General features: G+C 69.0%; 6 protein-coding genes and 1 long non-coding RNA gene across 7 annotated transcripts; 2 read left to right on the top strand and 5 right to left on the bottom strand.

Annotated features, from left to right (window-relative positions):
• Nucleotides 1-58: 58 nt before the first annotated feature.
• On the top strand, nt 59-1,511 carry LOC148590582 (uncharacterized). The gene is made up of 4 exons (XR_015914286.1): nt 59-169; nt 441-555; nt 1,324-1,406; nt 1,483-1,511. It is a non-coding gene; the product is annotated as an uncharacterized LOC148590582 (long non-coding RNA).
• Nucleotides 1,512-2,808: 1,297 nt separating this feature from the next.
• On the bottom strand, nt 2,809-11,982 carry SIPA1L3 (signal induced proliferation associated 1 like 3). The gene is given in 21 exon segments (XM_088538850.1): nt 2,809-2,961; nt 3,198-3,287; nt 3,290-3,346; nt 4,193-4,266; nt 5,226-5,369; nt 5,524-5,716; nt 5,773-5,950; nt 6,055-6,258; nt 6,757-7,145; nt 7,221-7,336; nt 7,551-7,669; nt 7,805-7,954; nt 8,047-8,286; nt 8,358-8,632; nt 8,758-9,334; nt 9,427-9,584; nt 9,736-9,839; nt 9,909-10,083; nt 10,246-10,434; nt 10,551-10,681; nt 10,761-11,982. Coding segments are annotated over 21 exon segments (4,938 nt in total).
• Nucleotides 11,983-27,153: 15,171 nt separating this feature from the next.
• LOC104572761 (RAC-beta serine/threonine-protein kinase) lies at nt 27,154-31,192 on the bottom strand. The gene is made up of 13 exons (XM_088538851.1): nt 31,097-31,192; nt 30,591-30,719; nt 30,403-30,514; nt 30,022-30,175; nt 29,582-29,713; nt 29,404-29,469; nt 28,975-29,043; nt 28,378-28,500; nt 28,169-28,297; nt 27,863-28,077; nt 27,532-27,619; nt 27,348-27,450; nt 27,154-27,251 (listed from the first exon to the last, which is right to left on the bottom strand). Exons 1-13 carry the CDS (start codon nt 31,140-31,142, stop codon nt 27,172-27,174), a joined length of 1,446 nt encoding a protein of 481 aa, XP_088394977.1. The 5' UTR covers nt 31,143-31,192; the 3' UTR covers nt 27,154-27,171.
• Nucleotides 31,193-35,452: 4,260 nt separating this feature from the next.
• LOC104572762 (uncharacterized protein C19orf47) lies at nt 35,453-38,416 on the bottom strand. Its single transcript, XM_088538847.1, is given in 9 exon segments — nt 35,453-35,928; nt 36,406-36,476; nt 36,641-36,787; nt 37,077-37,158; nt 37,160-37,212; nt 37,301-37,382; nt 37,505-37,619; nt 38,117-38,204; nt 38,364-38,416. Coding segments are annotated over 9 exon segments (1,125 nt in total). The 5' UTR covers nt 38,383-38,416; the 3' UTR covers nt 35,453-35,460.
• Nucleotides 38,417-40,268: 1,852 nt separating this feature from the next.
• On the top strand, nt 40,269-43,894 carry LOC104572763 (5'-3' exonuclease PLD3). The gene is made up of 11 exons (XM_088538848.1): nt 40,269-40,303; nt 40,406-40,462; nt 40,631-40,776; nt 41,495-41,678; nt 41,935-42,055; nt 42,141-42,268; nt 42,347-42,547; nt 42,630-42,769; nt 43,245-43,410; nt 43,484-43,583; nt 43,697-43,894. The coding sequence occupies exons 1-11, from the start codon at nt 40,277-40,279 to the stop codon at nt 43,888-43,890; spliced, it is 1,464 nt and encodes a 487-aa protein (XP_088394974.1). The 5' UTR covers nt 40,269-40,276; the 3' UTR covers nt 43,891-43,894.
• Nucleotides 43,895-44,415: 521 nt separating this feature from the next.
• LOC104572764 (homeodomain-interacting protein kinase 4) lies at nt 44,416-46,963 on the bottom strand. Its single transcript, XM_088538849.1, has 2 exons — nt 45,542-46,963; nt 44,416-44,535 (listed from the first exon to the last, which is right to left on the bottom strand). Exons 1-2 carry the CDS (start codon nt 46,949-46,951, stop codon nt 44,416-44,418), a joined length of 1,530 nt encoding a protein of 509 aa, XP_088394975.1. The 5' UTR covers nt 46,952-46,963.
• A 6,662-nt stretch (nt 46,964-53,625) lies between these two features.
• On the bottom strand, nt 53,626-54,283 carry LOC104572766 (SERTA domain-containing protein 1; the record flags this gene model as incomplete). Its single annotated transcript, XM_088538852.1, has 1 exon — nt 53,626-54,283. A coding segment is annotated over one exon (658 nt), but the record flags the coding sequence as incomplete, so codon positions are not given.
• Between the last annotated feature and the right edge of the window lie 946 nt (nt 54,284-55,229).

The raw sequence follows: 55,229 nt of genomic DNA, 5'->3' as shown, positions 1-55,229 counted from the left end.
GCAGCGGGTGGCCCCCCCCCCTGACGCGGCGTCTCCTTGCTGTTTTGCAGCTAAGAAAGCGGCGGACGGCTCAGTCATAGCAAACGGTTATTGTGATTCTGTCTAGGCGGCTCGAAGAAAACCGGCTGCCCCGAGGATCTCATCTCGTGCGCCGACTGCGGCCGCTCCGGTACCGGGGGGAGCGGGATTTGGGGCTGGGGGGGCGCTTTTGGGGGGGGGGGGGGGGGGCATGCATGTGTGTGCAAACTTGTGCATGCACATTCGTGCAAACTTGTGCATGCAGGTATGTGCAAACATGTGCACCCTCCTATACACTTGTGCATGCACGTGCACCTTCCTGCACACTTGTGCAAGCTCACCAGGGACCGGGGTGGGGGTTCTGAGGAGCTGCCCCCCCCCGCGCACGTGGGGGTGACCGCTTTGCCCCCCGCCTCGTGCAGGGCACCCGTCGTGCCTGCAGTTCACGGTGAACATGACGGCGGCCTGTGCGCAACCTACCGCTGGCAGTGCATCGAGTGCAAGTCGTGCAGCCTGTGCGGCACCTCCGAGAATGACGTGAGCCCCCTTGCAACACCCCCCTTTTAGCACAAAAAAAAAAAAACCCTGCAAAATAATATTATATATATTGCAATTATATATTTTTAATTGCAATGCCCCATTTTTATTGCAATCCCCCTTTTTCTAATTTCAACACTGCATTTTAATTGCACCGTTTCTATTGCAAAAAAACTTTTATTGCAAAAAAAGCTTTTTTATTCCAACCTTCTGCTTTTTATTGCAAAAAAATAATTTTATTGCACCCTGTTTCTAATTGCACCCCCCCCGTTTTTATTTGCACCCCCTCTTGTGAAAAAACTAATTATTGAAAAAAATTTATTGCAGCTCCCCTTCTTAATGCAACCTCTCTTTATCGTATCTCCTTTTATTGCAAAAGAAATGCCCAAAAAATTTAATCCCCCCCTTTTATTGCAAATCATCCTCTTTATTCAACTCCCCTTTTGAATTACCCTCCCATTTTAATTGCAACCTCCCACTTTTATTGCATCCTGCCCTTATTGCAAATCTCCCTTTTATTGTCCCCTTTATAACGCAAAGACACATTTAATTGCCCCCCCCTCCTTTTTATTGCAGAAAATTCCTTGTGTTGCACCTCCCCTTTCAGATTGCACCCCCCCCTTTTATTGCAAAACCGCCTATTATTGCTCCTCCCTCTTTTTACTGGGGAAAAAAAAAAAAAACTCCACATTTATTTGCACCCCCCCCCCACAGCTTTTTAATGTAAAAAATTCTCTTTCTTGCACCCCCCGCGTTGCGGCCGCCCAGGACCAGCTGCTCTTCTGCGACGACTGCGACCGCGGCTACCACATGTACTGCCTGAGCCCCCCCCATGGCGGAGCCCCCCGAAGGTGGTGTGCGCGGGGGGGCGCCGGGGGGGCGCGCGGCCGGGGCGGCCCCGCTGACGTCCCCGCGCTGTCCCCGCAGGCAGCTGGAGCTGCCACCTCTGCCTGCGGCAGCTCAAGGAGAAGGCGTCCGCCTACATCACCCTCACCTAGGGGGAGGGCCCGGAGGGGCCCCCGAATCCTTGGAAAGCCATAACGGAGCCGGGGGGGGGGGGGGGGCACGTTGCATGATGTGAAACGGGGAGGGGGGGGTTTGGTGTCTCCCCCGTTTCCCTTTTGTTCCCCCCCCCTTCTTTTGCCCCCTCCCCCTCTGTGGGGGGTATTTATTTTATTTGGGGGGGGTGGGGTGGGGGGGGGTTGTTGTTGTTCTTGGTGCAAAGAGGGGAGGGATTGGGGAGGGGGGCAAAAAAAAAATAAAAGGAAAAATGCAAAAAGCGCCGGTGGGGGAGCCCCCCCCGCTGCCCCCCTCCCGGGGGGGTCGTGTCCCCCCCCATGCCGCCCTCCCCTCCGTGGTGTTGTTGGTGCCGCGCCGTGTGTTTGAGTGTCCGTGCATTAAACCGTGCTCCGAGAGCCCGGCCTGGCCTGGTTTCGGTCCTGGTTTGCAAGGGGGGGGTCCCAGTTTGCAGCAAGGTCCCATTTTGCAGGGGGGGGTCCTGGTTTGCAAGGGGGGGGTCCCAGTTTGCAGCAAGGTCCCATTTTGCAGGAGGGGGGGTCCTGGTTTGCAAGGGGGGGGTCCCAGTTTGCAGCAAGGTCCCATTTTGCAGGAGGGGGTCCTGGTTTGCAAGGGGGGGGTCCCAGTCTGCAGCCTTCACAGTGACGTTGACCCCTATTTTGGGGTTGGGGGGGGCACTCCAGGGCTGGGCTTTGCATGGCAGGGGGTCTCCTCCCGCCCCCCTCCCGTCCCAGTGCCAAAATGTAAAAAACCAGTAAAAACCCCAAGAAAAGAGCAGCGAGGCAGCGCAGCCAGCGTAGGAACGGAGCCATTTATACAAATATAGTGTTTTATAAAGAACATTTACAATTCAACAGTCTGGGGGGCAACAAAACGGGGGGGGAAGGTGTCCTGGGGGGGGGGGGGGGTTGCGCTTCCCAAGCTGCTCCCGCCGGGAAATAACTTAGCTTGGCCAAGGAGCCGGAGCGCCGGGAATGCACGGGGGGAGTGGGGAAATGGGGGGAGCACGGGGGGGGTCGGCGCCACGTGGACCCCCCCCTTTTGGTGCCCCTTATTGCTCCAACCCACCTGCGCGCGGCGCGGCGCATCCCGCTGTCTGCGCATCCCGTGCATCCCGCTGTCTGCGCATCCCGCTGTCCATGCATCCTGTGCGTCCCGCTGTCCGCGCACCGGGATGCAGCCGGAGCCGGGGGGGGCGGTCCCGGTGTCCCCCCCGCTGCCGCCGGCTCCGCGCGCTCACGGCTCCTCCTTCCCGTCGGCGGCTCCGGAGAAGATCCGGGCGAAGCGGCGGAGCTGCTCGCTGGCCGTCTGCGACTCCTCCTGCAGCCGCTGGTTGTTCTGCCGCAGCGAGGCCACCTCCGCCTGCAGCACCACCTTGTCCTGCTTCTCCTGCCGGGAACGCCGGGATAGCGGGGGGGGCGCTGGGAATGCCGCTGCTGAGCGCCCCCCCCAGCCCTCCGGAGCCCCTGGGGTTGCTGCCGGGCACAGCTCCGTGGGGCCGCATCCACGCGGGGCCGCATCCACGCACGGCGTTCCCGCTCGGAGACACCCACGCTCATCCAAGGGGGCTACTTTTTGGGACGGGGGGATGAAGGATACGGCTCCGTGGGGCCATTCCCGCCCACCTTCTGCAGGTCGCAGTGCAGCTGCTTCAGCATCGCCTCCAGCTGGAACAGCTTCCCCGGCAGGTCCAGCGGCGGCTCCTGGCTGCGGGCGGGAACGTGGGGGGTGACGCCGGCGCCGGCCCCCCGTGTCCCCCGTGTCCCCACACTGGGTGACGCCGGGCGCCGTCCCCACGCGCTTCCCCCCCCGTCCCCGCGCATCCACCCGTCCCGCATGTCCTCCCCATCCCACGCATGTCCCCCCGTCCCCGCGTGTCCACCAGTCCCGCGTGTCCCCCTGTCCCGCGTGTCCCCCCCATCCCATGCGTGTCCCCCCGTCCCGCGTGTCCCCCCCATCCCCATACTGTCCCCCCGTCCCCACGCTGTCCCCCCCATCCCCATACTGTCCCCCCGTCCCCGCGTGTCCCCCCGTCCCGCGTGTCCCCCCCTCCCGCGTGTCCCCCCCATCCCCATACTGTCCCCCAGTCCCCGCGTGTCCCCCCCGTCCCGTGTGCCCCCCCCGTCCCGTGTGTCCCCCCGTCCCGCGTGTCCCCCCGTCCCCACGTGTCCCCCCCATCCCGCGTGTCCCCCCCGTCCCCACGTGTCCCCCCCATCCCACGCATGTCCCCCCGTCTCGCGTGTCCCCCCCATCCCCATACTGTCCCCCCGTCCCCACGTGTCCCCCCCATCCCGTGTGCCCCCCCCGTCCCGTGTGTCCCCCCATCCCGCGTGTCCCCCCGTCCCCACGTGTCCCCCCCATCCCACGCTGTCCCCCCGTCCCCACGTGTCCCCCTGTCCCGCGTGTCCCCCCCATCCCATGCGTGTCCCCCCGTCCCGCGTGTCCCCCCCATCCCCATACTGTCCCCCCGTCCCCACGCTGTCCCCCCCATCCCCATACTGTCCCCCCGTCCCCACCTGTCCCCCCCGTCCCACGCTGTCCCCCCGTCCCCGCGTGTCCCCCCGTCCCCACGTGTCCCCCCGTCCCGCGTGTCCCCCCGGTCCCACCTCCCAGCGGCCATGCTCCGCACCGGCGCGGCGCTCTCCGGGCTCGGCGCCGGCTCCGCCAGGGAGAAGAGCGAGACGGCGCGCTGCACTGCGGAGCCGCGCGCGTCAGCACGGGACACCCCGGGGGCGGCCCGGGATATGGGGACGTGGGGGGGAAAATCCCACCCAATGCAGGGATATCTCCCCACTCCGGAATCCCCACCCCTGATCCAGGAATCTCCCTGATCCTGTGTTACTAATTTGGGAATTCCCCTGATTTGGGGATGCTCCTGGTCCAGGGATGCTCTGATCTAGGGATGCCCCCAGTCCAGGAATCACCCCCATCTGGAAATGCCTCTGACCGAGGGATGTCCCAATGGGGGAATGCCCCTGGGTCCAGGGATGCCTCCATTTTGGGAATCCCCTGGGCCAGGGATACCCCCAAGTTGGGAATCCCCCGGTCCATGATGCCCCAATCTGCAGATGTGCCCAATCCAGGGATGCCCCAATCCAGGAATCCCTCCCGATCTGGGATGCCCGGGTTCCACGGCAAGGCTGGTGGTGTCTCCCAGGGCGCCGGGGCCAAGCGCCTGGGAACCGGCCGCTTTCCAGCCACTTCCTGGCTTTGTACGGGATCCGCAGGGATCCGGCCCCGCTCCGCTCCCCCGGAGCGTCTCCCATGCGCCTCATTCCCGGCTCCGACCCGTGCGCGCCCCGAGGACACGTGGCAGGAGCCGCCCCGTGAACAAAGCGCCGGAGCGGCGGCGGGAGGAGGGAGCGCGGCCGGGAAAGCCGGTCGGGCCGGGAAGAGGGAGCCCTGGAGCCCCCAGGGAGGCGGGAACCGGCGCGGGGCCGGCTCCGCTCCGGAGCGGGGCGGCAGGAGCGACCGGCTCTGCCGGCTCGGCCGCTAGCGCAACTGGAAGAGCCCACAGGGCTGGGAATGCAACGGGAACGCTGCCAGGACTCATGGGGACGGAGCCGGGAATGCAACGGGAATGATGCACAAGGCGATGGGGAACCGGGCCCTGCGCGCGCTGCAATCCGCCGGGATGAGCCCCCGTCTCCTACCTTCGTAGGCCTTGGCCGCGTTGACCAGGCTGGACCACTCGAGCCCGGCCGCCGTGTCCGGCAGCGGCATCATCCCGGGATCCAGGCGCCGCATGGGCTTGTCCCGCGAGTCGGCCAGCGACAGCTCCGACGCAGAAATAGTCGCTGGAAAAGGAGCAGGAGAGGGAAGGAAAACGTGGCGTGAGAGCGAGCTGCGCCCGCGGGAGCACGTGGGACCATCCCGGGGACGCGGAACGTGTCCCGCGGCTGCATCCCGGGAACACGCAGCAGGAAGGGAGGCTCGGAGGCCGGGACTCACCCTTCTTCTCCGGGAGGCCGCTGGCGGCGGGTGGGTGCTGCCGGCGCCCGGGCAGGGTGCTGGACGGGAAGGCGCTGCCGAAGAGCACGTCGGCCGCGAGCGCCGGCTCGAAGGCGCCGCCGTAGCCGCCATCCCGCCGCCCGCCGCACAGGCTCTCGTCCGACAGCGTCCGCTGCAGCGGCTTCTGCGGGGACTGGCGCAGGGACACGCGGTCACCCCGCACGCTCGGCGGCACCCGCGCGGCGGCACCCGCGCGGCGCTCACCCCGGCGCGCTCGGGCTCGGGCGCCGCGCTGTCCATGATGATGAGCTTCTTGAGGTCGTCCTCGATGGTCGACTTGTAGCTCTTGCGCGGCGAGCGCAGGTCGCGCAGCGACGCGCGCAGCCGCGGCTGCCCGAACACGTTCTTGGTGCTCACGTCCACCTGCCTGCCGCGGGGCCGAGCGGGGGCTCAGACGGCGCCGCCGGGGCCCTGCCGGGGCTCCCTTTGGAGGAGCGGGCAGAGCTTCGCCCGCCCGAGAGCAGCACTCACTTTTTGGAGTCGGCCGAGCGAGCGGGACCGTCGTCGGCGCGCTTCCAGCCTGACGCCTGCTTGTTCCTGACCGTCTGCTTGGAGAAGAAGGATTTGGGCACCGAGGCCGAGAGCTGGAAGGAGCTGGGCTGCGAGGCGTGCGTGGGCCGGGCCGCGTCGGCCGAGGGGGCTTTGTAAGCGGGGTAACCCGCCCGCGCGGTCAGGCTGCCACAAAACACAAGCTGGTGAGAGCGAGGCTCGCCAAGGGGACGGGGCACCCCTTCCCACCGCCCCCTCCACCAAAAATCCCCCCTCTCCGAGTAGGAGCATCTGCAAATCCGGCATCTCCCGGAGAACCTCCGTTCCCCCGAGGGAGCCGGAGCGGTGCCTGGCTCACAACGTGCTTGCAACGCGTTTGCACTGCACTTGCAACGTGCTTGCAATGCAGTGTCCTTGCACTGTGCTTGCAATATGCTCGCAACACGCTTGCAACGCACTTGCATTGTGCTTGAGACACAGCCATGTGTTTGCAATGTGCCCTCAATGTGCTTGCAACCTGCTTGCAACGTGCTTGCAAAATGCTTGCAACGTGCCCTCCATGCGATTGCAACGTGCTCGCAACCTGCTTGCAACGTGCTCACAAAATGCTCGCAACCTGCTCGCCGGCCGCAACCGCCGGTGCGCCAGGCGAAGGGAGGGCGACCCGCGGAGCCCTGCGCTCACCTGGGCTGCTTGTAGGGCTCGGGGCTGCCCGCGGCGGGGGCGGCCGCCGGCGCGTACAGCCTGGGCCGGTAGCCCTTGGCGCCCTGGCCAGCGGCGGCCGCGGCGGGCGCCGGCTCCGGCTTCTTGTCGGCGGCACGGGCGCCGCCGTCGTGGCCGCCGGGCGCCTTGGCGAGGGGGTCGCGCTGCGGGGCCGGGCGCGCGGCCCTGGCGCCGGCCGCGTGGAGCGCCGTGTCGATGCCGCTGTCGCTGGAGCCGCCCTTGGACAGCGGCTCGGGCTCGGGCTCGGCGCCGTCGGCCGCGTCGAACCAGCGCTCGTCGCTGTGGCCGCTGCTCGAGGCGGTGCTGGACAGCGTGTTGCTGCTCGAGTGGCTCGAGTACGGCGCGTCCCCCTGCGCGGGCGGCCGCGGCGCTCAGAGCGGCGCCCGCACGTCGGGGCGCCGCCGCGGCCGCCCGCGCGCGCTCACCTTGGAGTGCCGGCCGGGAGAGTCCTTGGCCGCCGGCTCCGCGCGGCCGGGCCGCCTGCCGCCGCCTCCCGCCGCGGCCGGGAGCCTCGACTGCGCTGGCACGTGCCACAGCGGCTCTGCGAGGGGACACCGCGGTGTCACCGCCGCCACAGAGACCTCCCCGTCATGGGGATGCTGCTCCCAAAGGAAGCGCCTTTGGAAACCCGGCTCCCTGCACCGCGGCGGCTGCTCCCAGGAAGCGGCCGTCGGCTCTGCCTGTTTTTCCAGGCTGCTCCCGGGTTTTCCCGGCTCTCTGCAGCCCCGTCCGCCCGGAGGAAGCAGGGAGCTCACCCGGCTTGTGCCGCTCCATGGTGCTCTCGTGGCTGGGGAGGCCTCCCGACGAGGAGTCTCCGCTGGAGCCGACGTCGTGCGGCTCCAAGGGCAGCAGCGGGCGCTGCGGGGCCGCGTACCTGCGGGGAAGGAGGCCCTCGGAATACGGGGTGCACAGGGAAAGGGGGATACGGGAAACAGCACCTGAAGCCGCTGGGAATCCCGCGGGAGAAGCCAGGTCCGAATGTGTCCGGCTCGCTCCAGCATCCACGTACCTTTCCGGAGACGGCTTGTAGCGCGCGTAGGCGGCCGTGCCGGTGCCGGGGCTGGAGAAGCTGCCCGAGGGCTGCCGGTAGGGCTGGCCCCTCTCGGCCACGGCCGGCGCGGCCGCGGCGGGATGCGGCGTTTCGGGGAAGCTCACGGGCCTGATGCGCCGGAGACAACGGGAAGAGGGTCGCGCGCGCTCCCCCCGCGCCGCCGGCGCCGCGGCCCGCGGGACAGAGCGTCCCCGTCTCACCTCTTGCCGTGCGGCGGCTGCGGCTCGCGGTACGGCACCGCGGCGCCGGCCTTGGGCGCCCGGCCCAGGGACTGGCCGTGGGCCGGCGCCTCGGGCCACTTGGGCGGCGCCGCGTTGTGCGAGGCCGGGCCGCTCCACTGCCACGCGGAATTGCTGCGGAACGGCGGCCGGTAGCCGGCCGGGAAGCTCTCGGGCTCCTTGTGCTCCGCGCCGCTCGTCTCCAGCGCCTCCGCCCAGCCCCTGCGGAGGCGACGCCGGTCGGGACGCGGCAGCGCGGGACGGATCCCGCGGGAGCGCCCGGCGGCCCCTACCTGCGCGGCGCGCCGTCCTCGTGCGGCGGCACGATGACCACCTTGACGGTGACGGAGGTGCGCAGCAGGTCGATCATCTGCTCGTGGCTGAGCGTCACCACGGCCACCTTGCAGATCTCCACGAGGCGGCTGCCCTGGCGCAGGCCGGCCTGCCAGGCGAAGCCGTAGTCCTCCACCTCGGCCACGGTGCCGTCGTACTTGACGTGGAAGCCCAGCTGGCCCAGGCCGTTGCGGCGCAGCGTCATGTCCACCGTCTCGCAGCCGGACGTCGTCACCTGGGCGGCAGAGGGGACCGTCACCGCGGCAGCTCCGCCGAGCCGGGAGCGCAGCCGCGGCGCCCGCGATGTCCACGGCACCGCGCTGGCGGCGAGGGCAACATCCCGGGGGTTGCCCTGCTCACCTTGAGCCGCTGCACGATCTCCTTGACGTCCTCGGGGCCTCCCTCGGGCGCCCGGATGAAGACGTGGTCCCCGCGGCCGTAGAAGACCTTGAGGGTGGCCGCGTCGGCGGTCCAGCCGATCACGTCGCCGCAGAAGCAGTTGAACACGACCTCCTTGGTGGCCAGGTCCAGCAGCACCACGAACTCGTTGGAGATGCCCAAGACGCAGTCGATCTCGGCCCCCTGCGCAAAGTCCTGGGCGGCCACGTGCCAGGCGATGGCCCCGGCGCTGAGCTGCTCGGCGCCCGCCCGCGCCTTCGTCTTCTCCTTCTTCTTGGAGGCCAGCGAGATGAGGTTGAACTTGCCGCTGGAGTCGATGGGCGTGTTGGTGACGCAGTTCTCGGCCAGGTCCTTGAGGTACTCCTGCCGCGTGCGCGTGGCCATGGTGTGGAACTTGTCCGACTTGTGCGCCGCGTTCTCCGCGTTGATCACCTTGGCCAGCAGGAAGTCTCTAAAGACGTCGGACTTGCGGAAGGTGACGCAGCTGGGGATGGGGGGCCCGAAGGGCGGCACGTCTTTGGACCGTGTCACGGCCACGCTGCGGGAAGGAGAAGCCGGAACGGTTCAGGAGCGCTGAAGGACGGAGCGGAGCCGGCGCCGAGCGCGCCGCGGCGCCCTGGCCACCCGTACCTGTAGCAGACGCCCTCGGTGCAGGGGTTGTGCGCGCGGACGATGATGAAGACGTGCTGGAAGTGCGAGCGGATGTTCTGCGGGGTGAAGGGCAGCGCGCCGGGCTCCTGGAAGATGATGGTCACGATGTCGTTGCCGATGTGCCTCTTCCTCAGCAGCTGGCAAGGCCGGGGAGAAGCGGAGCGTCAGCGGCGCGCGCACCCCGACGGCACCTCCCGGTGCCCAGCGGCAACGCGGCGCGCTCCGAGCCTGCAAATCCGGCAAGGGGACAGGGGGCTGCCGGCGCCGTCCTCGCGCGCGGCCGGTCACCTGCTGCCGGTTGTTGGGCGTGTAGGGCAGCATGGTGGAGACGTGGAACATGATCTCGTAGTCCTGGTACGTGGTGTAGAGCGAGTGGGTGCCCGTGGAGTCGGCTGCGGGGCGACGGAGGCCGTGGGCACGCGGCTCGGGCCGGCCCGGCGCCCCCGCGGCCCCGCACTTACTCTTGGTGTCCAGCTGCGCCGCGTACTTGCCGAAGGCCTTGAGCGAGACCTTCTCGCCGAGCAGCGCCAGGAACTCGTCGAGCGCCGGCCCCGCGGCCTCGTTGTTGTACATCTCCTCCTCCGAGCTCTGGCCCGCTTTGCAGTACAGGATGCCCACCTTGTGCTTGCGGCAGAGCTGCGGCGGGGGAAGCCTTGGAGACGCCGCCGGCGCGCGGCGGCACCCCGGAACGCTCGCACCGCCCGTGCAGATCCCGGGATCCCCGCAAGCCCCAGAGGAAGGGAAAAACTGGGAAAGGGTCTAGGATCTCCCACCCTGCGCCCCCCGGGCCCTGCTCACCCCCTGCTCGTCCAGCTTCAGGAGCTGCTCGGTGACCTTGGGCGTGCTCATGGCGAGCCGCAGGCAGTGGATGTTGAGCTCGGGGACGACGTACTCGAGCACGTCCCGCAGCGGCAGCCCGCGCACCGTGCCGTGCTTGGTGGCCGTGGGGGTGGCATCCTCCAGGACGGAGCCCCGCAGGGTGACGAGCTGCAGCAGCGAGCGGGGCCGGGGCCCGCGGAGCGTTGGCGCGCGTGCGGCGCCCCGTCGAGCGCAGGCACAATCCCGGGGGGAAAAGCCAGGTTTTCCGCGCTCCGGCGCCGTACCTCGCTGGTGCGGAAGATGATCCGGTACTGGTACTGCGGGCCGTGCTCCTTGTGGTCCTCCAGCTTCTCCCGCTTGATGCTCACGGCCACCGGGCCCAGCTTCTCGTCCACGCCGAAGTAGTTGGAGTGCTCTGCAAGTGGGGCCGCGGGCGCCGCCGTTACGCGCCTGTGGGGAAGGCGAGCTCACTGCGAGCCCCACGGTGCCCCTACCTTTGCCGTGGAAATGGTCCCGGTAGTAGCGGGCGCCCAGGTCCACGTGCTCCACGCTGTAGTGCTTGAGGCGCCCCGGGTTCCTCTGCAGCTCCTTGGGCACCTCCAGCACGGAGATGCCGGCGTTGGTGCAGCGCGGGCGCGCCGGGAGCTCCCCGAGGGCGCCGTCCGGCGCGGCGCCGCCGGGGGAGCCGGCCGAGGCCCTGGAGAAGCTCACGTTGCGCTCGCTGGCGCCGCCGATCTCGTTGCGGAAGTGCGGGCAGCTCAGCAGCAGCTCGTTGCTCGTGTTGTCGCCCGCGTCGTGCTCCAGGTTCTCCTTGCAGTTGAGGTCCTCGGTGCTGGCGAAGGCCGGCTCGAGCGCGCCGAGGCCGTAGGCGCGCGCCAGCGCGGCGGGCACGGCCGAGGCGGCCGAGGCGCCCGTGGTGGTGTTGCGGCGCTGCGCCACCACGGCGCGCTTGGCCGCCACGGCGTTGAGGTCGAAGAGCAGGCTCTGCACGTCGTAGTGCGCGAAGCTCTTCTGGCACCGCCAGGCCTTGCCGGCCTCGGCCGCGCGGGCCTCCTCGGCCTCCTTGCCGCCGTCGCCGTCGCTGCGGCCGCTCCGCAGCTTCCTGAAGATGGAATCTCCGCCGCCGCCGGCGTCTCCCTTGGGAGCCTTTTTGCGCGGCTTCTCCTTGGGCGGCTCCGGCGGGCCCCTGGCCTCCGCTTTGGCGGGGAGGCCGTCGTGGCGGCGCGCAGGGCCGCGCGGGGCGTCGCGGGCGCCGCGCAGCTCGTTGAGCATCTCGAAGAAGCTCTGCTCCGAGACGCCCTGCGCGTCGATGGACGACGTGCTGCCGTACTCGCGGAAGAGCGCCGCGCCGCCCGCCAGCCGCGCGCCCCGCGCCGCCTCGGCCGCCTCGGCGCCGTCGCACTCGCTCAGCGTGAGCTCGCTGCTGCTGCGGTGCCGCAGCGGGGCCGCCGCGCGCGGCCAGCCCTCCTGGAACTCCACGTCCTTGGAGCGGCGCCGCGCCAGGCGCTGCAGCGCCTTGAGCCCGCCGGGGTGCCCGTTGGCGACGCCGCGCGCCCGCCCGCCGCCGCCCGCCGCCTCCGCCGCCTCCTTGGGCGCTTGCTCCCGCTTGGGGGGCCACTCGGCGATGCGGGCGCGCACCCCCATCCTGGGCACGGCCGGCGGGCAGGCGGGCGGCTCGGCGGGCGGCTCGGCGGCGGCGCCGCGCGGGGACGTCATGGCGTGGGGACGCGGGCGCCGCGGCCGCTGCTCATGGCGGCCTCAGCCCTCGCGGCGCGGGCGGCCCCCGCGCGCGGCCCCGACGCGGCGCCCGTCCCGGCGCCGGCGCTGCCCCATGTCCGCGGCGCTCCGGATCCCTCACGGCAGCCCCGGGGCGGCTCCGCGGCGGCTCCGCGGCCGTTGACTCCAGGCCATCCTGCAGGGGCGGAAAGGGAGCGGAGTGAGGCCGGAATCGCTCCGATGCCGCCGCGCGCTCCGGCAGCACCGGCTCAGCCAGCCCCAACCGCATCGGCGAGGCGGAAAGACACCCGGCGAGATGGAAAAACACCCGGCGAGGCGGAAAAACACCCGGCGAGGCGGAGCGCACGGGAAACAGAGCGGTTCCGACGCCAGCGCGGTCGGGAAGCAGCCGGAGCACGCGGAGCCCCCGCAGCCACCGCGCTCGCTCGGGATGGCCCCTTTTCCGCAGCAAAACTGCTCCGGAGCCGCTATGGGAAGTCCCGAGGGATGGGGCAGAGCCAGGATTGGTGCCGGCCCTCGCGGGGGTCATCGGCTGCATCCCGGGAATCCGTCTGCATCTGGGATTAGCTTGTGCCGGCGCCGGCACCTGCCCTAATCCCGGCTGATTGCTGGGGAAGCCGCCGGGATCGCATCTGCCGCCCGTGGGCGTTCGATCAACACCCGGAAACTTCGTTAACGGAGGACGGGGGGGCCCTAACGAGGAGGCGGCTGCCGGGGAGCCGCGACGGCACCGCCGGGCTCCGGGGTCGCGTCGGGATGCGCCGGAGCAGCATCCCACCCCAGGGGACCGGCCGCCCCGTCGCCATGACGACCCGGAGCCGCCCTCCGGAGCACCAGAGCCACCAAATCCCAGCGTTATCCGCAGAACCGCCGGCTCCGGCTAATCCCGCGCGCCGGAGCGGCCTCCAGCTCACAGCGAACTCCCAAAGCGCGAGCTGAAAGCCAGGACTTCCCTCCCTCCCCCGGCATTCCCACGCAGGATCTGCCGGGATACGGGGGCGGCGGCGGATCCGTCGGGATGCGGGCGCCGACGCCGGGGCTGCGCGCATCCGCCAGCTCCCCATCCCAATCCGCCCCAAAAGCGCCAGGAAGGGAACGCGAGCGGACGGGCCCATCCCAAATCCGCACCGTTCCTCTCTGGAACAGGCATTCTGGGGCCGGGGGGCGTTCCCGGGGTTCATAATTCCCGGCTTTCCGCCCCAAAACAGGCTCGTCCAAGCGCAGAGGCGGTCCCGGCCCCGACGCATCTGCGCGGCCCTCGGAGCTGCGGATAATCGATCCCAGGTGGGATCCCGGCACGCTTCCCAACAGGAAAAAGATCCCGTGTCCGCTCCAACGTGGCTCGGTGAGGAGCCGGGAGCAGCCTCAGCCCTTGGCTCCCATTCCCGGAGGCGGGAAGCATGAGCCTGGGATTGCTGTGAACGTGCATCTCCCGTGTTTAATTCATGGATTTTCCGCCTTTCCTCCCTGATGCGCCAGCAGAGCCAAAGCAAACAGGCGGGCGCATGCGGCGTGTTGCATTCCAGCAGAATTCCTCACGCCTCCTCCGCGCTGTCCCTGCGGCCGGGACTTCTGATGGGAAAACTGCCAGGAGGCAGATCCACGTTTCCCCCTGGAAGCCATCCCAACATCTGGGAGTATCCCCAGGAAAAACAGGAATCAACCCCTGCTGCTGCCGGGAGACAGGACAAGGTTTCATCCTGGGAAAACATTCCTAAGCCGGGATCTCCCGGACGGAGGAAAGGCCTGGCCAGCATTCCCAGCGGGAACGCAGCCGCAGCAGCGCGTGGCTTTTGTGGTTGAGGCTGTTTGGACGCCCGCGGCCTTTGCACCTTCCGCTCCCGTATTCCCTCCCTATGGACAACGCCGACGTCCACGGGATCGGGGCTCCCCGCGCCGGGAATGCCGCTTCCCGGCTCGCGAGCTCCGCGCTCGGACCCGGGAAGCAGCCCTGGAGCGCGCTGTTTGCTGGGCGTTCCCACGCAGGAGAGCAGCTTTACCCCAAAACAAGCTCGCTCGGGCGAATCCGACCGCCCCCGGCGCACCCAGCTCCGTGTTCCCGGCTGGAAGCAGCTAACGGCACGGGGTGAAAGCCGCAGCTTGGTCACGCTGCACGCGGCGGGCGCGGGGACCTCCGAGCCGGGACGCGGCCGCAGGGGCCGTTTCCCCGGCCGCGGGCTGCGATCGCCGCGCCGGGCGCTCGCGGCGGCCGGTATCGGGTTCCTGCAGCCAGCGCGCGGCGGCGCCGGGGCGGGCGCTCGCGGCCAGCGCGCCTGCACGGCGCATTCCTGCGCCGGCGCCCGATCCGGGTGCGCCCCGGTGACGGGAAACGCCCTCGGGAGGCTGCCGGCGCCGAGGGCGTCGCGGCCACCGCCGCGGGGGACGTCGCGGGGGACGTCGCGGGGGACGTCGCGCGCCCCACGGGCACGGCACGCTTGCAGGCACTGCACGCAGCATTGCGCACTCGCAGCTGTTGCAGGGGACATTGCGCCATGCAGGGAGCATTGCATGTCATGCAGGGGACCCTGCATGTGTGCCTCTGCTGCAGGGAGCACTGCACGCCATGCAGGGAGCATTGCATGCATTGTCTCTGCTGCAGGGAGCATTGCACACCATGCAGGGAGCACTGCACACCATGCAGGGAGCATTGCATGCATTGTCTCTGCTGCAGGGAGCATTGCAGGCCACGCAGGGAGCATTGCATGCCATGCAGGGAGCATTGCACGCCATGCAGGGAGCATTGCACGTGCATCTCTGCTGCAGGGAGCCCTGCATTCCATGCAGGGAGCATTGCACGCCATGCAGGGGACCGTGCACGCATTGTCTCTGCTGCAGGGAGCATTGCACACGATGCAGGGAGCATTGCACATGCATCTCTCCTGCAGGGAGCATTGCACGCCATGCAGCGAGCATTGCACGCCATGCAGGGAGCATTGCACGCATTGTCTCTGCTGCAGGGAGCATTGCACACGATGCAGGGAGCATTGCACATGCATCTCTCCTGCAGGGAGCACTGCACGCCATGCAGGGGACCGTGCACGCATGTCTCGGCTGCAGGGAGCATTGCACGCCATGCAGCGAGCACTGCACGCATTGTCTCTGCTGCAGGGAGCACTGCACGCCATGCAGCGAGCACTGCACGCTCGGCGCGCTCCTGTGCCGACCCGCGGTGAGACGGGGAGGGAGGGAAGACGCAGCCGCGGCCGGCGCGCTCGGCCGCACGGCGCTCGCCGCAGCAGCCGCGAGGGAAAGTGGAGCAACCATGAAAGATTCAGGGGGGCATCAATGTTTGATGGGGCGGCCGCGCACCCAGGGAACGCGGAGCGGGTTGGAAAGGGTGGGAAGATCCCGCGGGCCGCCGGGAGCGCGGGCAGGACCAGACGTGCAGGGCCGAGCGCTGCCGTCTGCAGCCGGCCCCAGCGCCGGGGCTTTCGGCGGGGGCAGAGCCGGAGGCGCCTCCGGATCACGGAGGGAGACGGCGCGGGATCTTCCCGGCGAGCGGAGGCAGCCGGGAGAGCCGCGGGCTCGGCGGAGCCGGGGATTACCCGGCCTCATTAGGGAGGCTTTAATGCTTTTCGGAGCGACTCTCATCCATGCGGGGATCCCCGGGATAAGCTCGGGCTCTCGGGATGGGCCGAGCGTCTCCTCCCGAGAGGATGGGAGCCCCGGACGCTCCCTGTGGCAGCGCCGTGGTTTTCTAGGAAGCAGATCCCGCGCGCGGATCCCAAGGTCCCGGCAAAGCGCTCGCTTTAATCGAGCGGGGAATTAAATTAAAAAGAAAGGAGCAAAGCACCAGGTCCATAACGAGCGCGCGGGACCCGGGAGGACCCTGCACCCCAGCGCGTTTCGGGGTGCCACGGCCACGGAGCCGGGACGCGTTCCTGAACGACTTTCCCTTGCAGCCCCAGAACCGGGTTTTGCGGCGCCGCGACGCGGAGCCATCAGCCACACGGCGCGATTTGCCGCCGCTCCGCTGGCCCTCGGCGGCGCCGGCGCGCGGCACGGGCGCGACGTGACAAAGGGAGGGCGCCCGGCCGGGAAGCGGCGGCAGCGGCACCTCGGCCCCGGCGGTTCCCGCTTCCTGCAGCCGGAGCGATCCCGGCGCGCCGGATCCGCGCGCTGTCCCCAGGGAGCACCCAGCTCATGGAGCGATCCCGGCGCGCCGGATCCGTGCGCTGTCCGCAGGGAGCACCCAGCTCATGGAGCGATCCCGGCGCGCCGGATCCGCGCGCTGTCCCCAGGAAGCACCCAGCTCATGGACGGCCGCGGGGAAAAGCGGCGCGCTCGGCCTTGCTCCAGGCCCAGCGCCGCATGGAGCTCCCGGTCTTCCTGGGAATCTCCTCGGAGGATCCATAAAGGAGCCTCTTTTCCCACTTTCCCAGTCTTTCCCGGGAAACACGGCCTTTCCCGCAGCGAAACCCAGCTTCAGGTGGGAAGCAAGGACCAAGCAAACCAGTCGACAGCGAACGCCGCGGCCTCCAAACAGAAAATTAGCGAAGTAATTAAGCTAAGAGGTTGGCAGTTTTGTGCCTAATTAGGGTTGGTTAAGGCCAAATAATCCCCATTAGCGAGCAATGAGAACGCCATTAATTTGTTGCAAAGACGGGGAGGGGGGGAAATAAAAGGACAATAAAAAAAAAAAGGGAAATACGGGAAGCACACGCGATCCAGGGCAAACAGAGGCCGCCCTGCGCGAGCCTCCGGTTTTCCGCTCCGCGCGGGCAGGACGGATCTCCCGGCGCTGATCCGGCGGGGCCGGCACTCACCGCGCCGGCCGGTCCCTCTCCCTGCGAGACAGGGGGACGCGCGGCCGCCCCGGCCCGCGGAGGTGGTGAGCGCCGGCCGAGCCCTTCGCGAGCGCCCGATAAGAGCGGTGCAAAGTCCGGGCGGGAGCGGGGCGCCCTCCCCACCTCCTTCGGGGGGGATTTACGACCGCGGAGGGAATCCAACCAACCTGGACGGAGACCTGGAGCGCTGCGGAACCGCGGCGCCCGGCCGGCGCTCCCGGCGCTGCCGCCGGGGGGGGATTGGTGGCAAACGCCCCCGGCGCGCGGCCGGAGCGCGGAACAATCCGCACAACCCGGCACAAAGGTTTCTGCTGAGCCTGCGGCTGCCCGCGGGAGAGCGGCGCCGGGAAGCGGCGGCTCCAGCAAATCCCACCGCGGATCCATCGGGAACTCGCTGCATCCCGGCTCCCTCCGCGCGCGAGAAACCTCGGGAAGTTCTTACCGCGCGGGGCCGGCGCGGAGGCTCCCTCGGCGCTTCCCGGGCCGGGTTCCGGCGGCGTTCGGCCCGCGCTGGAAGCGGCGTCAGCGGCTGCTCCGACGTCGAGGACGGGCTCTGCGTTAAGGGAGGAAGAAGGAGCGTGAGCGCGCGGCTCGGGGCAGCGGGATCGCTGCGGGCGCTCCGTGCGGGAACGCGGCTCCTCCGCAACACAAGGACGCGCAGAGCGACGCTCCCTCCGTGAGCTTTGCCCCGTTCCCGAAGGGAAACGCGGAGATCCCGGCACCCGCAGGCCCCGCGCGCCAGCTGCGATCTTGTCTCCCCACTACTGGGATTTCAGTGGGGCCGAGGACCCCTCTGTGAAGAGCTTTAATTCCAGCAGCACCGGGAATTGCTGCTCATCCCGGGCGCGATCCCGCTCCTGCAGCCGCTCTCATTAGCGACGGCTCGTTAACAAACAGCCCCATTCGGAGCCCGGCGCTCTTGGGTGCCTGCGCAAATAGGTCAGGATGAGGCAAGTTTCATTAAGGGATTTAATTAAAAAAAAAAAAAAAAGAAGGACACGGTCAAGAGGCAGAGGGCCGGGAAGGCGCCGGGAGGGAAGCGCGCGCAGCTTCGCTCGCGCAAACAGGGCAGGGCACCAACGCCGCCGGCGCCGACGTGGCACCTGCGCCGAGCGGATCCGCTCCGGCAACCGGCTTGGACACGGAGCCGGACACGGGAGCGCCGGCTCGGCGCGCGCAGCCCCGCTGCGCGCTCGCTGCAAGCGTGCAGCCCTCGGCGCAGGAGGGGCTTGCAGGCACGCGCGCTGCCCCGGCGCGCTTGTGGCACACGTGCAAGGCCCTGCTGCACGCTCGCGGCGTGCGTGCAAGGCCCCGGTGTGCAAGGCCCTCCTGCACGCGTGCAAGGCCCTCCTGCACACTCACAGCACCTGTGCAACGCCCCCGCACACAAGCCCCGCCGCAGGCTCGCTGCATGCACGCAGGCCCTCGTTGCACACATGCAGCGCCCTCCTGCACACTCACAGCATGTGTGCAACGCCCCTGCACGCGAGCCCTGCCGCAGGCTCGCTGCACGCACGCAGGCCCTCGTTGCACGCGTGCAGCGCCCTCCTGCATGCATGCACACGCTGCAGGACCCTCCTGCACGCATGCAGGCGCTGCAGGACCCGGCTCTCACCTGCTCCCTGCCTCCCGGTCACGCAGCGGCTCCGCTCCGCGGCGCGACAGCCCCGCGCCGTCAAACCCAGCACCGTAACCCCCCGCGCGCCGGCGCGCGCCGCCCCCCCGCGCTCATCCTGCAGCTGCTGCTTCCGCGGCGCGCGAGCCAAAGCCCCCGGGCAAAGCCGGCGAGTTTAACATCTTCCTCCTTAATATCGTCTGTCTCCTCTGCTCCCATTTAGCTGATTCAGCTGCTCTTACAACACCGGCCTTGGATTCGTGCTGCGCAGCGCGAGCTCCGGCGCGCTTGCCGGCGGCAGCGGCGCGGTGCGCGTGCGGGTTTCCTTAAGGAAAACCCGCCTGATAACGCCCGCCGCTCCAGAATAAAGTTGGGAAGCAGCAGGGCAGCCAACGCAACCCCCCGCGCATGGGGCTCGGTGGTTTTCCGCCTCCCCCTCCCGCTCAAATCGGCGCTGGGGGTTGGTTATTTTCTCTTGATTTTTATTTTTAATTTTTGGGGGTGTTTCGGAAGCCAAGCGCGTGCACAAGCCCCCCCGCCAAGCGGAGGAGCGGCCCTGCGCGCTCGCCGCTCGCTTCCCCCGGCCACTGAATGGCCTGATTGTCCCCGCGGCGCTGAATTAGGTCAAGGGACCCCCCGCGTCCCGTCCCCCCTCCGCCCCGCATGCAACGGGCGACAGGACCTGCTGGAAAACGGAGGAAAAGGGGTTTTTCCCCCATCCCACGAGTCACCTCCCAGCCCTTTGCAATGGGGGAGCACCCGAAAACCAGGGGGGCAACGAGCCTCTATGGGGCAGAGCAGCCGCCAAAGCGCCAGCTCCCTCCCCGTCCCCAAAAACAGTCTCCCAATCCCCCCATAAGGCACCAGCTCCCCCAAAACACGACCCCCCCCCGCGGCGCCCCAAGCGCTGCGGGACAGCGGCCCGCGCGGGGGCCGCTGGGAGTTGTAGTCCGCGCTGCCCTCGCCCGCCGCCCGCCCGCAGGTCCGCGCGGCCGCGCGGGGACTACAACTCCCAGCGCCGCCCGCGGGGAGCAGGAAGGAGGCGGCCGGCGGCTTCGGTCCCTGCCGCGGGCGACACACGAACACACCCGGCGCGCCCGGGAGCCGCCCGGAAGAAGAAGAGGAGAAGGAGAAGGAGAAGCGGCGGCGGCGGCGCCCCCGCTCCCCGCCCGTCTCCCCCGGCCCCGGGGAGACTGAGGCGACGGTGGTGCCGGAGGAAGGGGGGGGTCTCACCTGGCAACGGCGGCGCGGACCAATGAGGGGGGCAGCAGCGGCGGCGGCGGCGGCGGCGGCCGAGGCAGCGCGCGCCGAGGGGCGGGGCTCGCTCCGGGGGGTGTGGCCACGTCGAGGGGCGGGGCCGTTCATTGCGGGGGTGTGGCCAAGACGGGGGGCGTGGCCATGGAGAGGGGCGGGGCTATTTCCGTTGGGCGTGGCCGCCATGGAAGGGCGTGGCTCCTCCCCTCCGCCAGAGGGCGCTGCGGGTGGGGGGGGCGGCCTTAAAGGGAAACGCGTCTCATTTTTGTGCCCCGAGTAGGGAGATCCCCCCCGTCTCCGCTCCACAGCGGGGCTTAGGGGGGATTAAATGCACTTAAATAGACTGTGAGGGGGACGGATCTTCTGTGGCAGTGGGGGGGACACGGGGGGACATGGAGGACACTCGTGAGGGGACATGGGGGGCACACAGGGTTCATGAGGGGACATGGAGGAGACACAAAATGGGACTGAGTAGAGGACACGTTGGGGGGGGACACATGGAGGACATGAGAGGGGACGGGGACAACCAGGGCCACGGGTGTCACGGTGTCCCCAAACGGGACCAGGCCGCCATGCCACCCGTCACCATGGCAACAGGGCCTGGTCAGGTCACTGGGGCCTGGCAGGCCCAGCCCTGAGGTCACCGCACGGTGGCAGGAGGATGTTTTTTCCTTAAAACCCCCTAATTGTGCCCCAAAACGGCTCCGTCAGAGCCATGCAGCCCCTATGGAGGGAGCCGCAGGCCCAGCTCCTGCACGGCCTGCAGGAGGGGACAGCGCGGGGGCCGCCGGGGGACGAGCCGCGCGTCACCTACCGCAGTGCTGGCCCCGGGCGCCCCGCCGGGCCCCTCTGCTTCTGCCCCGGTGACACCGACCTCGTCTTTGTGGCCCTGGACTGGGAGCAGCCGGGCAGCAGCCAGCCCCAGGTGAACCCCCGTGTCCCCAAAACCTGGATGTCCCCAGAACGCGGGCACATGGCCCCAAACCTGGGCAGATGGCCCCCAAACCTGGGCAGATGGCCCCAAACCTGGGCAAATGGCCCCCAAACCTGGGCAAATGGTCCCCAAACCTGGGCAAATGGCCCCAAACCTGGGCAAATGGCCCCCAAACCTGCGTAAATGGCCCCATCCGCCTGCTCAGGACCCGGCCAGCGCGTCGGCTCCGGTGTCACCAAAACCTGCTCCCCTCTCCCTGCTTTGCACCAGCCTGTCAACCCCAGTGTCCCCAAGACTTGCGTGATGTCCCCATGTCACTCTGGCCTCGGCCAACACGTCAACCTCGGCCATCACGTCAACCCCGGTGTCCCCAAACCCAGTGCACGCGTCCCCACGCCCCAGCCGCCGCCGTCCCCAAACCCGTGGCTGTCCCCAACGCCGTCGCTGTCCCCGCAGGCGCACGTGTGGCTGCGGGGCCGCGCGGAGGGCAGCGCAGTGCAGGAGCGGGACGTGGCGCTGGCGGCGGCGCCGCGCGCGCTCCACGTGTGCCACGTGCCGCCGCGGCGGCTGCTGGCGGCCTACTGCGGCGACGGGAGCCTGCGGCTGTTCGGCGAGCCGCGGCGCGGGCTGGCGGCGCTGGCGGCCGCGCCGAGCCCGCACGCCTGCGCCTGCCTGTGCTACAGCCCGCGCATGGGCGAGCTGGTGGCCGGCGGCCTCGGCGTGCTCACGTGGTGGGCGCTGGCGGCGGCGCCGGCGCCGTGCGGCTCCGCGCGCGTGCCGGGCGGCGAGCTGGTGCGGGCGCTGCGGGCGGCGGCGCGCTGGCTGCTGGCGCTGTGCGGCGGCGCCGTGCACGTGTACGACGCGCGCGGCCGCGCGGCGCTGCGGGTGCTGCGGGGCTGCGCGGGGGCGCCGCTCTGCGCCTGCGCGCTGCCCGCGCGCGTCTGCGCCGGCGACGCGGCGGGCTACGTGCAGGCGTGGAGCCCGCGCACGGGGCGCCGCGTGCTGCGGTTCCACGCGCACGCCGCGGCCGTGAGCGCCGCCGCCGCGCGCCCCGCCGCGCACAGCCTGCTCACCGCGGCGCCCGACGGCCTCGTCAAGGAGTGGGGCTGGCCCCACGGCGACCTGCTGCGGCGCCTGCAGCTGGGCGAGCCGGTGCTGCAGCTGGGCTGCGCCGGGCCCGACGCCGCGTACTGCGGCACGCCGGGCGGGCTGGCGCTGCTGGCGCTGCGCGACCTGCACCGCGTGTTCCACGCCACGGGCTGCGCGCTGCGGCGCCTGGCGCGCGTGCCCTGCGGCGCCGGCCGCGCGCGGGTCCTGGCCGCCGGCGAGGACGGCGCCGTGCGGCTGCTGTCGCCCGCGAGCGGGGAGCTGCTGCGCGTGGCCTGGCCCTACGAGGTGCTGCGGCGCGCGCTGGACGTCGCCTACGACCCCGGGCGCGAGCAGCTGGCGGTGGCGGCCGGCGGCGCCGACGTCTACGTGCTGGACGCGTCCCGCAACCCCTGCCCGGCCGCGCTGGTGCTGCGCGTGGCGCCCGCCCGCGACGACGCCGTGCTCTGCCTGGCCTTCTGCCGCCCGCCCGCCGCGCCGCGCGGCTGCGTCTTCGGCGGCTGCCGCAGCGGCCACGTGCGCCCGCTCGCCGCCCTGGGCCCCGCGCTGCGCGAGCGGCCGCTGCACCGCGGCGCCGTCGAGGCCCTGAGCGGCCTCCGCGGGGATGAGGACGGGGACGGGCCCCCCGCGGGCGCCTTCCTGTGCTCCTACGGCGCCGACGAGCGCATCGTGCTGTCCGGCCTCGCCGAGGAGGGCGGCGTGCTGACCCTGCGGCCAACGCGCTGCATCGCCGCCGCGGCCGTGCGGCACCTCCTGCTGGTGCCCGGCGCCGTGTGCGCCGTGACGGGGGACAACCGGCTGCGCGTGTGGAGCCTGGAGCGCGGCGGGGAGCGCGCGGCCGAGCGCGCGGCCCTGCACGCCGGCGCCGTCACCTCCTGCGACTACTGCGGCGCGCTGCGGCTGCTGGTGACGGGCGCCGCCGACGGCTCCGTGCGCTTCTGGAGCCTGGCGGGCGCCCTGGCGGCCGAGCTGCCCTCCGGCCTGCGCCTGGGCCCCGTGTGCTTCGGCAGCCGCGGCGGCGACGTGCTGGCGGGCTGCGCGCGCCGCGTCCTGCGCTTCCCCCGCGCCGCGTTCCTGCCCCGCGCGCCGCTGCGCTCCCTGCCGGACGACGCGCCCGAGGAGCCGCTGCGCTTCCTGCCCGGCTTCCTGCACGCCTTCGACTCCGTCCCGGTGCCCGCGTACCGCCTGGAGGCCGGCGGCGCCGCGCGCTACCAGGGCATGGAGGCCCTGGCCAGCTACAGGCGCCTCGTGGTGGCCCACGGCATCGCCGAAGTGCAGGGGGGCCCCGCGGCGGCCACGGGGCCCCCGGCGGCCCCCGAGCGCTCCGCGAGCTCCATCGCGCCCACGCGGCCGGAGCCGGCGCGCCGGCGGGCGCCACGGCGGCGAGCGGAGCCGGCGGGGGAGCAGCGCGCGCAGAGCGAGCGGCCGGCGCGCGGCCCGCGCTGCCCCGTCGCGCCCGACGGCCTCGTCCCCAACTCGGTGGTGCGCGTGTGCGTGTGGCTCCGCGGCGCGCCCGGCTCCGCGTCCCCAGCACCGCCCGAGCGGCCGCGCGCGGAGCTGCCGCCGGAGCGGCCGCGGGAGGAGCCCTCCGCGCTGGAGCCTCCCGCGGCGCCGCCGGCCTCCGTCGCCCACCGCAACGAGCGCAGCCTCAGCCTGGAGGCCGCGGTGCGGGGCCTCCTGCGGGAGCTGCGGGCGGCGGGGCCGGGCGGCTGCGCGCGCTGCGGCGCGGCGCTGGTGCGGCTCGCCGAGGGCCGCGCGCTGCCGCCGCCGCTGCGCGCCGAGGCCTACGCGGCGCTGCTGCCGCTGGCCGGGCGCGCGCGGGCGCCGCGGCGGCGCGCGGCCTGGCAGGCGCTGGCCGGGCTGGCGCTGCTCGGCCGCCGCGACCTGCGGCTGCTGGCGCGCGCGCTCCTGGACGCTGACGGCGTCGTGCGGCGCCTGGCGCGCGCCCGGCTCCGCGCCGTGGCCGGCGTCACCGACAAGAGCGGCCTCCGCGAGGCCCTGCGGGCGCTGCCGGCCTCCGAGGGCGCCGCGACCGCGACCGGCGCCGAGTCCTGCGCGGAGCTGCCGGGCGCCGGGGAAGCGAGCGCGGAGCCGCTGCTGCGGGCGCTGGAGGAGCGACTCACCTCCGGCCTCTCCCTGGCCATGGAGCCGCTCCCGAGCAGCCCGGAGCCCGAGGACACGGAGCGCATGGAGCCTCCGGAGCGCATGGAGCCTCCGGAGCACGTGGAGTCTCTGGAGCGCATGGAGTCTCTGGAGCGCATGGAGTCTCTGGAACGCGTGCAGCCTCCAGAGCACGCGGAGCCCTCGGATCTGGAGCACATGGAGCCTCCGGAGCGCATGGAGTCTCTGGAGCGTGTGGAGCCTCCAGAGCGCACAGAGCCTCCAGAGCACGTGGAGCCCTCGGATCTGGAGCCCCTGGAGCCCTCAGATCCGGAGCGCGCGGAGCCCCCGGAGCCGCCTGCGCATCCTGGGCGAGCGCCCGGCGGACGGGGGAAGAGGAGGGCGGCGCGCGGCGGCGAGGCCGGAGCCGCCGCTGCCCCGCGGCGCCCAGCGAGGCCAGGACACAGAGGCCGTCGTTTGTCCCCGGCTGCCCCCGGCCTCCTGCGGCCGCCCCGGGAGGTCACGGCCAAGCGCCAGGAGCCCAAAGCGGCCGCTGAAACGCGCCCGCCCGCCCCGCTCCGGACCGGGGCCGCCGACACGCCGGGGCCGCCGGAGCCTCCGGCGCAGCCCGTGGGCATCCCGGGGGAGCCGCGATCCGGCAAGCGCGCGGCGCGGGGAGCGCGCGGAAGCGGCGCGCGGCCGGAGCCCGGCGCGGAGCCTCTGCTCCGAGGGAAACCCACCGGGGTTTGGCTGCCCGTGGGGACCGCGGCGTGGGGACGAGCCCTGCGGATCCCAGTGCCAAGGGGGTTCCCAGGGATCCCGGAGAGCGCGGATGCGCTCCGGCGCGGCCCGCGGCGCCGCGACCTCCACAAGCTGCTGCCGAGCGAGGAGCGGCGGCTCACGGCGCAGCTGGTGGCCTTGGCCGGGGACGGCGGCGCCGGGAGCCGGCGCAGATCCGGTGGTGCCATCCTGCTCCGGCTGCAGAGGAGACGCTCCCGAGCGGAGCACGGAGCCCGCGGCCGGCAGCTCACGGACATCGCCGAGGGAGGGAGCCCAGAGGCTGCGTCGGGATCGCGCCGGCTGCTCCAGCCCCTGCCGCAGCGCCTGGAGCAGCCCCGGGATCCGTCGGGATGCGCCAAGCCGGCAGGCCAGCTCCCTGTGGCCGCTCGTGAACATCCCCAGGATCCATCGGGATACGCCAAGCCAGCGGGCCAGCTCCCTGCAGCCGCTCGGGAACATCCCCAGGATCCGTCGGGATTTGCCAAGCCAGCGGGCCAGCTCCCTGCGGCCACTCGGGAGCAGCCCCAGGATCCATCGGGATTTGCCAAGCCGGCGGGCCGGCTCCCTGCGGCCGCTCGGGAGCAGCCCCGGGATCCGCGTGCCGGGCGAGCTCCGGCGCTCCGCGTGCACCCGGACAAGCCGCAGCGTGCCGAGCCGGACGCCTCCGGCATCCCGGAGCCAGCGGGAGCGCCCCGGCACCGCGGCGGCCGCACGCACGGAGCCTCCCTGCAGCGGGGCCCTTCAGGACATCCGGGCAGCATCGCATCCCAAGCGGAGCAGGATCCCACCGGGAAAGCTGCTCCGGAAGCCGGCGTGCTGGAGCTGGCGCCGCGGCCACCAGCGCCTGGAGCTGTGGAGCCAACGGCACCGGAGGCGACCGCGCGGCGCCGGGAGGGCCGCAGCGACGCGAGCGCCGCCTCCGCGGACGGGCACCGGGATCGCGCGCTCCGGCGAAACGGCGCCGCGGAGGAGAGCGGCGCGAGGCGGCTGCTGGGCCGGCTGCTGCGGCTCTACCGCGGCCGCCGGGCGAGCGGCCCCGGGGCGAGCGCGTCGCCCCCTGTGCGCTTCGCGCCGCTCCGCGCGCCCGGGCGGCCGCTCGGGGAGCCGGGGGCGCCGGGCGAGCGGGTGCTGTGCCGGGTGCGGGGCCGCGGGGCGCCGCGGCGCGCGGGGCCGCCCGTGCTGCGGGCCGTGGCGCCGCTGAGCTACCGCAACGCCGTGCACGCGCAGCGGGCGCGCGGCGAGGCCGCCTTCGGGGCGCTGGCGCTGCGCTGGCGCTCCGAGCGCGCTGCGGAGCCCGGGGCGCTGCCGGCGCTGCGCCTGGCGCCGCGCTGAGCGCGCAATAAAGCGGCTGCGCGGACGCCCTGCTGCACGCGCCGGCCCTGCGGGCGCCGCGATCCTGAGCTCCGCTCCCTGCTCCCGTCTCCATGAACCCTGGCGCCATCTCCGCAGGGTCCCGTCCCTACCGCCGCACCCGGCGCTTCCCTAATCCCTTTTCCCTCTTCCACGCGGGGAGCCGGGATTCAGGCGGGGGGACAGAGGCACCAGCTCCCTTGGTAGCCACAGGGCCCCAGGGGCCTCCCCAAAGCCCCCTTAATTCCCGAACCCCTCCCCATCCCTCAAATCCTGCCGCATTCCCCAATCCTGCTGCATCCCCAAGCCCTTGCGCCCCCCAACTGCCCCCTTCCGCCCCCCAACTGCCCCCTTGCGCCCCCAAACCGCCCCCCAGGGTTGCGGAGGGGCTGCGGGCAGAGCTGCTCCGCGCTGCAGCGGGGCCATGCGCCGCTGCGGCTCCTGCAGCCGCCCCTGCAGCCCCTGCGCACGGAGCATCCCCGGCCCAGCCGGAGAGCAGCGGGTCCTCCAAACAACCACAAACAACAACAAAAAAACCAACCGCTTTATTGCTCGTACCATAAAAGTGGGAACGCGGACGGGGGCTCCCTCCAGCCGAGGGGAAAGGGAGGGAGGAAAAGCCGATCCCCGAGGAAGAGGCTGGAAGCGAGCGCAGGACGGCGGCGAGGCCAGCTCACCGCGGCCGCGCGCGGCGGCGCCGGGAAGGGCCCGTCCGGCTGCGCGTCCATTGCCGGCAATGGAGCGCGGAGCCAATCCCGAGGACGGCGCCGGGCACCTCCCGGCGTCCCCAAGTGCCACCGCTCTCGCCCGCGGCCCCGCGCGCCCCGGCCGTGCCGGGGGACGGGAAGGCGCCTGCGGGGCCCCCCCGGCGCTCGCGTTAAGGCAGCAAAAAAGGTATTTGCGGGACGTGCGGGGGGTCACGTGGCTGCCGCCGGCGCTCGCGGCGCCACCTCCGTGTCCCATCCGCGGGGGACGCGGCCCCGTGCGCGGAGCCGGGAGGGGCTGCGGAGCCGCAGGGCTTGTCCCCGGCCACGTCCCTTCCCGGTGCCGGCACGGATCAGAGGGGAGGCGGGGAGGGGGGCTCGGTCGTTCCAAAAGCTGCGAGCACATCTAGGAGTTTACAAAAAAACCCGAAAGACGGGAATAAAATAAAATCCAAAGCAGTCCTGGGCGAGGGGCGGCACTGCGGCCGCAGCCCCCGGGCGACCGAAGCGCCGGCTCATCCCGTGCCGGGGCCGCCGTCACTCCCGGATGCTGGCGGAGTAGGAGAACTGCGGGAAGTGCGTGCGCCGGTCGCTCTCCAGGGAGCCCAGGCTGTCGTCTGCGGAGCGGAGCGCGGCCGGACGCGTCAGGCGCGCGGGGCCCCGCGGCCGCCCTCCCTCGCTCCCCGCGCGCCGCGGCGCCGCGCGGCACTCACAGCGGTCCGGCGGGGTGATGGTGATGGACTGCGCCGTGAACTCGTCGTCGAAGTAGCGCGTGTCGATCTCCGACGTCACTTGCGGCTTGAAGGGAGGCACCAGCTGCGGGAGCGGAGAGGCCGGGCTCCGCGCGCGTCCCCGGGGCCGCGCGATCCCGACGGCCGCGGGTTTTCCTTTCCCTACCTTTTTCTGGACCACGTCCTGCCAGTTGATGGCGGCGAAGAAGCGGTGCTCCATCACCTCCTTGGCGTCGCTGGGACCTCCTCCGAGCCTGGGGAAGCCACACGAGTGTCCCCAGGGCTGCCCCGTGTCCCCAGCGCTGCTCCAGGTCAGCTAAGGACACGCTGCAGCCCCCCTTTGGGCTGAGTTTTGGACCCGGTTTAGGGCGATTTTGGCAACAGCGGCTCAGGACGTGCCCTAAGGCGGCTCGCGGGGGCCGTGAGCTAATTGCTCACTGCTAACGAGCGCCGTTGGGAGCCTCCGACCGGGCCAGCGAGCGCTGCGATCCCCTCACCTCTGCTTGGGGTCCTTCTTGAGCAGCCCCGCGAGCAGGGACTTGGCCTCGGGGCTGAGCGTGCGCGGGAAGCGGATCTCCTCCATGAGGATGAGCTCGAAGAGGCGCTCGTGGTCCTGGTTGTAGAAGGGCAGGCGGCCGCACATCATCTCGTACATGACGACGCCCAGGCCCCACCAGTCCACGGCGCGCCCGTAGTCGTTGTCCTCGAGCACCTGCAAGGGCCGCGAGCGACACCTCAACCCGGCGAATCCGCACGAAACGCCCCCGCGCCGACGCTCCGGATTACGGGAAAAGCTCCGGTACCTCCGGAGCCAGGTACTCCGGGGTGCCGCAGAAGGTCTTCATGGTGGCGCCGTCCGTGATGCCCTCCTTGCAGAGCCCGAAGTCCGTGATCTTGATGTGACCGTCCTTGTCCAGCATGAGGTTTTCCAGCTTTGGGGCGGAGAAGCGGAATGACGTTAGCGGCTGTGGACGGAGGCGCCGCCGGGGAGCCCCGCTCCGCACGCCGGTACCTTGATGTCCCTGTACACGACGTCCCTGGAGTGCAGGTACTCCAGGGCGGACACTATTTCCGCTCCGTAGAAACGGGCCCGGTCCTCCGTGAACACCCGCTCTCTCGAGAGGTGGAAAAACAGCTTGGAGAGAGGCAAAAACACCGGAGCAGCCAGTCAGCAAGGGCTTGAAACAGCACCAAGGCGCTAATCGCTCCGAGGACGCCGCTAATGCGGTCATATGTGTCCTAAGCTCCTTGCCCTGGACGTCCAAAATATTTACAGACCCGGAGAACATAATGCCAGGCTTTATGGGGCACAAGTGGGGAAAACACATTACGGGGTGGAAAAAAGAAGGCTGGAAGCAATTCCAGGGGGGAATTCACAGCCCACGAGCACGACGCCGTCGTGTCCAATAGCTCCTTTCCAGTGAGAGGGAGGACGGTAGGCACTGGGAAGCGCGGAATTCCTCACCGGGATGATGGGTTTGTAATAGGAAAGGGCTCAAGTGCAGCACGGAGCCAAGCTCCCAGCAGAATGATCCAGAGGGGAGGAATTGCTGGGTAGGGAAGGGGTAGGAGAGCAGCCAAAGCGCCAAGGTGGGATTCAGCGCCTCACCTCGCCGCCGTTGGCGTATTCCATGACGAAGCAGAGGCGGTCGGTGGTCTGGAACGCGTATTTCAGCGCCTGCGACGGGAAAACAGAGACCCGGGAGCAGCCGGAAGGCGCCGTCACACTCGTGCGAACAAGGACTTTTGCTCCGGCCAAAGGCCGGCAGCGGAGCCGGAGCCGCTCCGGGTCCTGCCGCTTCCCAGCGCTCCCCGAACCTCCCGGCGCCGGGATCAGCCTGGCACAGGGATGTTCTCCACAAGCTGGAGGACCAGCAGAGTTTCCCCAAGCCTTCCCATGCGGAACGAGAGCCAAGGACGGCTCGCGGGCACCGTCCAAGGCGCCACGGCATCAGAACGGGTCTTGCCAACGATCCCAAAGGGCCTTTGGGATCCCGAAGGGCATCCTCTCCCAGGACGGCGTCCGGAGCGCGCTTACCGTCAGGAACGGGTGCCGGGTGTTCTGCAGCACCCTGCTCTCCGTGACCGTGTGCGCCACTTCGTCCTGCAGGGAGAGGGAGCAGCGGGAAGCGAGACGGAGCGCGGCCCCTTCCCGCTCCGTTACACGGGACGATCCGCCCCGAGCGGCGGATCCCGACCCCTCTCCCGGCACCTACCTTGGCAATGATGACCTCTTTCCGCAGGATCTTCATGGCGTAGTAGCGCCCGCTGGCCTTCTCCCGCACCAGGATCACTTTGCCGAAGGTGCCTTTTCCCAGGAGCTTCAGGTAGTCAAAATCGTTCATGGTCTGGGGGAAACAGGATGGAGACGAGCGCTCGCGGCGCGGGCCGGGCCAGGACGGCTCCCAGGCTGCTCCTCGGATGGAAGTTTGGGATATTTGGAGCAGCGCCGGCCTGAGGTTTGTCCCGCTGGGCGGCCTTTGTGCCCGGAGCGGATCCGGAGCGACGGCTGCAGATCCCAGCAGCCGCCTCCGGCCCCCCGTCCCGGGCTCCGCAGGAGGCTCCTCGGGGCCTCCGGGCGCTCCCGCTCGGCCTTTCCTGGCTTTTCCAGGCCCACTTGTTGGGAAAGCCCCCCCGGCCGTGCCGGGCGCCTCACCGCTTTGGCGCGCGTCTTGCTCGCCGCCACCTCCATCTCCTCGGCCCCCACGCCGTCGCTGGGGGAGCCGCACTTGAAATCCATCGCGTCCGCCGCCGGCTCCTGGTTCTTCAGGCTGTTGGCGACCGTCTGGATGGCGCGCATCCATTCTTCCCTACGGAAAGGAGGGACTCGCTCGGGCACCGCTGCGCTTCCAGGGGCTTGGAACTCGTGCAGAAGCTATTTTCCATCCATTTTCTTTCCCTAAAGGGCACGCGATGCCCTCGACGCCTTGTTTCCAAAGCAAGGAGCAGTTGGACAGCTCCAGGCACAGGGAGCAGGAGGCTCCCAAGGGATTCGGATGCCCGGAAGCGCCGGGCAAAGGCCCTGCTTCCCGCCTACCGCTCCTCGGGAGAGTCCACGTGGAAAGTCCTCTCGATGACCGTGGTCCACTGCAAGCAGCGGATGACGAACGTGTTGGGCCGCGGCCGCTCCGTCTTCATCAGCTGGCACTCTGCGAGGAGGAGGAGGGAGCTGGGGGCGCGCGGCGGCACGGAGGGACCCGCGGGGCCGCCGAGCGCCGGCCGTACCCGCCACGGAGAAGTTGTTGAGCGGCGGCAGGGCCTGGTCGGCCGCCTCGGGCCGCTCCTTGTAGCCGATGAAGGAGCCGTCGCTCTTGAGCAGGAAGTACCTGGGCCGCCACGTTTTGATGTATTCCCCTGCGAGGGAGGAGGAGGAGGAGGAGGAAGGCGCTGAGCACCCGGCGCCTGCCTCTGTTTGGTCCCTGGGAGCCATTGGACCGGGACGCTCCAGAACCTGCCCCTCTGCAAAAGGCGCTCGGGGCGAGAGGGAAAATCGGAGCCGCCTCCAAGGGCGCTAAAAATAAAACCCGCAGCTGCTGCAGGGCCCGCGCGCCGGCTCCGCGAGCGCTAAAAATACCGGGTCCCTGCGGCCGCTTCGGGGCTCCCGGGCGGGAAGCAGGGCGAGATCCCGGGAACGCGGAGCGGAGGCGCCGGGAACGCGGAGCGGAGGCGCCGGGAACGCCGGAGCGGAGGCGCCGGGAACGCCGGAGCGGAGGCGCCGGGAACGCGCTCACCTCTCTTGTGCAGCCAGCCCTCCTTGACCACGGAGACGTCGCCCATGGCGGCTCCGGGGGCTCCCTCGTCGTCCGGACGCGGCTACGGCCACGGGCGGCCTGCGGGACACACGGAGCGCTCGCGGGAGCCGGAAAAGCCCCGCTGCTCCCACCGGGATGGAGCCGCCGCTTCCCGCCCGGCGGCGCGGATTCCCGGGAAGAACCCGGGCAGCGCGAGCGCACCCGGAGCCGGGAGGACGCGCGCGGGCGGCAGGAATTCCCTTGGAAACGTCCCGGGGAGGAACCGGGAGCCGGCGCAACCAACCGGCCGCGGAAAAATTAATCGGAGGCACCTGACGGGATCAGGCTCCGAGGGGCAGGGGCCAAAGCGGGCGGCAGCGAGCGCGGAAAGGGGGGACGGGCGCTAATCCCGCGAGCGCCGCATCCCAGCGGAGCGCGGCCGCCCCGGGAGGACGCGCGGGGCCCCGGTACGTCCCCGCGGCCGGGGGGAACGCGGGGGGCGGCCGCGCTCTCCGGAGCGCGCGAGGCATCCGGCGGCGCCGCCGAAACCCGATCGCTGCCCCCGGCGCCAAGGAGGAGCACGGGGCACGGGGGAAGCGGATTTGTGGATGCGTCCCGGGACGGGCAGCACCCCCGGCGTGCGAAAACGGGGGGGAAAAGGGCAAAAAAGCAGCCAAACAACCGGGCTTTGGAACAAGAATGGCAGTTAGGATTGCGGCAAAATGGGAAAAATCCAGGCATTCCAAAGGCACGGCTGGGCGCACAGTATTGATTTCCCACTGGGAACAAGCTCCTGCTTTCCCAGCTCGAGAGCAACACGGTCCAAAGGGGAAGCAAACAGAAAATCGCTGCGGAAGGTGGAGGGCACGGCCCAAAACGCCGCTCTGCTCCCCAAACCCGGGCTTTTTTATCCATGATTTACCGCGCTGCAGACCCCACGGGAAGACCCCATGGGCACGCAGCCCGCGGGAAGCGCGCAGCCCTCACGCAAGGGAGAACTTCGAGCCGAAATTTCCACTTCTTGCCCCGCTGGAAGCGCACACCGAAACGGGCCGGTGCGAGAAGGAAAAACGAGCGGCCCCGGGGAGATTTCCTTGGAAAAACGAGGGTTACGTGGACAAATTCAGCGCGGCCGCTTGTTTCCCTGAGCATCAGGGACGCCCGTGGGGAGATGCGGCGCTTCGTGGCGGGGATATGGGGCACCTAAAGAGAAGGGGCCGCCCATATGGGCTCCGACTGCACGTGAAAAGCGACACCAATTGTAAAAACAAGCCAAAAAAACGCAAAAAAAAAAAAAAGGTGCAAAACGTGATGTTTTGTTATATTCTGAGGTCGTAGCGAAAAGCATCGCAGCTCAGGAAGCCCCAAAGCACAAACCTGTGCCCCGAATCCCGGGAAAAGCCCATTTCCGGAGGGCAATTCCCGGCGCGGCGGGAGGGGACGGGGACACCCCTGCAGCCCTGGTGTGTTTTGGCCATGGCCGTTTTGGGGCTGTTTTTAGGGATTTTTTTTCAGGAGAGGTCATGGCCACGACGTGCCTTCCCCACTGCCAAATCCAGCCTCCTTCGAGGCAAAGACGCCCCCAAACTGCCGCCTCTGAGGCGAAAGGCCCCCCAAAATGGCAAAGCCGCCCCCAAAGAGGCAAACAGACCCCAGAATGGCAAAGCCGCCCCCAAAAAGGGCAGAGCCACCCCAAAACCCGCCCCCATGGAGTCCACGGATGCGCCCGCCTCCCCCCAGGTCCTGCCTCCTTCACGGCAAAGGGCCCTGAACTGCCCCCCAAGCTGCAAGACTCTCCCCAGTGCCGCTCCCTTCACGGAAGAGCCTCCCCCGAAACCAAAATCCCCCGTTTTCTCCCCAACTCCAGCCCCGCGCTGCAGCCCCCCCTCCCCGCCCGGAGTGGTTCGCTCCCCTCAGCATCCCCCTCCCCTCGGCTCGAGGCGGACGCGCCCACCGCGGCGCGGCCATGGGGGAGCCCCGCGCACCCCCCCGCGGGAGGCGCGGGTGGTGCGGTCCCCGCGACGCCCCGCGGGGGACGGACGGGTCCATTGCGCGGGGCGGGGGGGGACGCTCCGCCCCCCTCGTCCCGGGGGGCGCGGTAGTGCGGTCCCGCGGCGCCCGGCGGGGGGCGGACGGGTCCATTCCGCGCGGCGGCGGCGGGGGGAGAGGCAGCACCGGCTCCTCACCTGTCATGGACGCCGCAGGCCCGGGCGGCTGCCGTTGCTCATACCGGTGCCGGCGGGGCCCTCCGCTCCGCCTTATCAGGCCCGACGGCGCCCGCGCGCGCCCGGAAGCCCCGCCCCCTCCGGGCCCACGCACGCAGGAAGCGGAGACGGGCGGGAGGCGAGTGCGGGGCGGGGGGGGCCACAAGGTGGTGGGGGGGGAAACGACCCCGCTCGCCTCCGCGGGGCCGCGCCGCGCATGCGCCGCGCGGGCCGCGCCCACCGCGCCTGCGCCGCGCGCAGCGGGCAGGGCGCGTGCGCGGTGCCCGGGGCGCGCGGGGCCCAGCGCGCATGCGCCGCGCGCCGTTTACTCGACCACGTCCGCACGGATCGGGGAGGGAGGGGGCGGGCGCGCGCTGGAAGCCCCGCCTACTCCCGCCGCGCCTCATTTGCATGAATTTCCATACATTTGCATAAGCTTCCATACAGCTGTATATATTTGAATAACACCCCGGGCCCTAACGCAGCCCAGCTAGTGGCCCCAGCAAGGCCGCTGGCAACCCAGTGACAACAGATCTGGGCATCCTGACATGCACTGAGCTGCGACGGCCTCAGCCTGGGAAAGGACAAGACCCAAACGGGGACAGTTTCAAGGGTTTATTGCCAAAACAGCCCCCCCTCCGTAGGGGGGCGGGCGCGTGTGCAAACCACAATGTCCTTCTTGAAGAAAACAAAACAAACAAACAAAAAGCCCCAAAATACAGAAGAAAGACAGAAGAAATACAGAAAAACAGAGTTTAGTTGAGAAATCAGAAGAATAAAATCCGTGGAACCGCAGAACCGCCCCAAATGCACATGTCCAACCTTCCCTCCCGCCCTCCATCCTGTGCATGAACAAACAGCCCAGAACGCACAAGGAAAACTCATTTTTCTTCATTTTTTTTGCCCTCTACCCCCTCAAACCGTCACAATTTCCCCCGTCATTAGGTGCCTTCAGCAACGGCGCTGGTGGGCGGAAAGCAGGTTCTAAAACCGAAAAAAAAAGCCAAGGGGGACACAAATCCACAGCAAAGAAAAACTCAAGGCAAATCAACAACCTGCAGCAGGGGCTTTTACACAACGCAACGTAAAAGCCCTGCCTTTTCTCTTTCTTAATAAATACAGTGATAAAATAAGAAAAGCCAGGGATGTAACCAGTGTTTTTTCCTTTTCCTGCAGTAAAACAGGAGGTTAAAACGGCCAAGCTGCAGCCGGGGGCTCTGCCAGCAACGCAGCTCCCTCTTTCCCTCAAAGAAACCGGGTAAAAAGTGCCCCAAAACTGCACGCTGGGCAGGAGCCTGCTGCAAAAAGGCTCCTTTTTTGTACCTGAGCATCTCAAAGAGAGATGGAGGAGGAAAACCAAACCCCAAGTAAACTCATGTTAAATATTTAGAGAAAAAGCTCCCAGAAGAGCACTCAAAAATGCTCCTTTCCTCTTCCATCCAGCACATGGCATTCCTTGAATCCAGCCACGAAGCTGGGTTATTCATGTGCCCGGATACGGTGCGGATCAGCGCTGCTGCAGCCGTGTTTCTGTGCAACAAAAACTCCGTAACAGTTGTAGGTCCGAGGGTGGCGATTTTAGGTTTCCGAGCGGGTGGGATCGCTAAAAACGGGAACACAGGGAGCAGCGTCCAAGAAGCTGCTTCAGAAGCAGCTGGGATTTAGAGGCTGCTCAAAACAACAAGAAAAATCACCAAAAAACAAGAAAAAAGAAAAAAATTAGGAGTCCCAGCAGCAGGCCCCAACTCCGTAATCTCACTTTTACGGAGAGTCCTCCAGGTCCTACTTCCTAGATACAGGAAAGAACCTGCAGAGGAGAAAAACAACAAAAAAATAGGGAAAAAAAAAGCGCTTTCAGTGAACTGGGGAGGGAATGAGACCGAAGGCCGCGGGGTTTGCGACCAGCGAGTGAGGCAAAACTGCTGGCCAAGCACATCTGGCCGAGCACATCTGGCCCACAGAAGCAGCCGAATTTGCAGGAAGGGTTTGGGGGACGGTTTTCCCGCTCCTTCCGTGGTGTTTAATGGCAAGGGCTGAGCCGGGATGGGCACGGAAGCAGGGCGAGACACGCCGAGCTCGGAAACGGGCAAGAACGGGCGTCCGCGAGGGCTCCAGCGGGGAGAAAACGGAGCAGCCGGAGAGGAGCGGCGCCGCGCGCCGTCATTCCGCCTTCCTTCCCAGTCTCGTGAAGACGCTAACGGGGCCCGCGCTGTCCATGCGAGCGCCAGGGCTCTCGCTGCTGCTGCTGCTGCTGCTGCTTACCTTGGCGCTGCCCCAGCTCCTCTTTAGAGTGACCTTGAACTCGGGCTCCGTTCTGCCCCGGGTGCTGGTCACGCTGCTGTCCTGGGCCTCCGGCGGCGCCGAGGCTTTGCCCAGCCTCTGCACGAGGCCCGTTCTGGGCTGCGCTTTGCGTCCCTCGCCGGCGGCGTCCCTGGGGCCCGGGCGGCGCGCGGCGGCCTCCGAGCTGGTGGCTTTGGCTTTGACGGCGGCTCCCAGCCCGGCGCTTCCCTTCGGGAGCGGCTTCAGGACGCCGGCGTACTGCAGCACGGAGCAGGCGTCGTCGTCGTCGCTGTCGGCCGCCCCGTCCCCGTCCAGCGCGTCGCCCAGCCGGCTGAACACCCCTGTGGGCTGGAAGCAACACAGGGAACGTGGGCATCGCTGCAGGGAGGTCGCCTTGGAGCAGGACACCAACGAAGTCCTTGGGTTTGGTGACTTTTGAGGAAGCAGAAGTGGAAAAATCCCCCTCTGCAATCCTCCCAGGTCACAAATGCTTTTAAAATGGTGTTTCCTTGTGCTTTTACTTAGGGGTGACTCCGCACGCTGCAGAAAAGTGTACCCCAAGACCTCCCTGCTGAGCGTTTTGCTCCCAGAAAAGGGAGCAATCTCTCGTACCCCCTATTCGAGGCATCACAGCACAAGCACGGGAACGATTTGCTCAGGTCACCCTGGAGCCACCAACAGCTCTCGAGCTTCCCCCACCCCACAGCAGCCCTTTCCCAGGGCACCTTGGCACCGTTCCAAGGTGTTTTTCCAGCTTTGAGGTGATTTTTCCATGCGGAAAGAGGCTCCCCGAGCCAGGGCAGCCCCGCGGTGCTCTCCGCTCACCTTGCCCGCCGCGGTGGCGTCGGCCCTCGTCTCGGCGCCCAGGCGGTCAAACACCGACATCCTCTGCAGACCTGCGGATCGCGGGGGAAAACCACGGCGCTTTGGAAACGGGAAGGGAGCCGGAGGAGGCCACGGGGAACACCGGGACCTTATTGGAAAAGCACGAGCAGGGCACATGGGAAAATCGACCGTTTCCGCGGACTAACTGGATCCGGAGGCGCTGGGGAACAGGTACCTTTGGCCGCCTGCTGCTCCAGGATTTTCTTCGTCCTGGGAGTGGTGCCCTTGGGCATGTGGATGATGTATTTGCCCTCCATCTCCGCCGTCACCCGGCGCCGCTTCACGGGCACCGCGGGGCCCTCGTCCGCGGCGTCACACGAACCTCGAAGGCCAAGGAGAAGCACGAGGCTGTCAACTTTGGGGCGCTGCTCCTCATCATACCAAGAAATACCCGGGAAAAGGGCATTTCCGCCAGCGCCCGGCAGCCTCGGGCCTCCCCCCTGGCCTCCAGCTACTTACGAGCAGGAATTGGATCAGGACAACGCAGCAGATCCAGGCTTTTAAAACACTCCCCGCCCGATTTCAATTCAGATTGAAGGGGAAAAGAGCTGCACCTTGCAGCGTGGCAACCGCTTCCCACCTTTTCCGCCAGGAAAGGCTTCCCTCCGTACCTGCTCTTGCGTTTTTTGCAGCGAGTTTGTTGGACACGGTGATGGAGATCTTGGAAGCGCTGGCGTCCGGCCTGCGGCCAGGCGGAAGTGGGCGGCGAGTCCCGGCTCAAGCTGTTGGCAATCATGCGGGTGGCAGCTGAAGGACAAGGACGGGGAGTCGCGGGGGAGCCGGAGCGAACGCGGAGCCGCGCGGGGAGGCGGGAAGCGGATCCCGCCGCGCTCACCGCTGCCGGGGTGGCGGCGCGGCTCGGGCTGAGCGCGCGGCGGGCTCGGACACAGCGACTCCGTGGCCGCCTTGCACATCTCCTGCGGAAAACAGGGAGAGACGATGACGCCAGCAGCCTGGCGACCAAAAAAGCAGTTTTTCACTTAATTTTTTAATAAATACAAACAATTCCGGGGCCAGCAGTGCCCGAGGAGCGCCCTACCTGCCTGTAGACGACTTTGGCGTGTTTGAGGATGGCGATGATGTCCCCCACTATCGTGATTCCCAGCTCGTTCATGATCTCCTTGTTGAGATCCAGCAGCATGTTCTTCTGGATCCTACGGAGGACAAAGGGCAGAGCAGGTGGCAGCAGGGGACACTTCCCTGCGTGTCCCCTAATGCCCTGCATTGGAGGAGCTCGGATTAATCACAGCCGGAGCAAGCACGGGGATCCTGGGATCCGCCCGGGATGGAAGCCAGGGGCCGGTACAGAAGGAAACAGGGACAAGAAAGAGAAACTTGGCCTGGATTCATAATTAACACAGCTAATTAAGCAGATTGAAAGAAACCAGGATGTTGGGGTTACCCCTCTCTCCTCCCTCACCATGAGGTCCGTAATAGCCCAGACGCCCCGGAATTCCAGGGCTGGAAGTCACAAGGCTGCCAAGGTCCCGCTGTCACCAGGAAGCAGCCACCACCTGCACAGGGTCCGGATCCCTCCGGAGCGATTTAACAGGCAGGGAGAGCCCGGGCATTCCCGCATCCGGGGGGAATCCCCGGCGAGAACATCCCGTTGTCAATCCCGTTGTCAATCCCGTTCCCTTCACGGCCTCACCTGTTGTCCACGAACATCACGGCGTAGTTGACGGCGGGGCCCGGAGGAATCCCGGCTTCCTTGAAAAACTGAATCCACTCCGATGTGGCTGGAAAAAACAGCTCAGTGAGAGGAGGAAGGAACGAGAGCGGATTCCACCACGGGAACGGCATGTGCGGGGGACAGCAGCCACTTTCCTGGCGCTTCCCAGCGCTCAGCATTTCCCAGCGCGTTCCCAGGGATCAAACCTCATCCCGCCCGGACTCACCCATCGTCACCGACACCATCGCGGAGCGGCCGGAGCCCCCGCCAGGGCCTACGTGTCCCAGAGAGCCTGCGGGGAAGGAACGGGGAGGCGATGAGGGCGGTGACGGCAGCGCCGGGAACAGCCCTGGGAGCGGCACGGGAGCAGGAATAGCCCTGGGAACAGCCCTGGGAGCGGGACGGGACCGGGAACAGCCCTGGGAGCGGGACGGGGCCGGGACGGGACCGGGAATAGCCCTGGGAACGGGACGGGAGCGGGAATAGCCCTGGGAACGGGACGGGACTGGGACGGGAGCGGGAATAGCCCTGGGAGCGGGACGGGGCCGGGAACAGCCCTGGGAGCAGGACGGGGCCGGGACGGGACCGGGAATAGCCCTGGGAACGGGATGGGAGCGGGAATAGCCCTGGGAACGGACGGGACCGGGAACAGCCCTGGGAGCGGGACGGGATTGGGAATAGCCCTGGGAGCGGGACGGGGCCGGGAACAGCCCTGGGAGCAGGACGGGACCGGGAACAGCCCTGGGAGCGGGACGGGACCGGGAACAGCCCTGGGAGCGGGACGGGGCCGGGGCGGGATGGGGCTTCGGATGATCCCTGCCTTTCCCCCCACCCAAACTCCTGCCCCCGGCCCTCCCCTTCCCTCCCCAAACCGCCCCCTCCTCCTGCCCCGAGCCCCCCCGTCCCTTATTACCCCTTTCCCCTCCACGTTACCTCCCGGTCTCCGCCGCCCTCCATCGTCCCGCCGCCTCCGCCCGCCGGTGCAGGCCCAACCGGAAGGAGCGGCCACCAAGTGCCGGAAGTGACCTCGCAGCCCGCCGCCCTCCGCGCGCGAGCCCCTCTGCTCCTCCCAGGGAGGGTGAGGAGAACCATAGAGTGCGGGCGGACCGCGCGCGCCCGCAATGGCGGCGCCGGAAACGGCGCCCCGCAACATGGCGGCACGGCGGGAAGCGGCTCCTGCGCGCGGTGCCGGGCCCAGATACGGCCCCAAATAGGGTCGCGGGGTGAAACCGCGTCCTAAACAGGGCCCGGGACTGGAATAGGGACGTGAATATGGTCCTGCCCCTAAACATGGTCCTGGTCCTAAACATGGTCCTAAACGTGGTGCTGACCCAAAACGTGTCCAAAATGTGGCTCAAAATGCAGCCCGAAGCACAGGTCTGGCCCTAAACACAGCCGTGGACACGGGCCTGGCCTGAAAATACGGGCCTGACCCTAAGCGTGGCCCTAAACGTAGCCCAGACCCTAAACACGATCCTAAACACGATCCTGACCCTATACATGATCTTAAGTACAATTCCAACCCTAAACGTGTCCCTAAACGAATCCTGACCTTAAACAGGATCCCAAACAAAATCCTGACCCTCAACATAGTCCTGACCCTCAACATCGTCTCCCTCTCCTAGATGTGGTGCAGAGGAAGGACTAGATTTCGGCTGCCCCCCGGCTCCGGGGGCTGTGTGAGGACCCCCCACCCCGCACTGCGCTGCCGTCCCCATCCCCGCATCCCTCCGTCCCCGCGTCCCTCCATCCCCATCGCTCCCTCTGTCACGGCTCCGGAAACCCGGCTCCACCTCTGGGAGGAGAAGCGGCCGTGGAGCCTCCTCCCCCGGGGCCTCCGCAGACAGACGGGGACGGGGACGGGAACGGGGACGGGGACAGGCACCCGGCACGGGGCCGCGAGGACCCGGAGCGCCGGAGCCGCCGGCCTCCCGCCCCCAACGCCGCTCGGATGCCGATGGGAAACTTCCCTTCCTTGCGCTGCCAGAGCCGCCCCGTGAGTCAGGCGCCTGTGCAACACCCCGGGGCGCCGCACGGACGCACGCACAGCCGGACGCGCAGACACAGGACCAGCCGTCAGCTCCGTAGGGGAAGATCCCCAATCCCGGCGCTCGCTTCCCGAGCTCTGCTCCGGCAGCGATGAAGCCCTACGTGGCCTACGAGCAGGTACAATCCCGACGGGATTTGCAAATATTGCGCAAAACCTGCCCGGACAGGAAAGTGGGGGATCCAGGACCTCCTTCCCGACTTGCTCTGTCCCTTCCGCAGCTGGAGAAGCCGGAGGAGCCGCCGGCACCGCAGCAGCTCGGCCGCTTGGCGCAGAAGGTAAATCCTCACCGGGGCTCGTGGAAATCGCAGTGCGACGACCGTGCCAGGCTCGGACCATCCTCCTCCTCCTCCTCCTCCTCCTCACGGGTGTTCCCGGGGCGCTTTTGGCCCGTGGGTGGTGGGTTTTAAGGTGGAAAAGGTGATTTTTAATCCCGCTCTGCCCAGTGCTCCCGCTGCGCCGTGCTGGCTGCCGCCCTCGTCACCCTCCTCTCCTGCCTGCTCTTCATCCACCTCTTCAACACCCGTCCAGGCTCGGCAGTGCTGGGACACGGTGCTGGTGACACCGGTGGCACCTGCAGCGACGCGTGCCGGTGAGCGAGGCCGGTGCCGGCGCTGCTGCTGCGGTGCGCAGTGCTTGCAACACGCTGCCGCTGCAACGGGCTACTGTTGCATTTAGCTATCATTGCATCGAGCTATGGTTGCATCGAGTTATTGCTGCAACGAGTTATCATTGCATCAAGCTACTGTTGCAACGATCTACCCTTGCATTGAGCTAGTGTTGCATCAAACTATCGTTGCAATGAGCTGCTTTTGCATGCAGATATCGTTGCATTGCGCTATTGTCGCATGTAGCTATCGTTGCAATGAGCTGCCATTGCATGCAGCTATCGGTGCATCGAGTTATTGTTGCATCGAGTTATCGTTGCATCAAGTTATCGTTGCATCGAGTTATCGTTGCATGAAGCTATCATTGCAATGAGCTGCCGTTGCATTGCGCTATCGCTGCATTGCACTATCGTTGCATGGAGCTATTGATGCAACGAGCTGCCGTTGCATCAAGCTGCCGTTGCATCGAGCTATCGTTGCATCGAGCTATCGTTGCATCGAGCTGCCGTTGCAACGAGCTGCCGTTGCATCGAGCTATCGTTGCATCGAGCTATCGTTGCATCGAGCTGCCGTTGCATCAAGCTGCCGTTGCATCAAGCTGCCGTTGCATCGAGCTATCGTTGCATCGAGCTATCGTTGCAATGAGCTGCCGTTGCATGCAGCGATCGTTGCATTGCGCTGCCGCCCGTGCGTTCCCACCAGGATCGTGCTCGTCGAGAGCATTCCCGAGGGCATGACGTACGGCAGCAGCGGCCCCACGAACCCCTCCACCTTCGACACGTGGAGGAGCCTCCTCGGCGGCGCCGCGCGCAGCCTGGACATCGCCGCCTTCTACTGGACGCTGACCAACGAGGACACGCACACGCAGGAGCCCTCCGCCGCCCCGGTACGGCCACCGCGCGCGTCCCCTCGGCCGCGGCCGGCCCCGGGACAGGGCTTGGTCACGCCAGCTCGCCTTGTGACACATCCCTTTGCATGATGCCAGCTTGCTCGGCCGGCACAACCTCCCACGCGCTCTCGCTTGCAAACACCCGTGAGCAAGGCCAAAGGCTCGTGCTGGCGCCGAGTCCCGAGTGACCGGCCCGTTTGCGCCCGTCCCTGGGGTTTTTCACCACTTCCTCTTCCCTATTTCGTGCAACCAGGGCGAGCAGATCCTGCAGGAGCTGCTGGAGCTGCCGGCGCGGGGTGTCTCTGTGCGCGTCGCCGTCAACACCCCGTCCACCAAGACGCCCGTGCACGACCTCCAGGCGCTGCAGCAGAGCGGTGAGTGCCGGCGCGGGCATTGCGGGCGCGTGGGGACGCCCCCGAAACGCCAACGTGGTGGCACGGGCGCGCTCTGGTGCCGCAGGGGCCGCGGTGCGGGCGGTCGACATGCCGCGGCTCACCGGCGGGGTGCTGCACACCAAGCTGTGGCTCGTGGACGGCGCCCACCTCTACATCGGCAGCGCCAACATGGACTGGCGCTCGTTGACGCAGGTAAGCCCCGAGGTGCCCCAAAATTGGCCAAACTGGCGCCGGGTGCTCCAGCCGCCGCGACGGAGCCGCGTCCCACAGGTCAAGGAGCTCGGCGTGGCCGTCTACAACTGCAGCTGCCTGGCCCGCGACTTGGCCAAGGTCTTCGAAGCCTACTGGGCGCTGGGCGTTCCCGGTGCCACCGTGCCGGTGCCATGGCCGGCCAACTACTCCACCGCCTTCAACATGGAGACGCCGCTGGAGCTGCAGCTCAACGGGACGCCGGCCGGCGTCTTCTTCTCGGTGAGTGCGCTCCCAGCGCGCGGGCTTGGCCGCGGAGCCGGCGTGCCGGCGCGCGATGCCCAAGCTCTGCCGGGACCCGCAGAGCGCCCCGCCGGCTCTCTGCGCCCCGGGGCGCACCACGGACCTGCGCGCGCTGCTCGGCGTCATCGACGCGGCCCGCGACTTCGTGCACGTCGCCGTCATGAGCTACCTGCCCACCATGGAGTTCTCGCACCCCCGCAGGTACCGCCGCGCTCACCCGCGTCCCCACACCGGAACCGAGAGCCATAATGCTCATCCTGGCCCAAAAACTAAGCTGGACCCTCACCCTCATCCTGATGCTGAGCTTGACCCTGGCACTAACCCTAAACCTGACTGAGAACGTGACCCTAACCCCGTTACTGACCCTAATCCTAAATCCTAACCCTGAACCTGTCCCGAAGACTAATCCTAAACCCTAACCCTAAACCATAACCCCAATGCTGAACCTGTCCCTAATCCTAATCCTAAACCCTAACCCTAAACCATAACCCCAATCCTGAGCCTGTCCCTAATCCTAACCCTAATCCTAACGCTGGTCAACCCTGACCGAGAACATGACCCTAACCCTAAAGCTGTCCCTAACACTAACCCTAAGCCCTAACACTAATCCCAACCCCTCGCCCTGACCGTGATCCTGGTGTTGTCCCTGTCCCCGTCCCCGCCGCTCCCCGCGCAGGTTCTGGCCGCTGATCGATGACCATCTCCGCAAGGCCGTCTACGAGCGCCGCGTGCGCGTCCGGCTGCTCGTGGGCTGCTGGCGCCACAGCAAGGCCGACATGTTCCCCTTCCTCAAGTCCCTGGCGGCCGTGGCCGACAACGAGACGCGCTACAGCGTGCAGGTGGTAGGTACCGCGCTGGCGCGGTGACGTCGGGGTGGGCTGTTCCCGCTGCCGACGGTCCCTTTCCATCCCGCAGAGGCTTTTCATGGTGCCGACGAGCGCGGCGCAAGCCAAGATCCCCTACGCCCGCGTGAACCACAACAAGTACATGGTCACCGAGGAGGTGGCGTATATCGGTGAGCAACACCCGGCGGGCAACACCCGGAACGCGGCGGGCAACACCCGGAACGCGGCGTGCGGCTCCACCGCGGTGCCTTGTCCCCCGAAACAACCCCATTTCCCCCCGCAGGGACCTCCAACTGGTCCGGGGACTATTTCACGCGCACGGCGGGCTCGGCGCTCGTGGTCAACGAGACGGGCGGCGCCGGCCCGGCCGCGGTGCGCGCGCAGCTGCAGGCCGTGTTCGAGCGCGACTGGAGCTCCCCGTACAGCGCCGACGTGGCCGACGTGCAGCGCTGGCAGCGCCTCTGCGGCTCCCGCTAGGCCCCGGGGAGCCGGGTGCTCCGCGAGCGGCTTTTCCTCCGGTAGGAAGCAAGCTGGGAGCGAGCGGCGCGCTGGTTTGTCCCGTACATTCTGCAGGGAGGGATTTGAGAGCGGCACGTGGCCTCGCCGCCCGTTTGAGCTCCGCAGCTCGACGGCAGCAACGCGGTGCCGGTCCCTTTTCCCACACAGTGCCACGTGTCACCGTTTGGTGAGGATTAAACGGAAGGTTTTGCGAGCTTGCAGCATCCGTGTGCGTCACAAGCCCATCCCAACGGAGAGCGCCCGGCGCCGCGCGCTCCCGCTTCCTGCCCGGCAAGGAGGCAACGGCACGCGGGGGCAAACGGTTTATTGGGGCGGCAGAGCAGCGCGAAACGCCGGTGCCCGGAGCCGCGGGCGCGTGCGGCCCCGCGCGGCCCCGCTCTGCCCGCGGGCGCCGCGCGGCCGCTCCGGCCCGGGCTGCGCAGCCGAGGAAGAGGAGGAGGAGCAGGGGGGCTCCCTCGCGGGCGCGGGGCTCCGCGCGGCGCCTCAGCGCTGGCCGGCCACGTGCTGCAGGTAGCGCGGGTGCCGGCCCGGCGCCGGCCCGGCCGGGCGCTCCGAGCCCGCCCAGGCGCCCGCCTCGGGCACGCGCCACTCGGCCAGGGCTCTCTGCGGGCAAGAAGAGCAGGGGACGGTGACGCGGAGCGCCTGGGGACGCGCGGCAGCCGGGGGACACGGGGCAGCGGGGACCAGGAGTGCTCGAGGGGCCAAAAGTGCCTTTGGGATGGAGCGTTAACGGGGAGCAGCCGGGGAGCCGGAGCACAGGGGGGACGTGGAGCACCCAGGAAACCGGAGCACGCGGGGACCCGGAGCACCCGAGGGACCAGGAGCACCCAGGAAACTGGAGCACGTGGGGACCTGGAGCACCCGAGGGACCAGGAGCACCCAGGAAACTGGAGCACATGGGGACCTGGAACACCCGAGGGACCAGGAGCACCCAGGAAACTGGAGCACATGGGGACCCAGAGCATTCAAGGGACCAGGAGCACCCAGGAAACCGGAGCACGTGGGGACCCGGAGCACCCAGGAAACTGGAGCACGTGGGGACCCGGAGCACCCGAGGGACCAGGAGCACCCAGGAAACTGGAGCACATGGGGACCCAGAGCATTCAAGGGACCAGGAGCACCCAGGAAACCGGAGCACGTGGGGACCCGGAGCACCCGAGGGACCAGGAGCACATGGGGACCTGGAGCACCCGAGGGACCAGGAGCACCCAGGAAACTGGAGCACGTGGGGACCTGGAGCACCCGAGGGACCAGGAGCACCCAGGAAACCGGAGCACGTGGGGACCCGGAGCACCCAGGGACCTGGAGCACCCAGGAAACCGGAGCACGTGGGGACCCGGAGCACCCGAGGGACCAGGAGCACCCAGGAAACTGGAGCACATGGGGACCTGGAGCATCTGAGGGACCCGGAGCACCCAGGAAACCGGAGCACCCAGGAAACTGGAGCACGTGGGGACCTGGAGCACCCGAGGGACCCGGAGCACCCAGGAAACTGGAGCACCCGAGGGACCAGGAGCACCCAGGAAACCGGAGCACGTGGGGACCTGGAGCACCCAGGAAACCGGAGCACGCGGGGACCCGGAGCACCCAGGGCCGCAGCAGCCGGTACCTTGGTGCATGGCGCCGGCGGGGGCCTCCCGGGCGGGCTCTGCTCCTCGGCGCCGCCGGCGGCCGCCCCCCGCGGCGAGCGCGGCCCCAGCACGATGAGGTTGCCCAGGACGGCGTCGGCCTTGGGGCGCCGCGGGTGCCGCCGGGGCCGGTGCCAGCCGCCGTAGTGCGCCGGGATGGGCGCCGGCGCCGGCTCCTCGCCCAGCGCCACCTCGGCCAGGCTGAGGTGGTCGAGCTGCGCGATGGCCCTCTGCACGCCGCAGCGCGCCGCCTCCGCGCCCTCCTCCTCCTCATCGGCGTCCTCGGCGGCGCCGGCGCGGGCGGCCCGCAGGCCCTGCCGGCACAGCTGGTAGTAGCGCGTGGGCCGGTGCGCGGCGCGCAGCTGCTGCAGCGACACGAAGGGGTGGCGCAGCGCGGCGGCGGGCGCGATGCGCTCGCGCGCGTCCCACGCCAGCATGCGCTTGATGAGCTCCACCATGGCGCGCAGGTCGCCGCGCTCAGCCAGCGCCTCGCGGTCGCTGCCGCCGCCGCCGCCGCTCACCGTCTCCATGTGCTCCAGGGAGCGCAGCACGTACTTGCGGCGCTCCAGGGGCTTCTCGCGGCTCTCGGCCAGGTGCTCGGCCGGCGTCTTGAGGCGCCAGGCGCCGGCGTCGGGCGCGCGGCGGAAGAAGCGCGGCGCCTTGCGGGCCGCCTGCAGCAGCGCGCCGCGCGGCAGCCCCTGCGTCTCGCAGATGTAGCGCACCTGGTCGTACTCGCTGCCGCCCGGGTAGAGCGGCCAGCCCAGGTGCAGCTCGGCCATGACGCAGCCCAGCGACCACACGTCCACCTTCTCGCAGAACGGCAGCCCCAGCAGGATCTCGGGCGCGCGGTAGAAGCGCGACTGGATGTAGGGCTCCGGGATGGAGCGCACCTCGCTCAGGATGCTGGCCGAGCCGAAGTCGATGAGCTTCACGCGGAACGGGTGGCGCGCGTGGTCCACCAGCATGATGTTCTCCGGCTTGAGGTCGGCGTGGATGATGGCGAGCTCCTGCAGCTTGGCCAGCGCCGTGAGCACCTGCGCCGTGATGGTGCGGATGTGGCGCACGGGCAGCGGCGAGAAGTCGTGCTCCTTCTGGAAGTCGAAGAGGTTCTGCTCGAGCAGCTCGAAGACCAGGTAGCACTTGGCGCCGTCGTGGAAGGCCTCGAGGAAGCGCACGATGTGCGCCGCGTCGGCGTCCAGCGCGCCCATGGCCCGCAGCAGCTTCAGCTCGTTGCGCACCACGCGGCTGCGGTGCCCGTCGTCCTGCAGGATCTTGATGGCCACCATCTCGCCCGTGCTCCTCCGCCAGCTCTTGGCCACCTCCCCGAAGGTGCCTTTGCCCAGCGTGTCCACCACGTCGTAGCACTCCGTGCCCGACTCCAGCGTCACCATGGCCGGCGCCAGCGGGTCCCTCCCTTCCCAAAATCGGAGCCGGCTCCGGCTCCCGGCAAAGAGCGTCCTCGCACGGTGCCGCCGGCACCGTCGTCACCACCCCGGAACCGAGCGGTGACCCAACAAGGGCCCGGTTCCGGCATCGCCAGGGCCCTGGCGTCCGGGCACTGCGGAGCGACGGATCCAAAGGCACCGGCCGGGAGAGGAGTGGGCCCAGGCCCGGCCACTTTTCCCATCTCCAGGCCGTTCCCAGGATGCTCTGGCATCCCGGGATGCACCTGCGCTTGAGCCACAGACGACACCGGGGCCAAGGCCGTGCTCAGGTTAATGTTTATTCCGAAGGGACAGAGAACAGGGGACAAGGGGCAAGAACATGGACAAGGCCCAGGCAAGAGACACCTGGATTAATTGCATTTAGATGGGAAAGGGAAGAGGGGAGCAACTGGCTTGGAACATCTTCCTGGGGCAAGGGAGTTAGGGAGCCCGAAATTCCAGTGTGAAGGAAACCCCGTGCTGGCCTGGGATTCTCCTCCAAAATCACGCAAGGAGCGGTGGCACCAGGGATCCACATCCCAACCTGGTGCACCAGGAGCAAAGGCACCACAACCTGTTAGTTGCCGGCTCCCGGTGTTTGGAAAACAAGCGGGAAAAGCGAATGGGAGAGCGGGATGCGGGGAGTTAACCTCGGGAGAGGGGTTAAAGCAGCGGCGCCGCGGGCACGGAGCGGCCCCGCGTTCCGGGAATGCCGTGCGGCCGGGAGCGCCGCTCTGCTCCGGCCACACGTGCAGCGAGCGCCGGCGGCCTCAGCGCCCGCGTCAGGCGGCCGTGCCGGAGACACCGGCCACCACGGGGCGAGCGGGAGCCGCCAGCTCCAGCCGGGGCAGGTGCCACCGGTGCTCGCGGTGCTCCTTCCCGGCGGCATCATCCCGGAGCGGCTCCGCGGCTCCGAAGCCCTTGGGACGCACCAGCTCCAGCACGGCCTTCCTCACGCCGCCCATCCTCATCCTCGCCTCGTCGCCGCCCTCCGGGATGCCGCGGGCCCGGATGATGCCGAAACGCGGCAGCTTCACGCGGCTCCGCTTCCCGGCGGCCTCCGGAATTCCAGAGCCCTCCCCAGGCGCTGCCAGCTCCAGCTCCGGCACCTTCAGCGCCGGCCGCTTCCCTTCCAGCTCCGCTGGCTGACGGGATTTGGGCACCTGCATCCCAGGACTTCCCGCTTCCCATTCCCCGTTAGCAGAGAAGCCGACGTCTGGGATGGAGACGTGGGACAGGCCGCAGGGGAACGCGCCTGCCCCGGTGCTGCCTCTGTCTCCGGCTCTGGCAGCTCCCGCTTTTCCCAGCCCCAGCAGCGGCACCTTCAGATGGAATTTGCCCTCTGGATGCTCCGCTGGCTCCGCAGGGAGGCCGCTGGCACCGCGGACGTCGGGGCTGGAGCCTCCGAACCGCGGCAGCCGCATCCCGCTCCATCCCAGGGGCCGCTCCGGCTCCCTCCCCTTGGGCAGCCCCAGCCAGGACGCGCGGGAGGCGCCTCCGGACGCGGCCGGCAGCAGCTCCGGGTCGGAGCGCCGCAGCGCGGGCAGCGCCACGCGCAGCCGCGGCACCCGCAGCCGGGGGCTCCCGCCCGAGCCGCTGCGTTCCCGGCGCTCGGCGTTCCCGGCGCTCCGCGGCAGCCCCACGTCCAGCTCCAGCGCCGGCAGCGCCCGCGGGGCCCCGGCGTCCCCAGCATCCGGCGCGGCCCGGCCGCCCGCTCCCATTCCCGGCAGCTCCACCTGCGGCAGCTTCATCCCGGCCGCTGCCGGCGGCATCCGCAGCTTCCCTTTGGGCACCAGCCGCGGCAGGGTGAACCTGGGCGCTTTGGCCTTCCCGGCGGAGCCTTCCGGCTCCGGCTCCAGGCTGAGCTTCCGCAAGCTCCTCTCCAGCGCCGCCGGCTCCGGCGCCTGCGCCGCGCCGGGACCTTCGGCCGCCGCTTCCCGGGCCACCGGCAGCTCCAGCGCCACGGCCACCGGCGGCACCGCGATGTCCAGCGCCGGCACGGCCGGGAGCGCCAAATGCGCCGGCGCCGCCTCCGCCTTGGGCACGCCGAGGTCCGCTTTGGGAAGGGCGGCTTTTCCGGGCGGCTCCGGCGCCGCGGGCAGCAGCTCCACGGCAGCGCGCGGCACCGCGATCTCGATGGCCGGCACCTTCACGGCGGGCAGCTTGGGCAGCCCCGCTTTGTCCCCCGCTTTGGCCAGTGGGACTTGGGGCCCCTTGGCGGCATCGCGGGGCTCCGCCGGGCGCCGCGGCGCCGGGAGCTGCAGCTCCAGCGCGGGCGCCGGCACCGCGATCTCCAACGCGGGAGCTCGCGGCGGAGGCTCCGGCGCTGCCGGCGCCGCCGGGGCCGTCGTGCCGGGCAGGCTCAGCCCCACGTGCACCTTGGGGGCCGCCACGTCCAGCTCCACGCGGGGCGCCCGGAACCGGGGCTCTCCCGCCTCCGGCGGCGCTTTGGGCCCCGGCGGCTCCAGCGCCGCCGCTTCGCGCACCGTGAGCCGCGCCGGGGGCGGCCGCGCGCGCCTGGGCTCCGCCGGCGGAGGCTGCGGCGCCGGGGAGGCCGCTCGTGCTCCCGGCGCCCTCCGGCCCCGCACGAGCCGCGAGAGCCCGGGCAGGGAGAACTCCACGTCCACGGGCCCCGCGGGCGCCGCCGCCGCCGCCGCTCTCGGCACCTTCTTCTTCTTCTTCCTCAGGGGCGTCAGGCTCTTGATGCTCTGCGGGGAACGGGGCGGCCTCTGTGCTGCACGCGGCCTCCACCGCGTGTGGAGCCTCCCTGCGTGCAGCCTCCTGCTCACGTGCAGCCTCCCCCCTGCGTGCAGCCTCCACCTTGCATGCAACCTCCTCGCTGCTTGCAGCCTCCCCCCTGCTTGCAGATTCCTGCCCCCGTGCGATCTCCTCCCTGCGTGCAGCCTCCGCCTTGCACACAAGCTCCACCCCGCACGCAGCCTCCACCTTGCATGCAAAGTCCTCCCTGCATTCAGCCTCCTCCTTGCACGCAACCTCCCTGCACGCAACCTCCCTGCATGCAACCTCCCTGCATGGAGCCTCTCCCCGCATGCAACCGGGAACGGCTCCGGACGCAGCTTTGCAGCCAGATGGGAAGACGCGCGGGCTCCACCGTCCCCGCAGCACCTACCAGCCGGGCCACCTTGGCCCTGGGCCCCTTGGCCCCGGGCTGCACGGCGGCCTCGCTGCTGGCCACGGTGCGCTTGAGGCACAGGGAGACCTTGCAGGGCTGCGCGCTCTGCAGCAGCCGCACCGCGTCCTCGGCGCGCACGTTGTCGAAGAAGACGCGCGCGCTGAGCAGCCGGTCGCCTGCGGGGACGGGCACTCAGCGGAGCCCCAAGGGCAAAGACTTTGGGGCCCCTTGGAGCTTGTAAAGATTTGGGGGCTCTGTGGGGCTTGCAAAGGTTGGGGGACACTGTGGAACCTGCAGAAACTCCGGGTCCCTGAGGAGCTTGCAAGGACTTTGGGTTCCCACAGAGCTTGCAAAGACTTTGGGAGCCCATGGAGCTTGCAAGGACTTTGGGGGCTCTGCCAAGACTTTGGGACCCTGTGGAGCTTACAAAGATCTGGGGGCTTCATGGAGCTTGCAGAGATTTGGGGATCTTGTGGAACCTGCAAGAACTTTGGGACCCCATGGAGCTCACCAAGATTTTGGGACTCCACGGAGCTCCCAAGGACTTTGTGTCCCCATGGAGCTTGCAGGGACTTTGGGACCCCATGGAGCTTGCAGGGACTTTGGGGGCTCTGCAAGGAGCTCGGGGCCCCGCGGCGCCCGCCGAGCCCCGTGTCCCCGAGGTCCCGCTGCGCTCGCACCTTGCCGGAGCCGCAGGCCCTTGGCGGCGCTGGAGTCGCGCTGCACGTCGCGCACGTAGATGCCCTCCTTGCCACCGCCGGCCAGGCTGATGCCCGTCACCCCGGCCTCGGGCGCCGTCTCCAGCACCACCTCCACCAGCTGCGCCGCGGGCGCCGCCGGCTCCTGCGGGGTCCCCGTGATGTCCCCACGCGGTGCCGCTGTCCCCACGCGGTGCCGCTGTCCCCATTCCCCCCAGCCTCACCTGGCTCCCGACGGGCTCCATCCCGCTCCCGGCTCCCGGCTCCTTCTGCTGCGCTCAGACTCCGCGGTGGCACCTTCAGCTGCGGCCACTGCAGGGACAGGGACTTGAGGACGGGCTCAGTGGCATCCCTGGACCCCTGTCCCCCTCCCCATTGCAGACCCCTGTCCCCCCATCACCCTCCCCATTGCAGACCCTCTCCCCTGTCCCCCTCCCCATTACAGATCCCTGTCCCCCCATCACCTTCCCCATTGCAGACCCCGTCCCCCTCCCCATTGCAGATCCTGGTCTCTCATCGCTGTCCCCATTGCAGACCCCTGTCCCCCAGTCACCGTCCCCATTGCAGACCCTGTCCCCCCGTCACCCTCCCCATTGCAGGCCCCTGTCCCCCTCCCCATTGCAGACCCTTGTCCCCCGTCACTGTCCCCATTGCAGACCCTGTCCCCCCGTCACCCTCCCCACTGCAGACCCTTGTCCCCCGTCACTGTCCCCATTGCAGACCCTGTCCCCCCGTCACCCTCCCCATTGCAGACCCTGTCCCCAGTCACCGTCCCCATTGCAGACCCTGGTCTCTCGTCACCGTCCCCATTGCAGACCCTGTCCCCCCGTCACCCGCCCCATTACAGACCCTGTCCCCAGTCACCGTCCCCATTGCAGACCCTGGTCTCTCGTCACCGTCCCCACTGCAGACCCTGTCCCCCCGACCGCTGGCACTCACGGGGCGCAGGGCTCCTGCCCTCAGTCCATGGCTCTGCCGGTCACTGTCCCTAGGGATAGCGGGGGGGGGACACGATGCTCCAATCCCCCCCGTCAGGATCCGTCCAGGGCCAGAACGACCCCCGAGCTCCTTCCTGCCGGCAGCAGGAGCGGGAATGGGATCCGCTCCGGCGCGCCACTGGAAAGGGCTTTACCCGGAGCAGAGGCTCCCCCCTCATCTCCCAGCATGGGAGGGGGGGCCCAGGCATCCGGGCCCCTGTGCTTGACCCTCCCCTGCAAGCCGGGGACCCCCCCTTGCCAGCGCCTTGGCCAGGGTGGCATTTCCTTCCCACGCCGATGCCGGAAAGGTCAGCGGCTCCATAGCTGGCATTCTCCGGGGGGGACACGGCTGCCACCGCTGTCCCCTGCGGCTCCCACGCGCCGGCAGCACAAGGAGCACCTTGTCCCGCTCCCCCGGGGCCGGGAATGCCGAGTATTTTAGGGACTCGGTGCCAGGGCAGCCCCATCCCCTCCCCTCCACATGGTTCCCCAGCTCGGGATGCAACAAGCACGAAAAGACCTGATTTTCCTGGAAATCTTCCCATTTGTCCCCATTGCACCACTCCGGCATACAGAAGAGCTTCATCCCAAGCTCCAATTTTTGCTCCTTTTGCTCTATTTTTTTCCTTAGCAAAATAAAACATTGCAGGGAAAAAGAACCCCAGGATTTCCCTGGGAACGGCCCAGGAGGGAGGTGGCAGCTGGGAGCTCAGGGACAAGGAGCCCTGGAGCGGTGCATGGAGAAGCGGGCTCCGGAGCAGCCCTGGCGCCGGTGCACGGGAATCCAGGCCCATCGCAGCCGCGGGGGCTGCGCCCGGGATGCCGGAGCCCTCCGCACCCGCTGGGAAATGTGCTTGGTCGGCCGTTCCCGCAGCCGGGGGCCGGGAAGAGCCCGCGAGCGCCGGAGAAAGGGGCAATTGATGCCCGGGCACCGCGGGGGCGGCGCGGGGAATTTGGAGCTGGGGGCCGAGCGCCCGCGGGAGCAGCGCGCACACGTGTGATGAGCTGGCATCGGGGCTCAGCCACGCGCGGGAGCCGCCGCTCAGCGCTCATCCAATTGCAGCCGCATCAGCAGCTGTCCCCAAACCTGGGGGGTCCCCAGGGGTGCTGCCCCGCTGTCCCCATGATCCGGTGCCGGCAGCAGCGGCTCCTCCCCGGCAGCCGGTGCCACCATTCCTTGGGGCTGTGTCACTTCCTCCCCGGCGCCAGCGCGGGGACCGCGGCCGCGCTTCCCGCCAGCCCAGCCCATCCCATCCCAACCCATCCCATCTCATCCCATGCCGCGCTTGGAGCCGTGTGGAGCCAGACGGGACACAGAGATGCAGCAGTTTGGGTCTGTATTAGCCACATTTCCAAGCACAGTTCACGGCCACGCGCCCGGAATGCCGGGGATGCCGGCTCCAGCCGTCATCCCCGCAGGGTCTCCGGGGCAGCTGCAGATCCCAAACCCGCAAACTCGCTCGCTTTAACCGTCCCGCTTCCAGCCGCGATGCTGCCAACAGCTCCCGCAGCCGCCTGTCTCCGCGGAGCCTGGCGGCCCGCAGAGCCACCTGGGAATGCACGGAGCGGCCCAGGAATGCATGGAGCTGCCTGGGAATGCATGGAGTCCAGTACTGGCTGCAGCATCCCGGCACTGCACGGAGCATCCCGGCACTGCATGGAGCTGCCTGGGAACGCATGGAGCTGCCTGGGAACGCATGGAGCATCCCAGCGCCGCACGGAGCCCCCCAGCCCCTCGGCAGCATCCCGGGGCTGCGGCCGGGGGGCTCCCGGCCCGCCGGGCAGGGGGAGGCAGGAAACGGTGCCGGCTCCGGCACCCGCTCCTGGGGTGACTCAGAGCCCGTGGGTGCCCACCAGCACGTCCATCAGGTAGTCCAGGTCGTCCATGTCCAGGCGGCCGCTGCCTTCAGCCTCTTCCTCCTCCTCGGTGCTGGAAAAGGCTTTGAAGCTGGCGAGGCTGCCGGGGGCCCAGAGGTCGCAGTCGTACATGGAGGTGTCAATGTCCTCAAAGATGCCATCCAGGCTGTCGTCCAGCAAGGAGGGACCCCCCAGCAGGTCCAGGGGGGACAAACAGCCGGGAGGGGGTGGCGGTGGTGGCCACAGGGCATCCGCTCGCCCCCCCGGCTCCGCCGCCGCATCCGGGGCCGTCCCTGCGGGCGCCAGCACCGTCGGGGCGTCCGGGGACACATCCCAGGCAGAGAGCAGCAGCGGGTGGCCCGCGCCGCCGGGGGGGCCGTGGGACGGGGGACACGTCGGGGGGTCCTCGGCGGGCGCGGGGCCCTGCAGGCGCCGCAGGGTGTTGGCCACGAGCACCAGGTAGCGCAGGTTGGGCTCCACGTGCCGCAGGCTCCGGTGCAGCTTCAGCACCGAGATGTTGAAGAGGGAGGCGGAGGGGGCGCCGGGCCCCCCCCCGCCCGAAACGGCCTCCGCCGGGGCCTCCCTGGCCTCCATCTCAGCCCGTTTCCGCTTCACGCCTTTGGCCAGCATGGGGCTGGGGGGGACAAAGAGGGCCCGGAGTGAGCGTGGCCGGCCCGGACACCTGGGCCCCTTGAGCATCCTCCCGGGGACACCCATGTCCCCTGCACCCCTGGGTGCTGCTGCCCCCGCCGGGGCAAGGGGGAGGGTGTCCACAGGGACAAGTTGCACCCTGCAAACCAGGGAGGGCTCCAGCAAACTGGGGTGCCCCCGCCGTGCAAACCTCCCTTGCAGACCTCACAGCAACCCGGGACCAACCCCCGCGCCAACCTCTCCACCGGGAGCTGGGAATCCCCCTCCTTGCAAACCGGGAGCCCTACGGCAACCGCGAGGAGCGGGAACCGGGAACCCAGCCCGCTCCAGTCAACCGGAGACCGATCCCGGATACCCGCAGCCAGGGCAATCCCGCCGGCGGTTTGCACGGTGGGGATCCCCCCGGTTTGCACGGCGGGGATCCCCCCCGGTTCCCTGCAACCCGCGGGCTCTCCCCGCTTGCAGAGCGGTCCCCGCCGCACCGGGACCATCGCGCGGGGAAGCCCCCGGTCCCGCGGGCAAGAGGCAGCCGCGGGGGCGGGTGAGTCACGGCGCTCAGCGCGGAACCTCCGCCCCTTCCCCGGTGAGTCACCGCGCCCGGGCGCCCATGGCCGGGCCGGGCCGGGCCGGGCCGGGCCGGAGCCTCCGCCGGGCCGGAGCCTCCGCCGCGCCGGCGCCCCCGGAGCGGCGCGAGCGCCCCGGGACCCCCGGGGACCCTCATTTACATACCCAGCTCCTCAGGGGCCAATCAGCGGGGTCTGCGAGGCGGCGCGCAGCCAATCAGGAGCCGGCATCCCTCCCCGCACGCTCTCCGCCAGCCGCCGCGGCCGCCCGAGAAGGGGCCGCGTCTGCCCGCCCGCCGCGGGACACGCCCCTTCGCCTGCCGGGGCGGGGCCTCGCGCCCGCGCGGCCAATCGGCGCGGCCGGGT

This window comes from Tinamus guttatus, unplaced genomic scaffold (assembly GCF_059628265.1).
Source record: "Tinamus guttatus ecotype Peru unplaced genomic scaffold, ASM5962826v1 Tinamus_guttatus_pri_ptg001241l, whole genome shotgun sequence".
Classification (NCBI taxonomy): Eukaryota; Metazoa; Chordata; class Aves; order Tinamiformes; family Tinamidae; genus Tinamus; species Tinamus guttatus.
Note: the sequence above shows the minus strand (reverse complement) of the source record. Positions and strands in the feature narration are given on the sequence as shown.

Bases quoted from the DNA above. Each gene is read 5' to 3' on its own strand.
- LOC104572764 (XM_088538849.1), bottom strand. From the start codon at position 46,951: ATGGTGACGCTGGAGTCGGGCACGGAGTGCTACGACGTGGTGGACACG. The intron at 44,536-45,541 runs GTACCGGCTGCT...TCTTGCCCGCAG, and splicing joins CGCCGGCGCCATGCACCAAG to AGAGCCCTGGCCGAGTGGCG.
- LOC104572763 (XM_088538848.1), top strand. From the start codon at position 40,277: ATGAAGCCCTACGTGGCCTACGAGCAG. The intron at 42,269-42,346 runs GTAAGCCCCGAG...CGCGTCCCACAG, and splicing joins ACTGGCGCTCGTTGACGCAG to GTCAAGGAGCTCGGCGTGGC. The intron at 43,411-43,483 runs GTAGGTACCGCG...TCCATCCCGCAG, and splicing joins CGCGCTACAGCGTGCAGGTG to AGGCTTTTCATGGTGCCGAC.
- LOC104572761 (XM_088538851.1), bottom strand. From the start codon at position 31,142: ATGGGCGACGTCTCCGTGGTCAAGGAGGGCTGGCTGCACAAGAGAG. The intron at 30,176-30,402 runs GTAGGCGGGAAG...TCCTTTCCGTAG, and splicing joins GTGGACTCTCCCGAGGAGCG to GGAAGAATGGATGCGCGCCA. The intron at 28,501-28,974 runs GTGAGGCGCTGA...CCTCTCTCCAAG, and splicing joins AATACGCCAACGGCGGCGAG to CTGTTTTTCCACCTCTCGAG.